The sequence below is a fragment of the Ipomoea nil genome, unplaced genomic scaffold, assembly GCF_001879475.1.
Source record: "Ipomoea nil cultivar Tokyo-kokei standard unplaced genomic scaffold, Asagao_1.1 scaffold1873, whole genome shotgun sequence".
In the NCBI taxonomy this organism is placed as follows: domain Eukaryota; kingdom Viridiplantae; phylum Streptophyta; class Magnoliopsida; order Solanales; family Convolvulaceae; genus Ipomoea; species Ipomoea nil.
This window is the reverse complement of record NW_017618301.1, coordinates 1-70,333: the sequence shown is the minus strand read 5'-3', so window position 1 is coordinate 70,333 and position 70,333 is coordinate 1. Positions and strand designations below refer to the sequence as shown.

The 70,333-nt window shown below is 36.5% G+C and overlaps 7 protein-coding genes across 12 annotated transcripts; 4 read left to right on the top strand and 3 right to left on the bottom strand.

Annotated features, from left to right (window-relative positions):
• Nucleotides 1-6,392: 6,392 nt before the first annotated feature.
• On the top strand, nt 6,393-12,137 carry LOC109193385 (aldehyde oxidase GLOX1-like). Its single transcript, XM_019344239.1, has 3 exons — nt 6,393-6,875; nt 6,992-7,152; nt 10,816-12,137. The coding sequence occupies exons 1-3, from the start codon at nt 6,429-6,431 to the stop codon at nt 11,975-11,977; spliced, it is 1,770 nt and encodes a 589-aa protein (XP_019199784.1). The 5' UTR covers nt 6,393-6,428; the 3' UTR covers nt 11,978-12,137.
• Nucleotides 12,138-12,856: 719 nt separating this feature from the next.
• On the top strand, nt 12,857-14,958 carry LOC109193388 (probable xyloglucan endotransglucosylase/hydrolase protein 26). The gene is made up of 4 exons (XM_019344243.1): nt 12,857-13,059; nt 13,231-13,331; nt 13,413-13,606; nt 14,305-14,958. The coding sequence occupies exons 1-4, from the start codon at nt 12,894-12,896 to the stop codon at nt 14,714-14,716; spliced, it is 873 nt and encodes a 290-aa protein (XP_019199788.1). The 5' UTR covers nt 12,857-12,893; the 3' UTR covers nt 14,717-14,958.
• A 4,985-nt stretch (nt 14,959-19,943) lies between these two features.
• On the top strand, nt 19,944-28,178 carry LOC109193384 (protein phosphatase 2C and cyclic nucleotide-binding/kinase domain-containing protein-like). Of its 2 annotated transcripts, XM_019344237.1 has the most exons (15): nt 19,950-21,708; nt 22,945-23,076; nt 23,183-23,413; nt 23,853-23,978; nt 24,243-24,305; nt 24,423-24,505; nt 24,818-25,049; nt 25,140-25,450; nt 25,876-25,963; nt 26,059-26,125; nt 26,242-26,519; nt 26,612-26,677; nt 27,064-27,194; nt 27,304-27,457; nt 27,543-28,178. In XM_019344237.1, exons 1-15 carry the CDS (start codon nt 20,674-20,676, stop codon nt 27,789-27,791), a joined length of 3,246 nt encoding a protein of 1,081 aa, XP_019199782.1. In that variant the 5' UTR covers nt 19,950-20,673; the 3' UTR covers nt 27,792-28,178. The 2 variants fall into 2 exon arrangements, with proteins under 2 accessions (XP_019199783.1, XP_019199782.1); XM_019344238.1 differs by lacking the exons at nt 27,064-27,194; nt 27,304-27,457; nt 27,543-28,178 and adding an exon at nt 26,988-27,038 and having other exon boundaries at nt 19,944-21,708; nt 26,612-26,737.
• A 6,289-nt stretch (nt 28,179-34,467) lies between these two features.
• On the bottom strand, nt 34,468-35,886 carry LOC109193387 (E3 ubiquitin-protein ligase ATL42-like). Its single transcript, XM_019344242.1, has one exon. The coding sequence runs from the start codon at nt 35,822-35,824 to the stop codon at nt 34,592-34,594; it is 1,233 nt and encodes a 410-aa protein (XP_019199787.1). The 5' UTR covers nt 35,825-35,886; the 3' UTR covers nt 34,468-34,591.
• A 2,782-nt stretch (nt 35,887-38,668) lies between these two features.
• On the bottom strand, nt 38,669-43,052 carry LOC109193386 (ninja-family protein mc410). The gene is made up of 3 exons (XM_019344240.1): nt 42,888-43,052; nt 40,817-41,986; nt 38,669-39,514 (listed from the first exon to the last, which is right to left on the bottom strand). Exons 2-3 carry the CDS (start codon nt 41,859-41,861, stop codon nt 39,036-39,038), a joined length of 1,524 nt encoding a protein of 507 aa, XP_019199785.1. The 5' UTR covers nt 41,862-41,986; nt 42,888-43,052; the 3' UTR covers nt 38,669-39,035.
• Nucleotides 43,053-46,079: 3,027 nt separating this feature from the next.
• LOC109193389 (CRS2-associated factor 1, chloroplastic) lies at nt 46,080-49,368 on the bottom strand. Of its 2 annotated transcripts, XM_019344245.1 has the most exons (6): nt 48,399-49,368; nt 47,954-48,081; nt 47,472-47,697; nt 47,253-47,380; nt 46,688-47,139; nt 46,080-46,642 (listed from the first exon to the last, which is right to left on the bottom strand). In XM_019344245.1, the coding sequence occupies exons 1-6, from the start codon at nt 49,261-49,263 to the stop codon at nt 46,222-46,224; spliced, it is 2,220 nt and encodes a 739-aa protein (XP_019199790.1). In that variant the 5' UTR covers nt 49,264-49,368; the 3' UTR covers nt 46,080-46,221. The 2 variants fall into 2 exon arrangements, with proteins under 2 accessions (XP_019199790.1, XP_019199789.1); XM_019344244.1 differs by having other exon boundaries at nt 46,080-47,139.
• A 1,787-nt stretch (nt 49,369-51,155) lies between these two features.
• Nucleotides 51,156-54,592, top strand: LOC109193380 (probable glycosyltransferase At3g07620). 4 transcript variants are annotated; one of them, XM_019344235.1, is made up of 6 exons: nt 51,156-51,303; nt 51,856-52,348; nt 52,391-52,762; nt 52,833-52,963; nt 53,143-53,491; nt 53,631-54,592. In XM_019344235.1, the coding sequence occupies exons 2-6, from the start codon at nt 51,920-51,922 to the stop codon at nt 54,297-54,299; spliced, it is 1,950 nt and encodes a 649-aa protein (XP_019199780.1). In that variant the 5' UTR covers nt 51,156-51,303; nt 51,856-51,919; the 3' UTR covers nt 54,300-54,592. The 4 variants fall into 4 exon arrangements, with proteins under 4 accessions (XP_019199780.1, XP_019199781.1, XP_019199778.1 ...); XM_019344236.1 differs by having other exon boundaries at nt 51,856-52,501; nt 52,562-52,762; XM_019344234.1 differs by having other exon boundaries at nt 51,174-51,303; nt 51,856-52,150; nt 52,181-52,762.
• Nucleotides 54,593-70,333: the final 15,741 nt, after the last annotated feature.

The window sequence follows — 70,333 nt, the reverse complement described above, 5'->3', positions numbered from 1 at the left end:
ATCTCATTCTTTATTAAATCTTTGATTAAAAATAAGTCTGACCAATCTCTGTGGGTACGACCTTGCTCATCACTATTGCAATTCCTAAGAGTAAGTAATTTATTATATGTTGGATTCGACGCCCATCATAAGTACAAATGGCTAACAGTCGTTACTACCACAACCCTTCCTAACATCTACTCATGACTAAACCGTGCATGCCATGAAAATCTTCAAGCAAAGCTTCAACTGTTCCAGGTACTGATTGTGCAGCTCAGATTTAAATCCTCAAGAGATAATATAATAAAAGAGATTAATATAATAACTTTGTGTAGAATATCATTTCACTCAATATAGCACTTCTCAATTCGGGAGCTTTCCACAATGGGATGACTTCCTTTTATAGTAATAATTAATCCATCACTTTGATCCACATAATTAGCATCTCATAATCTTCAAAGAACCACAGCCACACATTTTATTTGAAAGCCTCTCATTGTGGGCACTGACTTCCCTTTCTTCAACCAATAAAAGATATCCATTCAAACATACTATATAATAGGAAGTAGTCCAAAGAGTTTTAATCTAAATTAAATCTAATTTAATTAAAACTAAATAAATTAGCCAACAAAGGTTTTATTGTGCACTAAACTTGTACACTTACAGTATTGTTTTAGGTTAGAGATTACAGGAGTAACTCTTTCTGATCCCTTGTTTGCATTCTCACACTTGTTTAAACTCAGATTTAATATTGTTCTTTAATTAGATTGGCACCAGGTGATTAAACACTTGAATCCCAAGAATCTCACTCTCTCTATTGTTTTCACAAACCTGCTACTTTTTTGCTCTTTAATTTAGTTTTATAATTAATCAACCGTCCATGATTTTCGTTAGGATTAGCTTCACAAGAATAATTTAGTAACTAGCGCTTGATACGCCCCGCTTCCCTGTGGATCGATAACTCAATACTCCGGGTAATTATTTGTTTGAGAATTATACTGCAACCAAATTGGCGATGTTGCCGGGGAAGTGGCGTTTAAGTATTGACATTAGTGAATGTTTTATTCTAGGAGTCTAATCCACTCTTTTTGTTTTACTTTATTTTTGCTAACCGATAACAAGTTTCTTTCGTTGAGTTGTGCTCTTTTGATCTAAGAACTTGGTGTTGTATGCGCACACGATCATTTGGGAAAGAAGGATTATTGCCTTTTGATCTAGAGATCGGAAAGAGAGCCAAGTTTCTTTTAAAGCAGGGAAGGATGGCCGGGACAAAATCAAATTAATTTGAACCTCAATGGAGAGGGAGATGATAATGCAGTCAGCTCCTGCGAAGCTTCAGAAAACAGAATCATATCGTCAGCGAAAAACAAATGAGAAAGGAGGGGATCACACCTAGATAGTTTGATTCCCTTCCACCCTAATTAGATGTCCCAGTCTCTTCATGCAAAGCACAAAAAGATACTAAGAAATAGCATCTCCCCACCTGATCCCTCTAGTTGGTACTATCCAATCAAGTAGCTCACCATTCCACAGAATCTCAAGTCTAAACGTTTTTCACAGAGATCGTGATATTTCTAACCCATTCTTGATGAAAGCCCACTTTTGGAGGGTGTCCCGGATAAAATTAATCCCATTCAATTCAAGCTTGTCATAAGCCTTCTCCAGCTGGTTGATCTTTAAGACCACGTACCCTTGTCCCCTTGTTTCATGCGCATGGAATGGAGAACCTAAGAGGGATATATCTTTAATAAAATCATAATTAGAGGAAAAAAGTGCTTAGAGAAAAATTAGGTAAATGAACCAATCGTTATACCTTGCACCACGGTGCACATAGCATTGTGTGTCCCGCGACTCCCAAAACGACGTCGTTTTGGTAAGTTATGTAGGGAGTTGACGTGATTATGTGTATTTGTTTAATTATGTGTATTTTTTATACAATTATGTACATTTTTTATACAATTATATACATTTTTTTAATACAATTATGTATATCCGAAACAGTAAATTTATGTGTATTATGTTAAGAGTTTATGTGTATTTTATTAAAAGTTTATGTATATTATGTATTATGTTAGATTATGTGTATTATCTTTAAAAAAAATGTGTATTTTGTTATACAATTATATACATTCATGTATATAATTATGTGTATTCTAGTATAAAATTATGTACATTTTTTAACATGAGATTTTTTTAAAAGAAAATTAACCGCCAACACAGGGTAGCGAAATTTTTTTAAAAAAAATCTGAAACGACGTCATTTTGTATCAAGGCGCACAATGCAATACGTGCCCTGGTACACGATATAAATTGCCTAAATGAACTAATTCCGAATCATTATGGAGTAATTACACATATATGATTGTTATGGGTAGATTTAATAAGAATATGCTTAGTTGTTTTTAAAATGAATATATTTTCATAGTATAGACATAGTAATGTGTAATCATAAGATGAATATTATTATGAATATAATTGTGAAATATATATAATGGGTCTGTTTGGTTCGCACATGGGAATCAGAATCGGGATGGGTATCAAATACTTGTAATGGTAATGGGTTTTAGTGAAAGTATTTTGCATGTTTGGTTATGTATGATCCAATAATGGGAATAAAGATTTTAAAAATACAAGAACACAAAATCAAGACAATTGATTCTAATATAAAGACATCCTAAACACCAATATGAAAAACAAATAAAAAAACAAAACCAAAAAACAAAAAAAAAAAAACAAAAAAAAAAACAAAAACAAAAATCTAAAAGCAATAATCAAAGGGGATGGGAAGGAATAAGGGAATGAAAGGGGATGATACTCTTATTTTATTTGGGTATGGATTGTTTAATTAAGGCGGTATTTGAAACCTATAATAGTGTTCTAAAAACCTATCAACCAAACAATATCAATCACTTTGATACACATTCCTTAGAGCTAAACTTGTCAATCAAACACACCCAATATCTACATCTACAATCTACATCTACAATATATCTACATCTACAATTCTAATAAGAGCCAATAATGTTAGGTCCTTAACTGGAACAAAAAAAAAAATGTCGGTAGTATTGTTTCTTAAAATGAATGGTTCATATTATTTTGATTTTAGTATTTTTTTTTAATGATTTTCCTTATTTACCCTCTATTATATTATTTTCTTCCCTTAAATAACCTAAATTCCGTTAGTATAAACTTTAGTAATGGAATATTCCGTTAACTATTTATTATTTTTAACTTACTCATTAATTTCTATAAGAAAGGTCTTAGGTTCAAACCTCATCCCAATTAGAGTTGGCATAATTGTTAAACATATACTACGAATATGTTAAAATGTATTTATATATATATATATATATATATATATATATATATATATATATATATATATATATATATATATATATATATATATATATATATATAATTTAACATAAACTTTGGTCAAATAATTAGTCCGACTAAATAGATAACATTCAAAGTTAAGCATCAAAGATTATAAATCAAGAACTTTAAAAATCATTTGATTTTTATGCATTTAAAAAAAAAAAAAAAACAACAAATTTAAGTTAAGTTTTTTTTTTTTTGGTTTAATTAATCTTCTTTTGATTATTTAGATCAGTACAAAACTTAATATTTCAATTATATTTTTGCATTATACGTATGATTTACTTCGTTATAGTATTAATATTTTTTGTATGTATTTTTATAATGGTACAATTATACATTACTTTACAAATATTATACTATTTTTTTTATCGGACAAAATTGTTCTTACATCATTGTCAGACCTACGCGACCTAACTACAAAGTTATTCATCATAATTACAATTACACCTGGACTCTAAAACGGTATGACCATTTTCCAAAGAATTGACAACGTTGACATCCTAATGGCTCCAATTGAACAAGTTTACACATCAAAATTTTATCCATGCATGAAAATTTGTAAGTTAATTTTTACTATATCATTATAACAATATCTATTGTAACTATATATTTTGAATTATTTATTATCAACCTCTATTGACATGAATTGTAACAATTGTCATTGACAAACTCTCAAAACAATTTGTCTCAACAACGAATGTAAATTTAAAAAAAAAAAAATCAATGATTTCATTATTGTTAATGAAAAGTATGTACGCCACTTTATTACTCTTATTAAATTAAAATAAATTAGTAGCTACAACAAAAAAATAATCCGTACATATACATTTAATTAATTTAGAATTAGATGTCTATAATGTCTTTATTTTAAAAAAATTATTCCTTATAAAAAATTTAAAAGAGATATAATTTCATTAGTTATATTATCTTTATTTTCTACAATTCAAAGATTCATTACCTTCAAATTTATTAATTTATTAATTTATTATATTCACTAGATTGTTCATTGTCTTCTTTTTACATTATCTTGTAATTAAATATCAATGTTATAATACAAAATATGTTATATATATTTATTTACCAAGTATTTTTACAAATATAATAAAATTAATATTTTGTTCAATACTTTCACATGATAACCTACAACACGCATCTCACAATGCATGAAACATGTAGGGGAAAAACTACCACTACCAAATATCAATAGGTGATTGTAAGATAAAGAGTTAATAATACAACTAAGATCTCATCATATACACAACAAGGCAAATCTAAAGCTTCTTACACCATAATCCCATTGCACGATGAATCCATCTATGCTACCACCAGTAATCCAATTGCACACGACACACTACCAATAATAATAAATAATAAATAATAAATAAATAAAAAGAATATGTACTGAAAATGAAGACAATGACAATGCTACCCAAAAGAGAATTGAGAAGAATTAGAGAAATTTAAATCAAAAGTAGTATTTATATATTTAGACTATCATTTTTAGACTAAGTATTTCGACTAGCGTTATTACAAAGTTGCAAACATTTATTTTAGTGACAATATAATCAATCTCTCATATATTATCTTGCATTTATATACTTTAAATTACCGATTTAAATAAACAAATTCAATATTTATTTACCTATGCATGAACATCTCCGATATAATATTGAATTGATATATTTTGAAATACTTATTTAAAAATAATCATTGGGCATTATTCCATTCGCGCAAAGCGCGTAAAAGAACTGATGTAATAATAATTAATAGAGTTAATTTCAGCAAGCGGAGGTCCTTCTCTTTGGTAACAATTTCGAATTTAGTCCCAATAAACTGTATTTATTGTCATTCAACATTCCAGATTATCATTTTTTGGACACTTTTAATCCTTTCGATGACTTTTCAGGTGAAATCCTATTTTAAGCAATGACATTTTCTTCTATTCAAAATTTTTTTTTTTTGGTTATTTTCGGATTTTCTGACCAGTTTATTTTTGTTTTTATTTTCCAGCTCCTCCATTTTTGGTCCTTCTAGCCGATTCTCTTCAATCATTTTTGCCATCTCCGGGCTCGAAATCCCTAACTCCAACCCCAAACTCTTCTTCAACCAGAGAAGAACAACAACAAACTGAAAAGTTAATAAAAAATATTAATCGTTTTTGCCATTTCCTTTATCTCTTGGTTCTAAATCCCTAACTCCAACCTCAAACTCTCCTTATCTCCTTCACCCGGCAAAGAACAACAAGAAAATTAAAGTTAATAAAAAAAATATTAATCATTTTTGCCATCTCCTTTTATCTCTTAGCTCCAAATCTCTAATTCCAACCCCAAACTCTCCTATATCTCCTTCACCAGCGAAGAACAACAACAAGAAAAGTTAATAAAAAATATTAATAAATGGATAAATATGATTTAAGAATATAATTATGATCGAAGAGACAATTAAATAAAATAATTAAATATTTTCATTTTTTGTTCTATACTTTCTCAAGTCATCACCAAGCTTGGTCCAGTGACTTTCCACTTAGAATGATATATAACAAATGTGTCATCATATTACATAATAGTTGGTGCACTACTGGAAATTCTGAAATTTCCGACCACCTGAAAATGATCTTAAATTAAGTTGATACTAAAAAGTCCAAAAAGTGGTCGGAAATAGCAACAAAGGTTTTTCCGGATACCAAAAGTGGTCGGAACAAGACTTTCTACTTGATTTAAGATCACTTTCAGGTGGTCGGAAATTTCAGAATTTCCAGTAGTGGTGGTTAAATAAATACTTTAATTAACAATACTTAAGATTATTGTTTCCTTAACAAGATTTCCCATGTTTTTTTATTGCATGTCCATGAATTAATTAACTCTACATTTTAATTTAAAAAAATAAAAAAATAAAAGAGAGAACTTTCTGGCCATGAGGTAGTTTATAATAAGTGTTATGGATATCCATAATTTTAGGCCTTTAATTTTAATCTCCATAACAAGCATCAGTATATAAGAAGAGGCAGGACGAAGAAGAAAAACATGTCCATTGGAGAAACTGGGCAAATAAAAAGAGTTTCTCCAATGGCGTCATCGCCACCATTAAAAGCCCATCTTCTTCTTCTTCTTCTTCTCCCGCTATTCTTCGTCTCCACCTTCGCCGATTTATCCTCTGTACAGCACTTTGGTTTCCTTTTCGGAAATGTTTTTCATGGTCCCAGAGAACCATCAGACGTGGGGGAGGTGCCTAATGAGCAGGAGCCACACCATCATCGCCACAACCCAGATTTCGAAATGGATCCTTCTACCTCGTCCTGGGAAATTGTGACGGAGAATGTGGGCGTTTCGGCCATGCACATGCAGTTGATGATAAACAACACGGTTGTCTGGTATGACACCATAAATCTTGGCCCCTCCGCACTTAGACACAATCCTAGGTGGTGCAGAAAAGGTCCTAAAGGTCGTACTGATTGCTGGGCTCATGGCATTATCTATGATCCCGACACCGGTAAAGTTGTCAAGACTCTTAAGGTATGCATGATTGTACTAGATACATACTGTTCTTAATTATTAGATAAAAGTTTGTTATTATGTTATTGTTGTGGTGTACATTATGCATGGGTAAGTATTTTTATTTTTTTGTTTAGTTTAATTTGAATCCATGGTGTTCATCGGGAGGTCTGTCGAGCACTGGAAAATTGATTAGTACCGGAGGCACTGACGAGGGTATTCGAGGTATTAGAATCCTCGACCCCTGCAATGACTGCGACTTCCAGGAACGTGTTGGATCACTTTCTGCAAACAGATGGTAAGCAATACTTTCTTACATTCTTTCAATATTCATAATATATTATTTTAACGTAATGTTTTTCTTCTTAATTTTCTTAACCCACAAAAGGGTAAATCCAGGCCCAGTCGTTATATTATATAGACCGCGGTCCATGTGCACCGCGGTCAAAAACGACGCCGTTTAAGTAAAGAAACGGCCCGCCGTTAGAGTTAACGGAGTCCGTTTGTTTGATGTATTAAACACCAACTGACACTACAGTATATCCAAACCAACACTGTAGTTATATCAAAATGATACTGTAGTTATAGTGAAATGAAACTGCAGTGTATATAAACTGAAACTGAATAACATTTCACATATTTGAGTATATATTGTACAATGAAGCTGTAATTATATCAAAATGATCATGTAGTTGTGTTTTAATGAAACTATAGTGTATATAAAATAAAATTAAATAACATTTTCACATATTTGAGTCTATAAATATCGAATGAAACTATAGTTATATCGAAATGAAACTGTAGTTGTGTTCAACTGAAATTGCAGTGTATACAAAATGACACTGAATAACAGAGTTACTTTTTGCAAAAGGGTGCGAAATGGCGGAAATAAACACTATTAATTTTCATTTTAAAAAAAAGACGCGCGGTGCATAATCGATTATGCACCGCGGTGCATAATATAATTTGCCATCCAGGCCCGGTCTTATTATTTTGGAGCGTTATGCTGTGCATCCGTATGCACCATGCATGGTGCATACGAATGCAAAAACGACGTTGTTTTGGCGTCTAACTTAAAAAAAAAAAAAAAAAAAAAAAAAAAAAAAAAAAAAAAATCGGAATTGCATAACTACACATCCATAATTTCACTACACTTCCATAATTGCATAACTACAATTCCAGAATTGCATAACTATAATTCCATAACTTCATAATTATAATTCCATAACTTCATAATTATAATTCCATAACTTCATAACTACACATCCATAACGTAACTTCATTACTACACTTTCAGAATTTCAACTACACTTCTAGAATTTCATAACTAAAAAATCCAAAATGAATGAACTAAAAATGAATAGCATAATGTTGTTGCTGGGAATCGAAACTGATTTTTTTTTTTTTAAGTAGGATGCGCGTTTTATGCAAAACGACGTCGTTTTTGCATCCGTATGCACCATGCATGGTGCACAGCATAATTTGCCTATTATTTTATAGGCCCGGGGAATGATAAAAGAAATGGGCCCTACCGATGTTAACATATATTTCATACCTAAAATTTAAATTACATAAAGAGAAAAAGAAAACTAATATCAAATAACTTGAAACAAAATTAACAAGTTTTTAACAATTTTACATACAAAATAATACTTATGAAAAAATTTAATTACTTTCACAAAGAAATAATTTATAAAAATGAATAAACAATTTAAAATTAAATAAGCTTATAAACAATAACATATATTATTTTGTAATAGAGTCAATATTACTAAAAAAAATAAGTTAATAAACAATAACATTCTTATCTTAATAAATAATAAATTAATAAATTAATTATTAATAAAAAAATTAAAACAACACTTACAAACAGATGCGAAGCTAAAAATATGATAAAAACATATTATTTTAAAATAGTTAAATTAAGATTGTTTGGATAAAATAATTTAAATAGAAAGCATATTATAAATCACAAATCTTATTTATTTATATATTTTTTATAAATACTTTTTCCATTAACTAGATATTCATTAAAAAAAAAAAAAAAAGTCTTTTTACTTTTCAACATTCTGAAAAAAAAAAAAAAATTGTTATCTAGTCTCACAAATCAGGAGGATTTTGTTGACTAAATTTTTTTGAATCAACAGCATATGATTTTAGAATAGTTATGATTGTTTGATTGAGTTAATTCTATTTTTTGTCCTAAATTTATAGGTGACGGTCCATTTTTAGTTCTTTTTTTTTTTTTTTATCAAAACATCCTATTTTGGTCATAACATTATTATGACATGACCCATTATGGTCCCCTATCAACAAAATCGTTGAAATTTCATTAAATTGAAGGACATTTTGATCTTTTTAATACAAAGTGTGTTGACCCATTATATTTTATATGTTTTATGTTTATTTTTTGAAAAAAAAAAATCATAATAGAAGAGCGAATTATTTAACGAAATTTCAACGATTTTTTTGATAGAGGGTCAAAATTGATCATGTCATAATAATACTTGGTCTAGAAATAGATATTCTAATAAAAAAGACTAAAATTAGACTGTCACCTATAAATCTAGGACCAAAAATCAAATTAACTCAAAATAATTTAAATAGAATGCATGAAAATTAAAGTTGTTAGACTAATATGAAGAGTCACAGGGGCTTTGTTGACTAATATGATAGAGTCATAAGGAATCGACCCCTAGTCCTTTAGGATGTACGCATTTGCCAACCAAACAACCCCGAGCATGGGCCCTGGGCAAGGCCCTAGCCCGCCCTTGCTCAGGGCCGGGCTTGGGTAAATCTCTGGAGCCCGACACTATGTCCAGATAAAATTTGTAGGAGTGATAAATCACAATGATTTCAGCTATCCATGAGGTGGAAGATCAGTGTCTAGTGTTCACAGAGAGCCCACTACATAATGCAGTGGTGGAGCCAGAAAGCTGGGGTTGGGGGGGGCCAAATTTATAGAAGAAATTTATTATCTTAGTCCATATTAGTACCAACCACACAATATTATTATATATATACCATATATGATTGTGCCAATTATTATTGATAATTATTTTTAATTATACTATGTACAATAATATATGAAATATATAATTATATGAGTACGATCGTTAAGATTGTCAAACATTACTTTTGAATTTTTTTTATATAACACAAAAATTATACAATAGTAAAAAATAGAAAAAATTACACTTTTAACCACTAAGTTATAGGGTAATTGAAGAATTCATAATTATTAGTCATGCTTACTTTTTGTCCCTAAAATATTCTTCGTAATTGATGTTGCAAATTTCGTCCCTTTACTAACAAAACATTAGGAACGAAGTATAGCTTAGAAAGGAAGAGTGACCACAACATGTCATTTAAAGGACGAAATTTGCAACGTCAATTATAGTTTAGAGACGAAAAGTGAACACGACCAACAATTATGGACGAATTCTACAATTATCTCATAACTTAGGGACGAAAAGTGTAACTTTCGAGTTCATTTAATATATACATAATAGATTATTTTTTTTAAAAAAAATTAGGAGGGGGGCCAAAAGTGTAATTTATCCCTATTATAATAATATATACCTATATATTTATTAAAAATGGGGATGGGGTGGGGGGGGTAGGACCCCTCTTGGGGTAGGGTGGCTCCGCCCCTGACATAATGTGACTTTCACTGTGGCTTGGACCCATGAGGTGAAAAGAGCATTGTCTAGTTTTCACAAATAGTCCATCACATTAGGTGTAACTTTCACTACTGCTTGCTTGATTTCAGCTACCCATGAGGTGAGATGACCAGTGTCTAATGTCCATAAGGAGTCCATCATGTCGAGTGTGATTTTCATTGCAGCTGTTTAGACTCATTATATGTTTTTGTACACAATCTGTCACCTAATAACTAATGAGTTATTGATTTTCTTCTTAATTTTCCTAGATTACTTAAACGTGTTTGTAAAACTCGCAGGTATGCTTCTCAACAAATGTTGGAAAATGGTGATTTTATCGTGGTGGGAGGGAGAGGAGCTCACAACTATGAAATTATCCCGCCAGATGAGCTTAAATTCCCAATCCAACAATTTGGGCTTCCGCTGCTCATGGAAACCACTGACGGCCATCTGGAGAATAATTTGTATCCATTTGTGTACCTCCTCCCCGACGGCAGCGTCTTCGTTTTCGCCAACGACAGGTCGGTTATCTTCAACCCTATAACCGGAGAGACGATTAGGGAGCTCCCGAAACTGCCCGGCGGGTCCCGGAATTACCCGGCTTCGGGGCAATCCGCGCTTCTCCCCCTGAAACTCACGGCGGGGGAGCATGATTTCGTGAAGGCGGAGGTCTTGGTTTGCGGCGGCAACACGCACGAAGCCTTCAAGGTGACAGAGCGAGCGCCGAGGAAATTCCCACCGGCGTTAAAGGATTGCGGCAGGATTGTGGCGAATAAAGAAGGGGCAGAATGGGAAATTGACGAGATGCCGTCCGGGAGGGTTATGGGAGATCTGTTGATCCTCCCAAACGGAGATCTCCTCCTGATTAATGGCGCGAAAAAGGGGACCTCGGCCTGGGACGCGGCGGAGGATCCGAATTTCACGCCGGTGCTTTACAACCCGGATAAACCCAAAGGCCAAAGATTTACCGAGTTAAAGCCAACTAAAATCGCCAGAATGTACCATTCCTCATCGGCAGTTTTGCCGGACGGTAAGATCTTAGTCGCCGGAAGCAACACCCACGCTCTCTACGACTTGAAAGCCAAATACCCAACCGACTTGCGCGTCGAGAAATTCTCGCCGCCGTACTTATCTCCCGCCCTGCAAAAGTTCCGGCCAGAGATCTTGGAGGACGATTCAGACAAACATTTGTTCTATGGACGGAATTTCAAGATCTATATCAAGCTGGATGCTGAGGTAGACATGTCCGATATTAAGGTGACTATGTATCCACCGCCGTTCACCACTCACGGCTTCTCCCACGGCCAGAGGATGCTGATTTTGGGTCTTAACCACGCTTCCAACAAAGCCATCTCCGCCGTGGCCCCGCCCTCCGGCAAGCTCGCACCACCAGGCTACTACTTGATCTTCGTCGTGCACCGTGGCGTACCCAGCAAAGGAATGTGGGTGCATATTAATTAAATATAATATCAGATCGATGGGCTTTTAAAAATCGAAATCTTTCTTGTACTCTATATTTCTGTAATCTTGTAAGAATGATTTATACTCACAAAAAATGACAAACGTCAAAAAAAAAAAAAAAAAACAAAAAAACAAAAAAACAAAACCGGCGAGCATTTTTCATTAGTCTGATGCACGTCGTTTTCTAAAACCTCAACGCGTTTCCGGCCAGCAGAGATACTGCTACCTACGAAAACGATGTTTTCTTGAATTGTTCTTCCAACAACTTTCTTAACATAAATAATATCAAGACTAATCAACTTGGTTGGCGTGAGTGGCCGTGCACTCAAGAGAGGTCGGGAATTCAAATCCCCTCTCGGAAAAATCAATCTGGGTAAAACAAAATAAGAAATCTTAGTTTGTGGTTGCCAAGCAACTATTTGACCAATTTGGCTAGGTATCAAGACTAAATTGTAAATAGAGAATTACTTGCAAGAAGGGGCAGAAATTGTTGGTAGATAATTCAAAAATGGTTGTAGTCCACAATATAAATAATTTTCCAGCTTTGAAAAGATAATTAGCATGATGAGTGGGGGAGAAAATATATGTGTGAATTGAATATCATTCCATTATATTCCCTCTTAGCTTTTTTCTACCAACCTGTATGTTAACTAGGATTGACTTTCCTAGTATAAAACCTAGGATGCATCATGGATGTGCATGAAACTAACCAAACGCGCCACAGCTGTTTGCCTGCTTGCCATGTTTTGTTTCAACATTCAAGATCATAATTAACTAATCCAGAATGTATATATGTCAAACTAATAATAATATTGAAATAAAAAAGGGTTCCAGATTATAGGCTATATAAGCCCATTTTCATTTTCAGGTTGAACATCAGCTAAAGAAAAGAAAAGAAAAGAAAAGTCCATAAAAGATGGCAACCTTTAGAATTGTTTCAGTGGCTTTGTTGATCTCCACATTTGCACTTTATGCATCTATGGTGAATGGTTTGTTCTCAGACAACATGTTCATCTACTGGGGATATCAGCATTCCGCAATGCAAGGCGACGATCTTCAGCTCGTTCTGGATCAAACATCTGGTAAGTACTATACGTTTTAATTGATTTTTTAAAAACTTTTAGTTGATACTATACGAAACACGTCATTCAAGTTGGTATCAGAAATATAATGTGCATTAATTAGCCTCTTTAGAATTGAAGTTTTTGCATAAACTAACTAACAGCTGATTAATTAATGTTTATTATTATTAGGGTCTGGTGTGCAATCGAAGGGGACATTTCTGTTTGGGAGCATTGAAATGCAAATCAAGTTTGTACCAGGAAATTCTGCTGGAACAGTGACAGCATACTATGTAAGATGAAATCCATTACAGTATAGTTTTCAAGAAATAATTAAGACAATCTTTAATTTATACACTGATTTTGGATGACAGTTATCTTCTACTGGAGACAAGCATGACGAGATTGATTTCGAGTTCCTGGGGAATGTATCAGGGCAGCCTTACATTATCCACACAAACATTTTCACCCAGGGTGTCGGAAACAGGGAGCAACAGTTCTATCCATGGTTTGATCCATCTGCTGATTATCATAACTACACCATTCACTGGAACCCCAATGCCGTCGTGTAAGTTCATTTATTCTTCAACTTTTTTTTTTTTTAAGACACGAGGAAACCGTAGCTAGTATTTGAGTGTGGACGTGATAAATCCTGCCTCGTGACCCTGATGTATACTTCTTTTTGAATCCTATATGGGTAGCTATAGTTTGTTGAGGCTTGAGCTTATTATTAGTTGGCAAATAGGTATATGTTGGGTGGGTAAAAAAGATTGAATCAGTAAAACATAGCTGAAAATTCTGTCTCATTAGACAACTCAAAAATGGTAGAAACCAAAAAATGACCTTTCCAACTACTTTGAAGATCCAAAAGTGTCCTGATTGCTATTTCTAACTCCTTACGTGAAAAGTGGTTGGTAACACTGACTATCAATAAAACTTATTTAAAATATCTGATGGGTTAAACATTAGTTGTCCGTCCTAATTTTCAACATCCAGTGATCGAAAAGTGATCAAAATTTCTGACAATTGATGATCAAAAAGTGATTGAAAATTTTGATCATGAACGGTAAAAAATCTAAAAGTTAGGGAGTAAAAAAATTAGGTAATTCATTGGGTTACAACCATTCCTAAGAATTTCACTCCCAAATCAAGAGCCTTTTTCAACACCTAATTAACCTCTCTAGAGCTTAAAACCAAATTAAATCAAATGATGATCTGATTAATAACAAAATTTTGACATGACATTATTATATTGTTAAACCCCAGATGGTACATAGATGATGTTCCAATCAGGGTGTTCAGGAACTACCAGAGCCAAGGAATCCCATTCCCAAACCAGCAAGGAATGGGAGTATACTCCAGTCTGTGGAATGCTGACGAGTGGGCAACCAGAGGAGGCCGGGACAAGATTGATTGGACCAACTCACCATTCGTTGCCAGATATCGCAATTTTAGCCCAAGAGGGTGTTACTGGAAGGGACCAGGAAGCATATACCAATGTGGAGTAGCTAATAATCCCCAGAACTGGTGGACTTCTTCTGAGTATTATCAGCTTAGCTATGCCAAGAAAGGGCAGATGGATTGGGTGAGGAATAACTATATGATCTATGATTACTGCACAGATTTCAAGAGGTTTAATGGCACAATGCCTGCTGAGTGTTTCATGCCACAGTACTAATTACTGATATATATGCATCATATCCTGTTTGGTTTTGCTGAATATATATATAATCTGCTGGGAATAATGAGTTCTTGAATTTTTGTGTTTCAATACTTTAGTGTGTGGGGATATGATGTTGGAGAGATTTAATTTGTTTAATTTCATCATTGTATTGTTGTGTATCCATTCTTTGAATTTCATTATGTTCCAGTTGAGAGGGAATATATAATGAAGTATCCATTTCATGTTAAAGGCTTAAAGCTGCATATTATACACCAATAACTCTAGTTTTTTTCTTTGTATTTTTTCAATGAATTCATCAACAAAAGATTACCAAAAAGTTTTGGTATCTGATCTAAGCCAACAATAACAACAAGGTTTCTGACATTTCTGACCATAAGGTGGCCGAAAATTTAGAAAAAAAAAAAAAAAAAAAAAAAGAGTAAAATATATCTTTGTCATGGTTGTGAAAAAGTTACAAATTTCACTAAATTTTGTCCACATTTTAAATTATTAAAAGTGGTTAGAAATAAGTGATTTTATAGCACTGTTTTGATGATATGTCTCATGTTATTCATTGTTTGTTGCTTTTTACTCCGTATGAGATAAGAGAGGCTCTCCTTATTTGGCTCAAAAGAAAATGTGAACCCTGATCCATAATTTGCCCCAAAAAATGGATGGGCTTTTGGATATGAGAACAATCTGACAACTGTTCCTTTATTTATTAGAAATGGATTCCAGGTCAGTCCATATGAATATATGATTTTTTTTTTTTAAACATTAATATATGATATGATATACCAAAACTATGAAACAACCTTTACTTTAAAAAAAAAAAAAAAAAAAAAACATCGATATTTTTTTAAAAAATTAGATTAATTTTCAATCAAATGTTGCAGGTCCAACCTGAAGCGGATCTGAATTAATCTCACTATAAGATATCGAATGTCGTATGTAAAAAAAATAAAAAAAAATGAGATCAATACTTTATTTTATTAAATATTATATTATTTGACATAATTTTGTATTATTAATTTATAGTAAAGTTAAAATATAAAATAAAAAAATTATGACACTTCTTATCATTTATAAACCTCATTATTTAATGCAAATATAATTCAAATAACATTTTCCTTTTCCAAAATATCATGGATTTGACTCACCAACCTTTCTTTATTCCTCTTTGCTCTCACCTTTAAGGCTCCAAAACTCATACTTAAAGCAACTTGCTTTTTCTTGCATCTCTTTATTCTAGTCTATGATACACCACATAATGCGAAAAGGCCTTGATGTATGTGTGGGGAATGTGTAGATACCATTAAAAGTAAAACAATAATTATTAGGTGTCATTGCATTTGTCACTATGAGACTTAATATATACATTATATAATTGTCCATATAATGTCTCACCTTTGCAAATGAGGAATTAATTTGAATCATGTTTATTCAACCAAGAATCCTGTTAGTCTAATTTTTTTCACCTGTTCACCGAAAGGGGGAAACTTCAAAAGAAGCACCACTTAGCCTCTTCTCAAAGCTAGCGTTCTCTTGGGTTGGAAGACACCAGTGTAATCTTTTGCAAGAACTTCAATACAGATCAGAAGAATTTATCACTACGTCAAAAATTATAGTTAATAGCGAATGTACAACTTTGTTTTATTATACTTGCGTAGTAATTATTGTCATGTTTCAAGCGTCAAGATGTTGGACTAGACTCTTCAAGCCTCTACCCAATAAATTTAACACCACCAAATCTCGATATGACCTAAGGAGATCGAGATCAACAACGAACCATATGTACAAGCTATTGTATTATTAAAGCATTTATCAAACCAAAGTTCATTATCTATAATATAATTTGATGAAAACTTAGGATGATGAGTTAGTTGAGGTGAATGTTTCAAACTTTTGATTGGAGCAAATTAAAGGAGAATGAAAGAGCTGAGTGAGGGGCATTACATATTTATAGAAAGGCCAAGTGGTACCTGGCAAAGAAAATGTGGATTTATTGATAAAGTATAGATTCATCTGTCTCAAAGGTGATCGATGTGAAATGCCTCTGTCCATTTGCCATTGCATTTGCCAACACCCATCACTTAGTAGGTATTAGAAAGCTATGTTTACTAAACAGTATTATTTGTTAATTAAAACACCACTTTGGATGCAAGTTAATGGCTATATTATATTATTCCTTTTCTTTATTAAAAAAAAAAATAGATACCTTTTAAAGCAAACCGAAAAGTGCAATGTTTTGGTCTTGCCCACGCGCTAAGCTAGCTTGCATTGCCACCTTTCTGTGTTATGTTCTTGATGATCATATACACATAACACACTCATGTTTTCATGTGTTTCTTTGTTAATTATCTTTGGGTTATTATTATTAATAATAAGGTTTAGATTTTGGCTCAATCATAGTAATGCTATAATAATTTTTTAAAGTAAAAATGCATCTAGCTAGCAAGTGCTTAATTGGAGTAAACCAAATTAGTTGAGTAGGAATCTAAACACTTGGGGCGAACCACCCGGGCGATGCAATTGCAGAAAAGTGAGAACTGCTGTCCGATGATAGCTTAGTATAAATACTTACACTATATATGCACCCCATGTGCAAATGTGTATCACACAAAACTACAAAATGCACCTTATGATATGTAAAAGTGTAACTCAAGAACATGTACACTTTGTAGTTTTTTTTTTCTTTGATGTACACTTTTGGAGTTCACACATTTTTTAGTTGTTGCATTTTTACATATCATAGGGTGCAGCTTTGCATTCATATATGGACACTCTTCTCATATGATCATGGATTCTTGTTGTGTCTGTGATTTCCTGTGAATAACATTTTTGTCTTTTGAATGCTTATTACATTTTTATTTCTTAATCCAATCAAATACAATAATACAATATTTAAACTCTATTTCTTGCATTGAACAAACAATATAATACTTTGTATAATTTTATTATATATATATTTCTTACATATTTCATTCTCTATGAAATAAGATTCATAATCTTTTAAAGTTCATTTTTTTGAACCAAACGTGTGGTAAGATATACAAATTTAATATAATTATATTACTATATTATTATGTATAATACATCTTTTGTTTTCCTAATAAATTATTGGTTCAGAATGAAAATGTAATTTTTAAAATGAGAGTCATGCATTATTCTAAAATGAGAGTTTTCGTTTTTTTCTTTTTGGGGTGTTGTTGACTACTTGTCGTTTGTTTTTACTTGCTAGTACTGAGGATAAGGTTAATTGATAAAGTTTGCCAATACGGCATAGTATGACAAAACTGTACAATTATTAGGGGGTCAGAGTGAGAAAAATCATTACATGAGAGGGCATTATGCGATTTGACAATAAATACAAGGACCAAATTCAAACAATCAGAAATTCAGAATCTCAAGTGATTATGAGTTAGTACTTCAATTCCATTGTGATTGTACATGAGTACATGACGATTGAGTCAACTTTGGTGTACGTAAAATGCTGCAATAATATGATGTATAAAGTTTATTATTATTATTATTATTATTATTAGTATTATTATTATTATTATTTATTATTTTCTGTTGCTCGCCAACCTCGATAGATATTATTTATTATTTTCTGTTGCTTGCCAACCTCGATAGATCCTAATTTCCTGCTTTTGGAGATGGCTAAAATAGTAAATCACCGGATGTACACTAATGGAGGAAGGTCCAAATGTTGCACATTATTGTAAATCACAAGATGTGCACTAGTGGAGCGATGTCTGGGTGTTGCAAATTGAGATTGGTACTAATCACATGACGGTTAACAATCCTGTGACATTATGTCATTATTCACATTGTCTTTTTAGTTACTAACTTATGTCCCACAGTGGAGGGGATGGGGATGGAGTTTGTGTACTGCTTTAAAAAAAATAGTTGAGATGGTTGGACGGAAAAAAATTTATGTTTTAAACTTTTAAAATAAATAATAATTTAAATTAATACAGCCATTTATGTAATTGCCTGTCGAGTTATAATCTATCATTAAATGATGATTTACTTTTTTTGAATACTACTGACTCTATTGCAATGCAATATTTGTTTATAACTACTTTTTTAACATATTGAAAGCTCGATCCCACAACCTCCTTTATAAGGGAGGGACTTAGTATCATTAGACTACAAGGTCCTTGGCAAATGATGATTTACTTAGTTAATGTAAACATGATGTAATTTTATAGTAGAAAAATGAAGGTTAGTATACTTTAATTTAATTATGTCTATCTTCTTCTTCTTTTTTTTTTTTTTTTTTTTTTTTTTTTTTTTACATTGTGTTATTGGAGTTGTATGATACGGAGTAATAATTTTTGTAGACAAAAATACTCTAGTCATTAAAACTTTTACTAACTAGAATATGATGGTTTTAGCTCAATTAATTATATAATAAACATCCACAAAAATAAGGAAAAAAACGAAATAGAAAAATTAGTCATAGACACACAGAGGTGTTCATTCAATTCATAACCAATTCGAATGGAATCTCCCATTTTGAATTAACCAAACCAAACCCAAATAAATAAATAAATAAAAATCTATTAAACCGATTAATCAAAATATTTTAGTAAAATTTAAAAATACTTTAAATTTATAAGTAAAACTTTAAATTTATCTATAGTTTCACATCACAAAATAGTCATTACATCAGTTATAAATAATAAAAATTTAAAAACTAGGTTAATAGCATGATTTATGAATTATAAAAAGAAAAAAATTAAAACATATACTCTGTATATATTAACAATTCGGTTGACACAAGATTAATTCAATTAAACAACACTTTTGAACCAAATTAATAAATAACCAAAAATTTTAAAAGTAGGATTCAAACTTACAACTTTATTTATGAAAAGCAACATTGATACCATCAGACTAAAATATTTTATTTTTTTAGTATTATTTACTTTATTACAAGGTAGTGTTTATTCTATACTTTTTCTATTTGTTGCAGTCAATGAATCAATACTCGAAAGTCATGTCATTTAAGCACAAAGTGTTTGGCTAATTAAAAATCAAAATTTATCAATTCGTTAATTTACATATTTTTCACCAAATTATACACACCCTACCAACCTTGTTACAGCAATGCTGATTAGCGCGGGACCCTGTTATCGTACAACATCCGTCATCCGCAGAAGGCGGCGCGTGGTTAATAAAGCGCGTGGCCGAGCCCAGCTCCACAGGTCAAAAAATAGCTATTGGTACAGGTCCAAGTCCAAAGCCTTTCCACACATGCACTGTTACGTCTACACCATTAAACTTCTCTCTCTATTTCATTGTGCGCTGAAAGACGCAGTCAGCTGTGCAGCTCAGCCACTCCTTTTTTTTTTTTTTTTTTTCTCAGTTTATTTGTTTGATCATTCTCAGAAATGCCCATCCGCCGCCGTGAAATCAAGAACCCATAACGTGTATCTCACCTGGGTCTCCTCTGTTTCCTCGGCTTCACTCCCCCCATGTACTTATCAATGCTCAATTCAAGTGCCCGTTTTTCGTTTTACTAATATTCAGCTGCTTCTCAGTAATTCAGATCACTTATTCTAGGAAAGATTGGATTTTTATTTGTTCTCGGCCCTTGGGTAGGTTGTTCAATTGTTACGCATATGAATTGCGGGATTTCCAGATATTTTTTGAGGTGAATTGAGTAGAGGGTATTTTTGTTAGTTACTGTTTATGCAGAAACCGGTTAGTTGTCTTGCCTGTTCTCAGATTTGGGTTTGATCTTTTTGTTTTGCATTTGCATGCCAGTGGAGTACCAAGACTATGGTTTTTGTATGTTGGTGATCATCTTTTTTTCTGGGAGTGTAGACTATCTGAAGCAGAGAACTTGTAGGGATTTTATTATAATTTTGTTGGTAGTTGGAATTAGCAGTTGATTGGTGATGAATTAGTGGATAATTTGATAGTGTGGAATTGGCTCAATTTGGTGGTTAGACAGACTAATGGGTTGTGTGTATTCGAGGGCTTGTATAGGGGAGATTTGTGCTCCAAGGGCTGTGGAAGTAAAAGAGCCTGGAAATGTGAAAGGATCAGCTGAGATTGCTGTTTTCTCACCTAATTTGGGAGATGGGGAGGCAGGTGAGATTATGGATCACTTAAACCAGGTAGGCCTCAGTAGGGATCAAGAAATTGGAATAGCCAGATTGTCTAGGGTTTCTGCTCAATTTTTGCCTCTGGATGGCTCACGAAATGTGAAGATTCCATCTGGGAATTATGAATTGCGGTACTCGTTTTTGTCTCAAAGAGGGTACTATCCCGATGCTCTTGATAAAGCAAATCAAGATAGTTTTTGCATTCACACACCATTTGGGACGAGCCCAGATGACCATTTCTTTGGGGTGTTTGATGGGCATGGTGAATTTGGAGCTCAATGTTCACAGTTCGTGAAGAATAAATTATGTGAAAATTTGATTAGGAATAGTAAGTTTGATGTAGATGCTGCCGAAGCATGTAATGCTGCATTTTTGACGACTAACTCGCAGCTGCATGGTGATGTGTTGGACGATAGCATGAGTGGGACCACTGCAATCACTATACTGGTACGGGGAACAACGATTTATGTTGCTAATTCTGGAGACTCGAGAGCTGTTATAGCTGAGAAAAAGGGAAACGATATAGTAGCTGTGGACCTATCAGTTGATCAGACCCCATTTAGGCCCGATGAACTTGAAAGGGTTAAGATTTGTGGAGCTCGGGTACTCACCTTGGATCAGATTGAAGGATTGAAGAACCCCGATGTGCAATGTTGGGACACGGAAGAAGGTGACGATGGTGATCCCCCTAGACTTTGGGTACAAAATGGGATGTATCCTGGTACCGCTTTTACAAGAAGTTTAGGAGATTCTATTGCTGAGACTATTGGTGTCGTCGCAAACCCTGAAATCGTAGTTCTGGAGCTCACTCCAAATCATCCTTTCTTCGTGATTGCCAGTGATGGGGTGTTTGAATTCCTTTCCAGCCAAGCCGTTGTTGATATGGTATAATTTCCTCCTTTTCCTTTTGCTTTTGATTACAATTGTCAGTTTCCTTCAGATTTATTCTTTAATTAAGTAGTTCTGCTTTTAACTCTTAATAATTAGTATTTCCTCCGTTCCATTTTATATGACCTACTTGTACAACAAAGTTTGACCGAAGCTATTTATAGTTTAGTTTTTGTAATATTTAATTTATTATAAATTAAAAATTTGTATTAAAAGTTCTATTCAACACAAGTCAAATTTGAAAATGATAAGAAATTGTTAAAGAAAATAAGCGAATAAAGGAGAACTGGTTTGACTAATGAATAGTGAAAATGTCATAAAATAAGACGGGAGTATTATTTTTTCTATAGTAGCCACCACATCTGGAATTGCTAAACAATAAAAGTAACAAATTGGAGATTGGTAAGCTCACAATCCGCCGCCCCACCCAAATCAAACCCGTCTATTACTTGTAGGGGGTGGGCACTTTCCTTTTGCCTAATATGTGAAAGAAAAAGACAAAGAGAAAACAAAAGCACTAAAGGAGATAATGCCCAAATTGGATCTGTCGCATAAATATGCGTCTTTCTCTCACATTCCAAATTAATCAAGACGTGCATAATAAGACTGCCTGTTATAATTAATATTTATCCCTTCTGACCTTCTCAGCCTCTTAATTGTCAAACATGTCAATAACGTTTGAGGGGATCATCCACTGAATGCCAAAAAAGAGAAAAATACAGGACAAAAGTCAATCTCATTCTTTGCAACAGAGAAGTAATCGTAACCGTCTTCCTTCATAAGTTATAAACTGGCTAATATAAATTCCCCTCTCTTGCTTAGGTTATAAGTTATAAATAATGAAAATAACATTTTTCTTATAAAAAATACAAAAAAAAAAAAAAAAAAAAAAAATTAATAGGAGAGAATATAACTTGATTAACAACTGCTGGTAAGACATGAAGATTTATGGTTAAACAAGTAAATTAATAGGAAAGAAAGTAACTTGAGTGCTAACTTGATAACAACGTGATAAAAGTATTACAATAGCTCATGAATTTGTAGGTTTGAGAGATAGCTAAGGACTCTCTTGATATTCCAACATATTAAATTTTAGTTGTTTCAAAGTGGCTAGCTGTTATGAAATTCCTTGTTGTCTGGCAAAGGGTAGCTGGGGTTCATGAGTACTGTTGATTTCTCTTCTTCTCTTTTATGTTTAGATGACTAATATTCCTATTGCCAATTAACTATCAGGTTGCAAAATATACAGATCCACGGGATGCTTGTGCTGCTATTGTTGCTGAATCATATCGCCTTTGGTTACAGTATGAAACTCGCACAGATGACATTACTGTAATTGTGGTACATATTAATGGGTTAACTCATGTAAGATGGTACCTTCACTTTGATCCCATCAGTTTCTACACTCTCTTTCATTATTTCAGTATCTTTTGATGACTCGGTATAATGATCTTAATATCTTCGATATCAGTCTGCTGGTGGTCAATCAACAAGTTCAGAAACAGTTTTAAGACCCCCTTTGCCTCAGACTATAGAGGCATCAGGTGCAGAATCTCCAGCAGTTTTGAGCTGGAATACTAGGAATCAACGGACAAGGCAAGAAATATCACGGGCAAGGCTTCGTGCTCTTGAGAGTTCCATTGAAAATGGGCAGATTTGGGTGCCTCCTTCTCCGGCCCACAGGAAGACCTGGGAAGAACAAGTAAACATTTCTTCCTTAAATCATTCCTGTTTGGTAAAAAATTGGCCTATAGGCTAATTTTGGCTTACTTGACCACTACAATATCAATATAAGTGTTTGGTTAATTAGCTTTTTGCAACTCCAAAATGCTAAAATTCAAAAAGCTACTCCAAGCAACTTTTTCAATTAGCTTTTTCAGAAAAGAAATTATACCAAACAGCTATCAGCTAACAGCTAATTTACCAAACACTTTTCTACAACAGCTAATGTTATCAACTAGTTATACCCTCTAATTAACACAATCAGCTATCAGCTAACAGCCATTTACCAAACAGGGCCATTGCTTTTTATTGTGTTTTCTCTTTTATTTCTTGAGGAGAAACATGGTATATTCTTGAATACTAGTTGGATATTATTGAACCCTTAAATGGTCATTGAATTTGTAGCATCTATGTGACAGGCACAAATTGAACAGGCATTGCACTACCACTTTCTATTTAGAAAACTAACAGATGCCCAGCGTCATGTCTTGTTGGATTCTATGAAAAGAGTGGAGGTTCAAGCTGGAGAAATTGTAGTGAAGCAGGTGATATGTTTTTAATTGATCTTCCGTAATATCTGAATAATGATTTTTCTAAGGGGCTTGAGGAACAAGAAACATTCATTTACTACAATTTGTAACTTGTGCTACCTCAAAGGGTTTGTGGATAGGAGTTTCATGCTTTGATTATAAAGGAAAAACAATCTTATCCAAATTTGCTTGATGACACTCTCTCTCTCTCTCTCTCTCTCTCTCTCTCTCTCTCTCTCTCTCTCCCGGAGTAATTTTTAAGTGTATTGACTTTTGCAGGGTGGAGAAAGTGACTCATTTTATGTAGTTGGACATGGAGAATTTGAGGTTTTAGCAACACAGGTAACTAAATGATTTTATTGCCAGCACCACCAATCTAAATAAATTTTGAGTAATTATATTGGTTACTAGTTATCTCGAGTAGATCCAATATGATGTCTTACTTGAGATCAATTATAGGATGAAAACAAGGGAGAAGTTCCTAAAGTTCTACAACAATATACAGCTGAGAAGCTATCATCCTTCGGAGAGCTGGCACTGATGTAAGATATTTATCATGCCGCCTTCTGCTCAGCTAATTTAACATATTTTTAAGATAGCGACACAACTTATTGAATTCAGTTGCAAAACATGAGGTTTCTGTTTTCTTGTTTGGGATTCGCTTGTATAAAGCAGCCTTTTAAAAGACGTAATAGCTCAAAGGCCATATGTTTTGGTAATTTGCTGGAATCAATTAGACATATTTAGACTAGATCGAGAATGAGATGATGTCTCCTGTCTTTGAACATTCATCAATATTGTGTTTCTTGGCCAGTTATCATCTTCGATATAAATCTTTGCTCTGATTAATACAGGTACAGTAAACCCCTCCAAGCTTCTGTTCGTGCTGTGACTAGTGGAACCCTCTGGGAACTCAAAAGAGAAGATTTTAGAGGAATTCTTATGTCCGAATTTTCTAACCTGTCATCGTTGAAGTTACTTCGGTCTGTAGACCTCCTTTCTCGGTTGACAATTTTACAACTAAGTCATATTGCGGATTCTCTTTTGGAGATGACTTTTTCTGACGGACAGACTATAGTAGATGAGGTGCTTTATACTTTTTTATCGTCTCTATATATACAAATGCCTTCTGCAATTTTTTTTTTCTCATATATCTATTTTCACATTTATATGCAGAACGAGAACCTCCTTGGCTTGTATATCATCCAGAAAGGGGGAGTGAATATTACATTTGACATTGATTCGGTGAAAAGTGAAAATGCATCAAGTCTGATTTGCGAAAACCAACAGGATAGTATGCCAAACAACAAGGGCGTCTTGTTGCAAAAGGCAGAAGGGAGCTATTTTGGAGAGTGGACACTTCTTGGTGAACACGTTGGATCGTTGAGAGCTACTGCTGTGGGTGATGTTGTCTGCTCTGTCATAACAAAGGAAAAATTTGATTCAATCATGGGCCCTCTGACAAAACTCTCACAGGATGAGCACGAGTATGTAAATTATCCTCTGTTTGAAGTATTACTCACCAAAAGCAACAGATGAATATATATATATATATATATATATATATATATATATATATATATATATATATATATATATATATATATATATATATATATATATATATATATATATATATATACATATATATATATATATACATATAGATTTCTAATCAGGTGAGAACCAACCTTAACCTGCGAACTGCGAACTTGTGAAGGATTGCACCGCAACTACTACATGATTGCACTGCTACGGCTCCTAGACATGCCTGAAGCCTGAAGGACCTTGTGGTGCAATCTTATCCGGGTGCGGTGCAATCGTGTAGTAAGTGCGGTGCAATCCACACACACAGCCTAAACCTATATATGCACTGAACATACTAACAAAAAAGTGCTTCATTTAATTGTAGGACAAACGACTGCTCCTCAGATTTCTCTAGAGAATCTATCAAAAGCTTTGACACTTCAAATCTTGCAAAGCTGAGCCTCATTGATTTGGTGAGTAACCGAGTATGCATCTTCTTCTTTGGCTTATCTAACAATAATCTTTTGTGGGTGACATCGACATAACTATTTGCCAATGGTTTACCTAGGAATGGAAAACAAGTTTGTCTTCCACAGATTGCAGTGAGATTGGCCTTGTTCAATTGAAAGACTCAGGTTGGTTTTGGTTTTCTCACAATTATGTTCAATGGCCTTTGGTGCCTTGTAGGTTCATGTTAATGGAAGTCGGATGTAACTCAGAATTGATTTATCTTCATCTCTTCTTTCTGCAGATAAGTTTCTTACCTTGAAGAGATTTTCAAAACAGGCAATTAAGAAGCTCGGGAAAGAAGATCAAGTCTTGAAAGAAAAGGATCTATTGAAGTGCATGTCACCGGCTGCATGTGTTCCTCAAGTTATTTGCACTAGTGCCGATCATACTCATGCTGGAATACTCTTAGATACGTGTCTCGCTTGCTCTCTATCTTCGATACTTCGCACTCCACTTGACGAAGCTTCTGCACGATTTTGTGCTGCGTCTGTTGTTACTGCATTGGAAGACTTGCACAAGGTACTTACTCTCTGCAATTTAAATCTGTCTATACCCAAGGTGGCTTCAGAATTCATTTTTCTTTTCTTCTTTATTTTTTATATCCATTTCAGAACGGTATTCTATATAGAGGTGTGTCTGCCGAGGTACTAATGTTAGACCAGACGGGACACATAAAGGTTAGTATTATGGTATTCCTGCTGCTATATCAGCTTAATCTGCAAAATACTTCTGGCAAAGTGTTTTTTTTTTTTTTTTTTTTTGGGGGGTCAGACCATGAGGTGTCCTGAGCAGGCCCTAACTGTAGGAGGCACCTTTAAGCCCGTACCATACTCAGACTAATCCCCATTCACACCGGGCCGGCCCAATTAAGCAGCAAAGTGCTGGCCAGATTGATTTTTCCATACGAGAGGGGGTTCGAACTCCCGACCTCTCTTAAGGGATGAGAGTGCACGGCCACTCACGCCAACCAAGCTGGTTTCTGGCAAAGTGTTTATGGTACTTGAAAGTTACCGTGATCTTTAACTAAGACCAATGTATTTTTTTTTTTTCCATTTGTAAACAGCTAGTGGACTTCAGATTTGGGAAGAAGTTATCTGGTGTGTCTAACGAGAGAACATTTACCATATGCGGGATGAGCGACTCTCTAGCCCCAGAAATAGTCCAAGGAAAAGGCCATGGTTTTGCTGTTGATTGGTATAATAATGCGCCTTTTATCTTTTTCAAAGTCTATTTTTAAATTTTAACCATGTTTTAAACAACCCGCTTGGAGCCTCAAAATTTTTTATGTAATTAAATCTCATAGGTGGGCGTTGGGGACTTTGATCTACTTCATGCTGAAAGGTGAAATGCCGTTTGGATCATGGAGAGAGAGTGAGCTTACTTTTGCAAGAATTGCCAAAGGACAGTTTACGATTCCAGAAACTTTTAGCCATGAAGCAGTGGATCTCATTTCCAAGGTACGATGTGGACTATATCCTTTCTCTTCTTAGAAAAGTTTGTCGACAAATATGAGTAGTTAAAAAAAAAAAAATTGTCATTCAGCTACTTGAAGTTGATGAGAACTCGAGACTCGGAAGTGAAGGTGTTGCATCTATCAAAAGTCACCCCTGGTTTTACGGTTTTGATTGGAAAGGGGTAACAGACGGTATAACGCCAGCACCTCTGGAAATCATCTCCCGAATAAAGCAATACCTGGTAAACTATGGCAATGACAATGCTTCTTCTTCGCCATATTCTCCTCCTCAAGACTTAAAAGATCTCAACACTCGAGAGTGGCTCGAAGACTGGTAGAACACCCCCATCACCCGTCTGAAAAGCCATAGACGAGCATGATTGCTGCTTAGAAGTGGAACACCGTGCCCAATCGCCAATCCCATGGTTAGTCCATATGTACCCGTAGATATTTAAAATTTATTCCTCTGTACAGCTGAAAACCCCCCACCCCCCACCCCCCTCCTGTGCTCGAATCTCATCTCGTCTCTCCAATCTCTCTGATGTACCATTAAAATCAAGAAAGGCCTTGTTAGAATGTAAGTAGCTGACAGGAAGCAGTTTAGGGTGGCTGCTTCAGTTGCTTGTATTATTTAGGCCATTGATAATTGACAAAAAGAAATATGAAATTATAGTTGCTGAAAGTGAAGAGAAGAGAATAATTCTACAAAAAAGTTCTTTCTTGCAGCATCTTTTCAAACCCCATAATACTAGTTTATGTTAAAACCAATGCTTTTATCATCTTTGAATGTTTGAGGAAAAGCAAGACCACACAATGAAGTTGCTGCAACATTTGAGCATTTTGTGGCCGGGAAAATGTTACTTGTGCTAAATTTTTATACGAAATGCTGTAGTTTACAACGACTTTTCATCGGAGTTAATACCTTCAATGGTTCTCCGAGTATTAGCGATTTACCAGCTGTGGTCATCTGAGTTTTAAATGACCACCAATGGTCCTCCATGTTTTTAAAAGTAATCACCCGTGGTCCTTTTAGAACGTCTCGTAGTCATGTTAAACTCGGATTTTTTTTTAAGAATTATGACCACGGGTGGTTATTTTTTAAAACATGGAGGACCATTGGAAGTCAATTAAAACTGGATGATCACAACTGATAAATTGCTAATACTCAGTGAACTATTGGAGGTATTAACTCCTTTTCATCGAAAATTGATTGGTGGAGAATAAATTGTTGAGTACATGTGGGAGTTTGGCAGGGCTAATACTAGAATTCATCCAATTTCTAGCACTAGATTTCACCCACTAATCCTTAGGTCTGGTATTCAGTGATGATCTGTGATCCTGTGGGCAGCTTTCTAATGGAATGAATGTACTTATAAATGCTATCATTTCTTTATACTAATTGGAAAAGTCAGATGAAAAAAAAAAAAAAAAAAAAGAGCACCAAATCTTTGATTTACGAAAAAAAAAAAAAAAAAAAAAGAAAAAAAGTGCAGTTATTTGAAAGTGTGCCTTAAGTGAAACACAAATTCTTACTTGAAAGTGCATTTTAGGTGAAACATGAATTGTGACTGTAATTGTCAAAAGACCACAAGAAAGGTAAATCAACTTGTGTTATTTATGATTAACCAATTTAAACTGAGAAGACTAATAGACCTTTCCCAAGTCAAACGTACCCAATCTTAATTCGATCTTTAAACACCCAGTTCTTTCAAATTTTATTTTCAAAACCAAAATTACTTTCAGCCTAACACTTTCAAAGCAAGAGCCATGCAAGAGTGAGGAGAATCAATCTGAAGATCTCTCGTACACATATGTCACTAAACTACAAAATTTTAAGTAAAAACGTCATTTTCAATAAAGTCAACTTATCAGTATACTTCATATACAAAGAACTTGAGTTTTTTGCACTTTTGGTCCCACGACTATAGTGGCACTAACAGAATTGATCCACGACTTTTGAACCTTGCAATTTTAGTCCACGACTATTGATTTTTTTGCAAATATGGTCCTTCCGGTCACTTTTTCGTCAAAATTTCACCGAAAAATTTTTTTTATCCATTTTTAACAGGGCTAAAATTAACATTTTACTTATCTTAAAAAATAAAAGAAAAAAATTGACATTTGACTACATACAATATTACTGGGCTACATACTACTGCCCCAGGCGGCGGAGTTCCTGGAGCAGGTAGGGCTGTCAGTAAGCGGCGGAGCGGCCGTGGCGTTCCCTGGGCTAGTTGGGTTATCCGGCAGCAGCATTGGAGGCGGAGCCAGCACGCCTGCGGGATCATCCGAAGACATCGGAAAAGCTTCGTTGTATAGATTTCCGGCGAGAGAAGCGGCGGAGATTCTCAAATGCAATCACTTTTACCTTTCCATTTTATGTATTTCCTTTATATTTTGAGATAAGTAAAATATCAATTTTAGCCCTGTTAAAAATGGATTAAAAAAAAAATTTTCCGGTGAAATTTTGATGGAAAAGTGGCCGGAAGGACCATTTTTGCAAAAAAATCAATAGTCGTGGACTAAAATTGCAAGGTTCAAAAGTCGTTGATCAATTCTGCTAGTGCCACTATAGTCGTGGGACCAAAAGTACAAAAAACTCCAAAGAACTCTTTTGTATAAAATTCAAGAACTTAAAAATTTTAAATTGCCAACATCAATATAATCTACGTGCTCTATTTTTTTCCTCCTAAATTGTTGGGCCGCCATGTCTAGTATTCGGTGATTTGGGGATTGTTGGAAGGCCAGTAAAGTCCCTAAGGGCCAAGTCCAACACCCAACCTATATCGAACAATGTGATGACCGTAAGAAAGAAAATAAGTTGTGTCTTCGCTACTAGTTATAACTTTTAGCGTGAGTGGTAAGCGCTTGATCCTAACAAGTGGCATCAGAGCTAGGACACAGGCCTGTATCGAACAATATGATGGCTATAGGTAAAAGGGCCATGTCTAGTCAATCGTTATATCCTACACCACGGCGCACATAGCACTGTGCGTTGCGCGCCTCCCAAAACGACGTCGTTTTGGGGTAGTGTTGGGAGGCGCGGTAGGAAGTTGCTGAGATTATGTGTATTTGTTCACAACGTTATGTGTATTTGTTCACAACGTTATGTGTATTGGTTCATACAGTTATGTGTATTTTTTATACAATTATGTACATTCTTTTTATACAATTATGTATATCCGAATCAGAAAATTTGTGTGTATTATGTTAAGAGTTGATGTGTATTATGTTAAAAGTTTATGTTTATTATGTATTATGTTAGATTATGTGTATTATCTTTTAAAAAGAGTATGTATATTTTGTTATATAATTATGTACATTCATGTATAACATTATGTGTATTATAGTATAACATTATGTACATTCTTGAACAGCGGGTTTTTTTTTCAAAAGAAAAAACTACTGCCATTCACTGGGGCGGGAAATTTCAAAAAAAAAAAAAAAATTAAAACGACGTCGTTTTGCATATGGGCGCATAGTGCAACGCGCGCCGTGGTGTAGGATATAAATTGCCATGTCTTGTACCTGGTGGCTGGGAGAACTGTTGGGCAGATCGGGCCAGTAAAGTCCCTAAGGGTCAAGTCCAGCACCCAGTCTATATCGAATAATGTGATCGCAGTCTATAAGTAAGGAAATAAGTTGCGTCTTTGTTATTAGTTATAACTTTTGATGTGAATGGTAAGCCTTTATCTTAATATAAATAATGGTTACCTTTTCCTTCACTATTCATAGATTTTATTTAAGGAATTAATTACAACAAAGATTATTGTCGTTAACCTCCTCATCAATGAAATTTAGGGACGTGTTGTTTTATGATATTTTTTTAATCAGCCATGACGAAACAGTTTAATAATAAATAAATTATAATTAGTTTTCAAAAAAAAAAAACAGTTTAATAATAAATAAATTATAATTATTTTTTTAAAAATCATCATGGACAGCAGAACGGACAGATTGTGGTTATTAAATTTAAGGAAATAAATTATATTTTTTCAGTCTCTTACGCCCTGGACAAAAAAAAAAAAAAAAGAGTAAAAAAAGTAAAAATAAAAATGAAACAGTGACGTCAACTTCGTGTTAATTAAAATATATCTTGGAGGGAAATTATATAAATAAATAAATAATGAAATAGGACAAATTTTGGCCACCGGTTATGTAATTTGTATTTTTTATTGTAAAAATAAATAATATTTGGTAAATAAGCTCAGCCACTAGTTTGGTTTAATACTTATCTAATACTCCGTACTTAATTACTGTTATTTAATTGATTTATTATAATAAAACAGTGTTTTGTATACCCACTAATTGTCCTATTTGGGGAATAATTTTTCATTGCAAGGCACAGTCCTTGAATTGTACTTTGGAGTTTAATTTGGAGTAATTAGAGGTGTTTTAATTAATTATAATTGAAGGATGAATTATGCATCATATTCAAATAGAAAATTTTTATTTTTATAAAAAGTTTTAATTAACTAATGTGATTTACAATAACAAATACTACGGAGTATAATTCTTCATGTTTATTGTTTTTTTTTTCAACCAAACAAGTTAAATAAATACTCCGTATAAATAAGAGTTCAAAGTTAGAAAAGTGAATAAGAGAGATATGACAATGATCAGAATAAACCACTACTTAACATCAGAAGGTAACTTAAAAAGTGAATTTAAATGATGAGTATGCAAATAAGTACTTTTGGGTAAAATAGTTAACTTATCATTTAATTTTGACTTATTTAACCACTATTAGTTGTTTGATTTAGTTTTAAAAAAAAAAAAAAAAAAAAACCAATTTTTTTCATGAATTAATTCACTTTTGGTCCCACGACTTTTGAGTTCTTATCACTTTTGGTGCACAACTTTAAATTTTTTCACTTTTGGTGCCTAATTTTGTTATTTTTATCAGTTTTGGTCCTTCCAGCCAAATTGATGGTAAAATATTTCCGGATTTTATATTTTAGGGACAAAATCGTCATCCAATTTAAAGATCTTCAATATTTAAACAAAAGAAAAATCATATTAAAAGGAAAAAAAGAGTTTGGCAATTGTCGAAACTATAAATCCCATAGATCTGTCTGGTTTCTGCCCGTCTTCCCCATTATTCTCATCGATCAACACCTATAGATATGATTTTAAGTGATTTTGTTTAGATATTGAAGATGCTTCCTTAGGATGACAATTTTACCCCTAAAAATATAAAATCCAACAACATTTCGCTGTCAATTTGGCCGGAAGGACCAAAACTGATAAAAATAACAAAGTTAGGCACCAAAATTAAAAAATTTTAAAGTTGTGCACCAAAAGTGATAGAACATCAAAAGTTGTGGGACCAAAAGTGAAATTAATTCTTTTTTTCATTCCACATCCAACTAACTTAACATTTTGATACTAAACTTTGAACCACCATCCAAAGTCTTGAAAGTTGTCAGTTGAGACTGATAATCTAAGGCATATAATACAACGCACGTCACCAGGCTGGAAGGGTGCAGTTTTGTCTAAGTTTCTCCTTGTTTTTTTTTTTTTTTTTTAAGACAAGAATTCGTCGTCAATATTATAAATGACACAGAAACTTTGAGAGATAAATCATATTAGAAAAATTTTGTGATAGACTCAACTAATTAAGAGGGTGTTGGCAAGAATCGAATTCATGATCTTTTGATAATTTTGAATTTTAAAGAAAAATATATTGCAACAAATTCATTTACATGCACATAGGATAATTATTTAACTAAGTCACAGAAACACAACTACCTGGACTCAAAAAGTCTTTATAAATACTAGTTTTGTTATAACTGTTAATTAACAATTGCAAAGTCAAGTATTGCCATATATAATAATGTTGTACAGATTGAGGATTGATCAGCTGTATCTACTTAATTGGATGAACTAATTAAACAACTATCATATCATCTAAAGAAAAGAGGAGGATACAAGTCCAGTCAACTATGTATAACCTAAGATTTTTTGAAAGTTACTGGCTCTATTACATTGTAGTATCTGTTCATATACTTTCTCAACCTACTGAAATACAAAGAACCAATAACGCCTCCACTGAGGCTTGAACTCATAATCTTCCAAATGGAAGTCCAACCCGGATACCATTAGACCACATAGTCCTGGCAAAACAGGATTTATAATTTTTTGATGACTAAAGTTACAAAACAGGATTTATCTCGTGCATACCCTAGAGTAGTAGCTGTGGATTTCCCTAGTCACTCAAAAAAAAATAAAAAAGTTGGAGGATACATGCATTATGCATGACCGCAGTTCCGAAAAATGACAAATCGGTTTAAATTGCCAGTTGAACTGAGATTTTTTTTTAAAAATTCATTTTGAAATTTTAAAAAACAATTATATCAAATATTTAAACTTTGTCAACTACCATGTAGTACATGTGATGGCATCCAGGTTATCATTCCAAATAGGTGATCATAAGTTTGAATTCCGGTGGTGGGGACTTTGATTCTTTGGGCTAAAAATATTTAACATATATTACCTTGTAAAGAAGGAGTATTTAAAAAAAAAAATTAAACTTTAAAATTAAACTAAAAAATTGACAAATGGGAACCGGTGGTTCAGCTTTGAACTCCCGAACTGTGATTTTTTTTTTTTTTGGTAAATTCTATTTTTTATTTTTAAAATTTTTCATTCTAAAATTTATTTTAAATGGTTATATGAAATATTTAAACTTTAAAATTAAACTAAAAAAATGACAAACCGGAACGGGTAGTTCCAGTTTGAACGGTCTGTCGATCAAGGATTTTTTTTTATTTTATTTGTAAATTCTATTTTCTATTTTTAAAATTTTCATTATGATTTTTTTTTAAAAAAAATGGTTATATCAAATATTTAAACTTTAAAGTTAAACTAAAAAAAAATAGTTCTGAATTTTTTTATTTTTTTTTTATTTGGAACCAGAACTGTTCATAGGGTTCTAGTTCCAGTTCGATTTTTACCGTGCCTAGTTTGGTTCGAATTGATCTGTGGTCATCCCTACATGCATATCCCTTCTCAAAATTTTTTATGATTTCTTTAACTGTTTTCTGTGAACTTCAAGGTTTATGATAACTGGGAAAAATTAAAAAACAATAAAGTACAAAGATCAAGAAACTAAGAGTATATGTTGGATGTTATGTCTCTAAGGATTGTGCTGTGTACTGGGAATCTGGGATTCATGAGCTGACCTCCTTTCTCTTTTGGCAAACCATTGGACTGTTCTTCTTGCAATTGGCAGCCAAAGCTTTCTTCTTCTCTCATCTGAAACAACATCACAGTAATCTTGAACATTCCCATTTCTAAACCTCGGATGAACTACTATCTCCGACATGGACCTCTTTTCTTTCTGACTAAGATTCTTTGTTTCTGCATATGTTGTTGGGATTGGGAATGAAGGGTTGTTCTTATTGACCTTGATTTCGAACAACCTTTTTCGCTCCATTTCTTCCTTAATACTCATGCTTTGAATCTCATCATGGGGGTGTTTGGAGCCAAAGCTGCTAGAGAATTCTGGATTTGCCAGGGATGATGATGATGATGAGAATCTGTCTCGAATCAGTTCCGAGTTCAAGGCGATGAGGTCTGATGAACTTACACTGCTCCATCTGTTCTTGAGGACAACATCAGAGACTATGATCCTATGATTCAGATGGTGCAGAGGTTTCTGCAGGCTCTGATCATTCTGTATAGGCAGTTTTTCGTCTTTCTTGATCTTTCGTGACCCGAATTTGAAGCTCTCCTGTCTCTGAATGTACAGTCCAAGGCTAGACTCCTCCCTCGAATCGCTGCAGAGAAACCTCAGGCTGCTCGAAAAGTTCATTAAAGACAGGTCTTCTGCAGTGACCTTATGCCTGCAGAGAGGGCAACTGGAGTGCTTCTCCAGCCACTGATCAATGCAGTGGATGTGGAATGCATGTTTGCACTTGGGCAGCAGCCTGAGGATCTCGATGTCCTCGAATCTCGACAGGCAGACCGAGCACTCGAGCCCTTCCCTCGACCCCTTCAACGAGGAGAACCTGAAGAACGGGAGGGATTCCACCACCGTCTTGTCTATCCCCGAGGAACGCCTCCAGGAGCCGAGGAGGGCATCGGGGATCTGCAGGGTGGTGTTGAGGATGGAGGCCCTGTGGCAGAATTTGGCATAGAGGAGGAGGAAGAATGTTAGGGAAAACATGATGGCTAGGATGCCTATGACCACAACTAGGCTTGGTTGGAAAGTGTTGGTGTCTGGTGATTGATCATTTGGGATTATTGTTGAAGGGTGTTGGGCTTTTACATTCAAGAAAATGAGATGGAGGATGAGCAGAGAGATGATCATGTTGAATATGGTTTTCATGGGGATTAGAGAGTTGAGGTTTGGGGCTTGTAAATACATTTGTTTGTATGCACAAGCTAGTGTCTATCATTGGTGGTGCTTTGCATTGGTTTGTTGTGGGTGAAGCTATATTTTATATGGTTGAGAGCATGAGGAATCTATATTTTTAATTCCTCAGTTATAACTGTGTTATAAATTTAATTTTTTTAATTATGCACCGTGTAAATTTACTCACACAGCTATTATCAAAGTGGTGGATTTGATTCATGAGGGACCAACTCCATTGCTAATATGCCACTTATTAAAGTGTCAAATTTAGTTCCTCGACGGAGCAACTCCAATCAAGTTAATCAGACGATTTATTTGATAACCACAAAGTTTTAAATTCGATCAATACTTTTGTCTGTTAGTCTTTTTTTTTTTTTTTTATTTCAGTCTATCTAAACTGGTTTACCTCATTGTAATCTTTTGCCAGTTAGGGTTACAAGACAGGCTACAATTAGAGCCTACCTTCATGTAGTCCAGTAGTTGTTGCTGACTTTCCCATAAATCAAAGATTTAGATATCTCTAGATTATAACAGTAACTTATATCTCGTCCTATTATTTTTAAACACACCTACAATTTTTATTTTTTTTTAAATATGGTAAAAGAAGATACAAAATGAAGTGAGACTTTAGATACCTAACCTTATCGCCAAAATGTACCATTAAAAAAAAAAAATTGTCTTTAGAATCAATAGCATGCGAGTAATTTTGAGCCGTTGATGATGTGCTTGAGAGCATCATCCTGTTTTTCAAGAATCAACGGCTGCAATTACTAGTCAAACTGTAGAATGCCCCAAACCAAACCTCCCTCAAAGGACTCCCTACAAACATTACTCCTTTGCTTTCTTTATTTTAATGACCTGTCATATGTTGTTTTGTTTTATGTCTCAGTCTCAGCATATTAATTAAGTATAAATTATTATCATTATTATTATTATTATTTAATTCTTGGGTGATGCCAAAACTTTGAATTTGGATCTATATTGCAGTAGGTGAATGGTGATGCAGATGTGAGAAGGTTTATATAGCTGTATAATTATATAAATAAAATAACGACATTACCTGCTAGTTTACTATTTATATAGATTTATTGTGTTTTAAAAATACAAACGGATTGGATCAAGAGGAAAATATAATACGATGAGACTAGTACGCAGGTCGAATTTTAGATTTTTGTGGTCCTCTAAAATCATAATTTTTAATACTAACATATGCGAGTTTCGAACCTTTGACCTCCAAGTTAAAATATAATAAATACACATTGTAACCATCTCTTTATGGAACCTTCTAAATTTAATTGAAAACTTTTAATTTTTATTTCTAAACTAGCTAGATAAATATTAAATATTGGGCCTCTAAAATTTGAGGCCCCTCTAAAATTAGGGGCCCTGTACGGTAGCCCAGCTTGCACATCCTAAAACCCGGCCCTGCTAATACGGGTGACCTTCTATTCAAAATAGTAACAATGTTGAGGTGCTTCATTCTTCTATTATCACAAATTTATGTGTCGTCGAGTGCGTTTATGCACCTCCCCAACTCCATTGAACGGTGCCCCGACGAGGCTGCAATGCCCCCAGGTCGTAAGGCCATGCAAGATGCATCGTCGCCATTCTGCTCATGGCAACCCTATGAGGCTGCCACATGACCGCAAAGGGACCTGACCCTAAGACCTCATTCACGGTATTACATGCATCTCAATAAAAGTAAAATAAAATAAAATAAAATAAATTTTGAACTTAATATGAAATTTACACTATACTTAAGAGTTCAAAGTGTAATTAATTGAGTAATGTTTTCGTCTCAATTTAAAACATAAATTGATAGTTAGACTATATATTTATGTTCTATATGTATTATATTCTCAATAGAATTAATTTTTTGTTAAGTCAATAAAGAACAATATAATGAGAGTAGCATGACAGATAAAAGCATGTTTCATCAATATTGCAAATCAATACATTCAATTATATTACTCAAAGCGTCATGAAGTGTGATGAGTGATGACACTTTTTTTTTTAAATAAAAATTAGACACTTTTTAAATTTAATTTAACAAATTAGACATTAGGCCAACTTCAAATAATAAATTAAAAAAAAAAAAGTCTTAATATTGATTCTTGCATGTAGAATATATATAAGTATATACTGTCCATATTCATAGGAGGGTGGACCAAATGAGAAAATTAAGTGGAGTAGTTACACTGTGCAGATTAGTCAATGTATTATAAATTGTCCAAAGTTACACAAAATGCATTCATAATGAAATTGCACTTTTAATGATCAGAAGTCAACAATATAGAATAAAACAAAACAGACTTTATTAGCTTAGCTTTCTTGATTTAAGTTGGTCAGTTATGTACAAACTAAATTAATTCAACTTTTTGTGGTCCTCTGTTGGCTAGGTTACAAAGTGAGTTTCACCCAAAACACATATTTGGGCAACAGTTCCGGTAAATCGAAGAATAAAAAGACACTTAAAATTTAAGAAACAAAAATAAGAAAGAAAAGTTTTTTTTTTTTTTCAAAAATTAAGAAAGAAAAGTTTAAAACTTTAATTTTTTAAAGTGATGAAGAAACTCACAGGCTGCAACAACTACCTGAGAGTCTACACTGAATAAATTCCATCTTATGATCCAAGCAGGCAAAGGATCACTGGGAGGTAAACCAGTCTAGTTTACCCATAGTTGATAAGCTCAAACCAAAAAACATTGTGATTACCAAGTCAATCACTTAACCAAGTTGGATTGCCCCAAAAGGGCCAAAACTTGAGTTTTAAAACTTGATAAATATGATAAATGTTTGCTTCAAAGACAGAAAACTCAACAATATGATAAACATTTACTGCACAATGTCCAACAAATGATAAAAACTTTGAACTCTTATATGCAGCATGCAAGGCTGCTAAATTGAGATCAAATATATTGCATCATGTACATACACAAAGGAGAATTTGGTGCTAGACAACCAAAATGCTTCAGGATCTATTTTGGCAAAAAAAGATGATACAAATTATTACATACAACTGGTTATCATACCAGAAGGCAGCAATTAGTGCTAGCTAGAGGAGAAGGATCCAATTCAAGCAGAGGACTGGAAGAGTTTCGCGAATCGCAGATTCTGTGCTCATCCCACGAGGCGTAAATATATGTATATATTACCGAGGTTTGAAACAGAAAAGCTTTGGTCTTCTGTTTTAGGCGTGTTTATGAGACTATACAGCTGTTTTTCAGCTTTGAGCCGAGGCTGCAGAGTTGCTGTTTGGAAACGATGTTACACCGCTGCCAACATCTTGGGTCGTTTGCTCTTCGCTGGCATGCCTCACAAACTCTTCCGGGGACATGTGGGACCCGTGACAAGCGCACACAATTTTGATCTGGGTTGCGCTGAACCTGTAAGTGACACCAGATATTGTTTTACCGTTTGGGCCTGAACCGGTTGTTGAAACCCACGGTAGATTTGGATAAGAACCACACCCCCCGAATTTCACATCTGCAGCCAGACCTGGCTTGATTGCTGGAAATTCGGAAGGAAGACCGTCTGGTTTAGGCAGTTCGGACGGGTCTTTTCCCCTGGAGCTTACGTTGCTTCCTCTCACGTTCTCTTCCCCTCGAGTAGACGAACCTTCTTCTGCAGCGTGCTGTTTCCCACTTCCTTTGTCATATTGTGAAAATTCAGATGGCTTGAGCGCAACCACTGGCACTGAAGCTACATCAACACAATAGGCACAAGGAACCTCATTTTAGAGTTATAAGCGAAAAAAGAGAAAAACTATGAATAGCACATTCCAATTTTTTTTTTGGGTGACGAGGGAAACCTGCGGCCACTACCCGAGAGTGTGCACTAGGTAATAGTCGGCAAAGGACCATAAGGAGGTAAACCAGTTTAGGTTGTCCATAGCTGACCGGCTCAAACTAAGAAGGCTGGGACTCGGACTCGGAATGGTTACAAGTTTGTATCCTTAGCCATCTTGGCTGGGGTTACCCCCGATAAGTACCCTTTTTTTTTTTTTTTAATTCTAGGAAATAGTTTCCTACCATTAATGAGTTTTGGATTAAGAATTCATTAGTAATCACAAGAATGAATATATCGGGTGCTACTAAATTTGAGACAAAAGCATATCAAGCTAAATCATTTCCTCCAATTTAAAGCTTTGATGAGTATTCCAACATTTAGCAGGAATTTCATGGATAGTTTACATTATTTCCTTTGATAGTATAATTATATGGTTTCTTCCAGAAAATAGGTTCTGCATATTTCCAGTTTCTATAGATTCCCCAATTTAAAACCCGCATTTGATCCTGTAATCATTCTTTCCGCAACAAAGATTTTAACACAAGCTCCATAACCCATGCCTTTACAAAAAGACACAACAGCATTCTCAACACCCCCTCGATCCCACGGCTCCACCAGAATCAAGAATTAAACAAATTAATTGTGAATTTTCTTGAATCCCACTGCCCACAATTGCATTTTCATTTTCCAAACTTGACAATCTTGAATTATTCTCAATTACTCACCCAATCAATGTATACTTCCAGAATTGTAACTTGCACACCTAACATCTCAAACCGACAAACCAACCTAAATGCCCCAAAAATCCAGTGGGGAATGGGAATCAAAGAAGTAGTGTGGGATTATAGAGGTTTTCACTTTTCAGACTGAGATTAGATTAAGGAAGTGAAGAAAATAGAGTCTAAGGATCAAGAAGAGTTGTGACTATGGAAGAAGTGAGCTGGATTGAAGTAGCAGCAAGAGAAGAGAGAAAAAGAGAAGTAAGGTTATCTTATCGAAAATCCTTAGTATCTATCCCATTGACATTATACTATTGGTACTTAGTAACTATAGGCTTATATATAAAAAGTTCTGTGGGTTAAATTATACCAATTTTTTTTCTCCCGCTCACCTCAACACTCAAAATCACCAAAGACTATTTCTGTTGTTAACTTGTTATCACAGAAACAAAATGGCAATAGCAAAACGAAAACATCAGAAAGAGCAAAAAAGAACCTTGAGTTATCTTCAACCCTTCACTGTGCTTGTCGGGGTTCAAAGGACCTCGGGCATAAGACGGGTGTAATTGTTGACGCTGAAGATGAGAGGCTGGAACACGAGCATTATCTTTGTCCAGTGAGGATAGTTGTACAGGAGAATATCCAAACATCAGTGGCATGTTTGCAGGCATGAGAGGCTGGGTTCCTTGTCGCTCACCACCGGTGGCAGCCATCATTTGCACCATACCGGGGACTGGATAATTTGGTGCACCAACTGTACCACTAGGATTAGTATCTTTCGAAGGTAGAGAGTAAGGCATGTTTACGATGTTTATTGGTTGAGAGAAAGGAACACCGTAAGACATATTCCCAAACTTAACTTCCTTCTCTGAAGAAATCGAAAACCTTCTTTGTCCAGATAGTTCTGCATTTCCAGAATCAGAAACTCCATGAACTTCCTTATTAATCTCGATTTGACCACTACTCCCGACACGTCGCTTGGAGCTATCATCAGGCTGTGAAACTTGTCGTGATGTTGAACCCTCGGCCTCAGAATCAGCCACATCTTCATTGTCTCCAGTCGAGTCATCGTCTGTGTTGATCGAAATGTGTGATGTCCTCGTTTTGTCATGCAAGTCAGAATTATGAGTGTCCCTTTCACGCTTCCTTTTGTGACTTGTCTCTCCAAATAAGCTTTTATGCCTATCACCACCATCTGCTGTCTTTTCTTCTTCAACTTCAATAGACCGACCACTATTTGCACCCCAGAATCCTCCACTATTCAACTTTTTAGCAGCATCTACATTGGCAGCAGTACCGGAAAGGTCATTAAAGAAGCTCCCCTCATTTTTCACCAGATCACCTCTGTGCAACCCGATAACAGAATCATGCTTTTGTGTACCACCGTCAAGAAAATTCTTGAAATCATTGATCAGTTTGCTATCTCTATCACCTTCTTCTGCCCTGAAATTTGAGGAGCTCCCGGTTTTACCTTTCTGTGAGGCAGAACCGCCACCACAAGGTAGGCCCAAGCTCAGGTTGAGACCATTTTCATCCTCCATATTAAAGAAACAGAAAGTATGTAAACGTGATTATATTTCTTCAACTCTTTCCATCTGCACAGCTTTGATGCATAATATTATGTATGGACTATGGAGTAGTTGATAATACTGATTTCTCAAGTTATCTGCAAAGGTAAAGTAACAAAGTTTTCCAATGCTATCATTAGAACAGGCTTTCGATCCGCCAAAAGAGTAAACACTAGACACGAAATAACTTCAGGCAGAGTTACAGACTGACTGATGATACTACTAAATAACATAAAGCATCGAAAGAACAACAATTAGAAATTTGGCAACCTTGAATCTAACACTTAAAATGTTTGTCAGTGAACGCTGCAAACCCATATATATAAGCGTGCTATTAGTCCTTGGCATTGACTTACTGCTATACATAATTAGAGCATAAGAAATGCTATTAGATCCCCTTTCGTTCTTTAAAAGGAGAGAATAGAAATCATAATAGGTATGTCAAAAATGTGATTTTTATCTCAAGGATGGGTATTTAAAGACGAGACTTTTGCAAACTGCCAGGGAGATATAAGGAATATAAGACATTACTTCACCTGCTACTTCAATACAGAAAGACACAACAAAATGTCAATAATCGCAGCGAAATCAACTAAACAGATCTTTTTTCTTAGAATTAATTTCTTATCAATCCCAGCTAATAATCAGCACAGTTCATCAGATTCAAATCCAAAAAACAGAAACTGGAAACTCACAGCCATATCAATCCAAAAATCTCAAGTCTTGATTGAGCAGACAATAAAATAAAATAAAAACTAAAAATCCTTAGGTACAGATCTATCTAAAGACCATCTCGTGATTTAAAAATTCAAGAAATAAAAACAAAAAAGAAAAAATTGAATTCAACAAAACCGATAAAAATTGAATAGAATTCCCAACTTAAACTGATATATTTAAGCTAAAGCTACAGACTTTAAGCTTCTCTGAAACAAAAGGCCAGCATATATAGGGAGAGACAACACACACACAATATATATATAGAGAGAGAGAGAGATAGACCTGATGATGAGAGAAAGATGAAACCCTTGGTGAAGCTAAGAGAGAGAGATGAGAACTGAGCTAGCAAATGTTGGGGCCTGAAACCAGCGGGGTGAGAAAGATCAAAGAGACAAGATGGGTTTTTTTTTATTTTATCTTTTTGGCTTTTTTTTTTCCTTTTATTACACCCCAAAAAAAAAAAAAATCATAATTTATTGAAGGCTTGAAACACGTGGTTCGCATGAACAACCAAAAAAACCAAATGGAGGAGCGTGACGTACATGGACCTAAATCCTAATTCCATAAATCGATAATTCTCATGACTGTTTCTACTTATTTATTGTAATAAATTAAGATATTTATGATTTAATAACTATGTAATAGAGTATTAGAAATGACTCAAAAATAGAGATCTTGTTATAAATTTTTATTTATGGACATTATTATGGTATTAATGCCTTGATTTGTAACAGTCAATCTATATAGATTATGTATATGATGTAAAAGGATATAATGAAATGACTGAATTGCTAATCCTTTTTCCCTGATCTCTCTTGTCTCTATTTCTTACTATTTTTCTTCTGCTTTCCCTTTACACTCTAATGTTGCCAACAATACAACGGTTATGAGCTAACGGCCAATGGGCATCAAAATTCTTAACATATCTGAAGTTTTGGAGTCTAGAATCGAGCGCAAGAAGAAGGTCTGAGCGGCCTAAGAAGATGAACCAATTCAAGATAAATAGAAGAACTCCCAAGCCCATCAAAAGAGATGCGGGGGTCCAAGACAAGGGACCCGGGAGCAAGGACCCGCCCAAGTCCTGGGTCCGAGGCCCAGCCTCTACGACTGGTCCTAGGAGATCACCGTTCTGCCTCGGAGCCCGTCTCTGGGACTGAGGAGGCCGGATTTGACCCAACCCCGCAGCCCACCGTGACTCCGTGAGGGCTTTGACCCGGTCTTGTGGCCACCGTGAAATTAACGGCAAATTATGCTGTGAAATTGTGTCCACCTTGCAAGGTGGACACGGTTCCAAAATTGTTCATAATTATGAATATATAGTTCAAAAATTATGAACATATAGTCTGTAATTATGAATATAGATTCAATAATTGTGAATATGAAGTTCAAAAATTATGAATATATAGCTTTATAATTATGAACATATAGCTTGGTAATTATGAACATAGAGTTCTGTAATTGTGAATATAGGGTTCAATAATTATGAATATGAAGTTCAAAAATTATGAATATATAACTTTATAATTATGAACATATAGTTCAATAATTATGAACATAGAACCGTGTCCACCTTGCAGGGTGGACACAGTTCCATGGCATAATGATTGGAAATTAACTAAATCGGTTGAAATCTAAATTGTCATTGTCTAGTTATTACAAATCATGTTCTTTTTTGTTTTTTCTTTTTTCTTTTTTTAGGAAAAGAGCTTAATTCATTAAGTCAATATCAAGAACATGATCAAGAAAAGGAGGAGGGACATTCAACCACTCCTCGCAACCTGACTCAAAAACGACTTCCCGAGCAATAAGGTGGGTGGCGCAATTCGCAGATCGCTTGACAAACCGGAAATCAACATCAATAATCAACGATGCTACTTCTTTAATGTCTCTTACTATTAATCCAAAAGCAGAAAAAATGAAGGACTATAAATAGCGTTAAAAAGTAATTGCGAGTCTGTTTCCACATCAACTTCACCCATTCCTGTATTTTTGAACCAACTCAAGGCGGCTTCCCTCATGCTAATAGCTTCAGCCTCTTTCACGTCATAGATACCCTACAAACACACATTCTTCGCAGCAAGAAATATGCCATTATCATCCCGAAGGACCCATCCAAGTCCCATAGTATTACTAGCTTGGTTGATGGCAACATCAATATTCAGCTTTAATCTCCCTCTTTGCGGTTTTGACCACCGTTCATCATGACTAGGTACACTAGGAGCTTAAGTGGTTTCATTCGCTGCATGCCAATTTTCCAGGAACAAGAGGGTGTGGCGCAACATCAAATTTAGATCAAAGGCAACCCCTTGCCATACACTCTGATTGCATCATGCATCAAACCCATTAACCGTCTATAGCTAGACTTCACAGTGTATTCCCCTTTATGTTCCCAATGCCAGACCCATGAATTAGTAGGCTTGCGAAAACTAATTGGAATTTTCATAATTAACTCAGCATCGCGGGCATTAAAAATATCTTTAACACAATCACTATCTCATGACGTACCTTGCTCGTTTAGTAGCGAAGCCACGGGAGCGTTGAAGATTGTCTCATGTAACTCAGTTTGTACCTAAGGATCTTGATCAGCTGGCAACCAAGGCTCTTTTCCAATTAGAGTATCAATGTCGTTACCGATTGCACGACTACAGCCATCCGTTAACAAATTCTGCACTGCCAGCATCCCACGCCAAATATAGGACGGATTACTACCTTCCTTGGCCTCAAAAAAATTTGACCGCGGGTAGTAACGGGCCTTATACACTCTAGCAACAAGGGAAGAGGGATTCTTAACAAGGCGCCAGGCTTGTTTTCCCAAAAGTGCTAAGTTCATCTCGCGTAATCTTTGAAAGACCATACCTCCCGTCAATTCTGACTTTGCACTGTTCTTTTTTTTTTAGAAAATCCCGATTATAGGTTCGGCCCCAACGACCAATATCTTGTCCGAGACATTCAATACGATGAAGTACATCAAACCCAACTGTCCGATCCCAGCTTTGGCAAACAATCTCCCTACACCTGTCCTCTCGCAGCCACATATTGTCAAAACAGAACCGCTTACATCCCCGAACACGAGTCACAAGCACTAACGTTAGAAGGAGTGGGAGGTGATCACTATTGGGACATAATAAAGAAGTTGCCTTTGCTCCCTCAAATAGATTTAGCCATGTATCATTTGTTAAAATTCTATCAAACTTCTCCTCAATCATACTAGCAGTACCCCTTGACCGCTCCCACGTGAACTGATGCCAGTCAAATCATGTTCTATTCTTACAAAATCCTCGTAGTATTCTTACATTAATCCACTTAATATTACTACAATTATCTCTTTTTACTATTCAAACCTCATAATTTATACGGATTTAGGTTAGTTCTATCACTATGTAATTTATTTTTATTTTTTTCATTTAAGCTATTTGTATGTTTGTATTTTGGTAACATAAGTCCCTGGTTAAACAACATGATGGCATTTACAAATGGTCTTGAAGTATGTCACCTTGAAGAAATTTCGTTACAAAAATAGAAATATAAACAATTATTTGTTACAAAAATACCAGAAAAATAAATACAAAATTATCTACTAAATTCCAGAAAGTGATCAAGAATCACTCCGGGAAGCCTAGCCTAGTAATTTAGCAAGTTCATCTACTCTCAGCCCAGAATTTAAATTGTCTTCTCTACTACCTTTCACTATCCTATCTTTTCTCAAAACTTTCCTCTCAGTTACCCTCTGAACCAAAACTATACCCTTTTCTTTCTCTTTCTTTGGTCCAAGAATGGGTTTTGTTCTTTCTTTGGCCTCTAAATCACCAGTTTCTTGCTTGCTGGTAGGCTGATCTGCCAATTTTTTGTGTGGATATCTAAACACAGGCCCAGGAGGTGCAGACATGGCTAGATCAACTGCCCTTTTATATACAATGTCAGCATCCAAACAAGAATCATCTAAAATAAGTGCGCTCCCACTTTCAATAGCCTGGTCCCGAAGTAGTAAAACGCCCTCCGTCCAAGGTTTGTTCGTGCTCACCGGGTTGTTGCTATCGTTTGGCGTTTCTGATTCAGCTTGCTGCTTCTCCTCGTTCAATGGGGCCCGAGATAGAGCTTCTGATTGCTGCTCGTCATCACTAGTGATTCCCATCTCTTCCTCCTCGGGCAGAAGTGAGCTCTCAAGTATTCTCTCGTTTTCACTAACACGCTCCAAAGTTGAAGCCGCCACAGATGTTATAACGTTTGATTCAGACTTGTGATCCTCGAGTTCTTCTGCTTTCCCATCATCACTTCTACCTATTTTTGCATCCTCACTGCCCGTCAAAGAGGTACTTTCACTCGGATGGTCGGAGCTTGTGTCTGTAACCGATAAGCTGGGAATACAAGATGGCGATGAAGATTCTTGGCCCTCCAAAACTGCATTATTAGCTACAGTTTCCATTCCTCTATTTGGTTTGTCTTTGACTTCAGGTATAGAGGATTTCCACTCTCGTCCCCTCCACATGAGTATGTGTTCTTGCTCAAACGAGATTAAAACACATGGAATAAGATCCTGCATTTCAAGCAACAAGCAACAAGCAACTTTATACAAATGACATTACATACTTGTTCATATAGCTATAATAACTCAGAGTATAACATAGACAATACTGCAGATTACTATACCATAAGTTTTGCACCTATCTTCCGGTAGTCACTTGGGTTCAATCCTTGGCAGTTGATTCGAACCAGTTCGCAAGCATCAAATGCTTCTCTTACATTCTTTGCAAGAGTACAATATACACCGTTTTTTGCTGCAAAACGCAACATTTTACATTAAAATAGAGATCAGTATACTATTTCATCACTCCATTTTGTAAGTCGGAGAAACAAATGTCAGCATACCAAGCTTGCAAATTGGCAATAAACTGCGTCCCTTTTTACGCATTTCAGTCACCTCCTCTAATGTCAGACCTTCAGGGACTCGTTGTACTAACTTAGGGTATACAGGAGTAACGGGACGCCACAACATAAGAGGGAACCGCGGGCGTGTTCTGTAGTTGTAGTTTCGACCACGGAAAAGGTAAATCACACCACCTTTATTGTATATGATCTTGCCACCCGTCTTTTCCTGTTATTTAACATTTCACTTTCTTAGAAGCACAAGAAAAACTGTAAATATAACTCTAGATACCATCCTATATTTTGTCTTTCTTTCTCGTAACTTGTAAGAAATAAAATTATCCTCAAGATCAAGACTCAGCCTTAGCTGATACTTGAGGAACTAAGTTATGGAGTTATGGTGACCTTCGATTCATACCAAAAAATATTACACCCAAAAAAAAAAAAAGCAGAGTTGTCGCAATTATATAATTTCAAAGACAAACCTCCAGTTTTTCTCGCACATTATCCATGTCTACGGTACAAACCCCCTTGCATTTTATTTTGCACACCCTCCTTCGCTTCCAATGAGCGTGGATATTCTCTAACATGTTATGGGTCAGGCCATCTCTTCCTGGAAAAAGAAACGGTAGGCATCAAAATACAACCATAAATATGAACTTTTGCTCATTGGTGCCATTCAGTCATAAAGAAAAATAGAAAATTTCACTACAAGTACAATTTTTTGAAAATTCCATCACCTCTTGATGTAAAATCCACATACTAGATGACATTATATCTACATTTATACTTTGGGTTTCAAATTTCAAATTCAACAAATAAGGCAAGTCAATGATCCACTCATCCAACATATATGTAAAAACAATTAACAAGAAAACTATACAAATGAAGCACCACATATAAAAATGGCCTTTGTATCAAGTCACATACCCATATTCAGTTGTCGTTGTGTTTTATTGCAGCTACTAATGAGTTCCTCAATTTCCTCCTTGCTCAAAGGCTCCCCCAAAATATCTTCTCTGGACTTCACATACTTTGGTCCAGACCCTGCCAAGAAAGGACCCGGAGCTTGGACCGGCTTCACTCCCTTCTTATGGGGCGGTGGCAGCTTAAACGAATCAAATTCCGGCAACTTCTTCTTGCTCGGAGGAAGGGGCTTTCGCCCGGTCCATGGCCTTGCCATAGTTTGAGGCTCAAATGGCATTACCAATGGCTCCCTGAGCTTCAAAGGTTTCACCTTTGGTGTCTCAGTGTAACTATACTGGTACACAAATGGAGCTTCAGGGAATTCATACGTGATACCATTTTCATCGACGTTGATATTAGTACTACACTCTTGGGATTCATCTTCGACCTTATCCCCATCATTGTCACTATAGATATTCGATTTATCGCCCCTTTTTGGGATCTTTCTGAGCCGAACAACCGGCTGAAAGGCCGGGTGTGAAGGCTCGGGATTCTTGGGAGGTTTCGAGTATTTCGATTTCTTACCCGGAATTGAAGGCTTGGAGGGAGCAGATGGGGTTCCGATGGATTTGAAGGCGTCGGAGACGGGGGAAGGAGGGGCAGGATTGTAATTACTGATGATGTTGAAGGCGGCGTTGTGCCGCTTCTGGAAGCGGATTTCGTCTTCGATTTCCTTCTGGGTGCGCTCCTGCCGGTTGAACTTCTCGGCGTTAGCGTTGTTCCACCTCGAAAAGCCCACGGCGGTGTCGGGGCGGCGGTGGTGGTGGGGGGATGGAAGTGGTGGCGCGAAAATTGGGAATGAGATTAGGGTTTTAGCAACCATTTCCATTTCCGGATGGGGATTTTGGGGGTTTGGATATTTATGGCTCCATTAGAGAACCAATTTTTGGACGACAGGCAGCCGTTCGCTTTGAACTTGAAGAGTACTGTGGTTAACTGATAACTGATAAAGACAATGCCTTTTTTTTTTTTTTTTTTTTTTTTTTTATGTAACAATTAATTTAACCAAATATGTTTGTACAAATAACTTCATTATGTAATAAAAATGGTGTTTATTATCCTTCATTTTTTAAAATTCTTTAAAATAGAGTTGTCAATCCTTAAAAAAAATAATACTCCGTATTTATTTAAAAAATTTGTAATAGAAGCCAAGGAACATGTGAAACATTTATTAGGAACTCCACAATAATGGCTAACAAAAGATGACATGTCTCAATATTCTCTATTGAATATTTCTTATGCTTATAACTTATTAGAAGAAGCATCAATGGATTCTCAAGGTGAAACACATACAAACATGCACACATATATATGGATTTGAACAAATTACTAATTCTCTTGTCTGTATAGCAAGACAATGAGCTTGTTTGGCCATCAGCGGTTAGTGGTTAGCGGTAGCGGATTGTATTAGCGGTTAACGAATAGCGGATTATGTTAGCAGGTTTGACCAGCGGATTGTATCATCGGCTTGTAAAAAAATATTTGGTAAAATTAGCGATTTAGATTGGCGATTAACATGTAAAATGACTAAAATGGTATACATATAATAATAATAATAATAATAATAATAATAATAATAATAATAATAATAATAATGATAATAATAATAATAATAAAATAAATAAATAAATAAAATAAAAAGATGTGGGATTGTCCCACATCGAAAGTCAAATTAAAAAAGGGAGCTCAACGCCCCTTCAATTTTAATGTTAATTTCTTGCTCAGGCTTCGTAATAAATAGTTTAATTTTTTTTTTTTAATATAAGTAAGGTGGAGGGTGTTTTGGGGAAGGAAAGTTCCTTTCCCAAAACGTCAACCCAACACGCTGCTATATGTAGCGTGTTGAATTTCAGCGGTTTGGAGCAATCCGTTGCTCCAAACCGCTGTTAACCAAACAATGACTTTGGCGCTTTTACCATGGTCAAAACTCCAAAGTCAGCGAATCCGTCAAAATTTGGCTGATCCGCTACTAACCAAACATGGCCAATATGTTTGAGATTTATGTGTTTGACTTCTATCAAATGGACTTCAATATATCCTTCTAGATGATATTATGAGTGTTCCTCATATAAGAAGATTGATTATTTTGTGCACTTAGCATATTTTATGAATCATACCATCATTCTATTTTTTTTTAAAAAAAAAAAAAAAAACTTATTAAGGCCCTGTTTGGTGAATGGCTGTTAGCTGATAGTTGTTAGTTGTTAGTTGTTAGCTGATTGTGTTAATTATAGGGTATAACTAGTTGATAACATTATATTAATTATATGGTATAACTAGTTGATAACATTAGCTGTTGTAGAAAAGTGTTTGGCAAATTAGCTATTAGCTGATAGCTGTTTGGTATGGTTTATTTTCTAAAAAGCTAATTGAAAAAGTTGCTTGGAGTAGCTTTTTGAATTCTAGCATTTTGGAGTTGCAAAAATCCAACTAACCAAACACTTATATTGATATTTTAACTAAATCAAACAATTAATAGTGATCAAAAAAGACAAAATTGTCCTATAAGTCAAGTTTTTACCAAACAGGGCCTAAATAATTTTTTAACATCATATTTTTAAATATTTTAGAATATATACATAAGAATTTCAAATATCACTAAAACAAAGCCAAATCAATTACAGAATATTATTGTATATGCTGGGTAGTAGTAAGCATTTTCAGAACTACAGAGGCCAAAGTATAATTATAAAGAAACTTGAGCGATGGAGCACGGGGTTGTGCTTCTGAGCCTTCAAGTCTTCAACCATAAACCCCCTTTTCATTTCTTGCTCAGGAGATGTTCATCAACCTTGCAATTTGCCAACAATCAAAGCTGGACAATGTTGGGTCTTCATTGTTTTTGCTAAGCTCCATTCCGATTTCCCAGGTACTTCTTTGCATTTAGTTCACACAGATTAAAGCTGCAATTTTTCTTACTTTTACCCACTTTGTTGTCAACTAAAAGTAGGATGTAAAAGATTTGATCTTTAACTGAAGAAATGTAAATGGGGATCTTTTAGTGAAGCTACTGTTGCTTAGTTTTGTGATGGGTGCAAAAATTTGATCTTTAACTGAAGAAAGTTCTTTCCAAAAAAAAAAAAAAAGAGTATCTCTTAGGACAGAGTTCTGTGGGCTTAGGATTAGTCAGGCATAAGCTGGAACCTAATGTATCCAAAGAAAAATGTACATAAGTATGAATATGTAGTTTATGAGTCAAAAGAGGGGTTTGCAACCTGGAGTACCCTGATCTAATATCAAAGTTTTGGTGAAATCAGAAGTATCATATCAGTGGCTCCTGTTCTTTGACACTTTTGCATCTTACATAAGTCTCTTTACGAGCCGATTCATTGAATCATTGCTTTGGTTATTTTGAGGTTTGCAGTTTTAATCTCTAAATGCTTAAATGTTTTGCTGACTGTGTAACTATTTTATGGAACAGGCCAGTGTTTTGGTTCAGGATATGGGATAAGTTGTAAGACGAGTCATTTAGGTTTTTTCTTGTTATGGGAATCAGACACCACTTTCAACTATTATTCCGACCCCACTGGTTTAAATTGCTTTTCATAGTTATCATTGTAATTGCTGCAACATTTCTACTCCAATTGCTCATGTTTCCATTTGAAAACTACACACTGTTTTTATCAGCATCAAATGCGGGCACGAGCCCTTTGATCATTACGAACCCCACTTTTTCAAAGGCTTTGAACTCAACAAGCACTCATGTTCTACGTGGTATGATAGATGATACTTCTGTTTCCAGTTTGGATGGAGAATTATCCGCTGAGAAGGAACCAAAAGCAATAGACGTAAAAAATGAATTTTCATTAACCGAGTTGAGTTGGATGAACGCTTCTCTTGAGATAGTAAATGACAGAAATGTACTTCCCGGGATCATATCAGAGGGCAATTTGTTCCCAAATAGAAGTCCAGAAATCAGGGACTTTACGAGCAAAATTTTTCATTCTAGTCCAGAAAAGCACACAGATTTGGGGTTCAATCTGGTAGATGGGGTTAAGAAAGACACAATTAGTGTTAACCAGAAAATCATTTATGATACAAATTCTACCAGAGGCACTGACTCGAAAGAAAGTAGTCTAATGTATCAAGCCATGAACAACAGTTCTTCAGTTACATTGCCTGGAGTTACCATCTTACCTGCTGATGAGCGGCAAATGAAATATGAGCCTACTGGAGATTTCAAACCGAAACTAATTGCTTCAGGTTTTCCAAATGATCTTTCAAAGATGGCTCATAACTCTACATCAAAGAAAGGGGAAAGAACGCCAATATCAATCTCCCTTATGAATAGTTTGCTGTTGCGGAATTCTGAATATGTCAATTCAATGGTATGACTTGAAAATTTGGACTCTCATGATAATGTTTTAATAGACTTTTGATTAATCCCTTTGGTTATAGAGGGCACGACGGCATTCTATGCCAGAACGGGAACTTCAAAAGGCAAGGTTTCAGATTGAAAATGCTATAATTGTAAGGAATGTTCCTGAAGTTCACATGTCTATTTTTCGAAATTATTCTACATTTAGAAGGTAACTAGCATAATTATTAGTTCCCAATTTCTCATATTGTCTTGATATTGCTTTCTAAATAGCTTTTTACTATAATATGGATGGTGTTATATGTGCATCTCTGAAGCAGTCGTGCTGGCAAAATGGATTCAAACATTTTTGTTTTCCAAAAAGGTTAATCTCTGCGATCTTGATGGCAGGAGTTATGAACTGATGGAACACATGTTAAAAGTTTATATCTATAGAGAAGGGGAAAAGCCGATATTCCACCAGCCATATTTAAGAGGAATTTATGCTTCTGAAGGGTGGTTTATGAAACTGATGGAGGTAAATAAGCAATTTGTTGTGAGGGATCCCAAGAAGGCTCACTTGTTTTATTTACCTTTTAGCTCACTAAAGCTGAGGGATTCACTTCGGGGCCAAAAGCGTTTCAGTCAGAAACGTATAGAATATCTTCTAAGCGATTACATCAACTTAATTGCAAGAAAACATCGCTTTTGGAACAGAACCAAAGGAGCTGATCATTTTCTTGTCGCTTGCCATGATTGGGTATGCCCTTCTATGCCTTGAACTATTATGTTATTATAGATAATATATTCGTTTTGGTTATTGCCCGATCCATCATATTTTTCTCATTTTCAAGAAATGCAAACTAAAAACAAAACTTCATATATAAACACATTTTCAGGCACCCAAATTCACAAGGAAGGGTATGGATACATGTATTAGAGCTCTTTGTAACACCAATATTGCCAGTGGCTTCCAGATCGGGAAGGATGTCTCTTTGCCAGTGACCTATGTTCGTTCAGCTGAGAATCCTCTAAAAGATCTCGGAGGAAATCTACCTTCAGAGAGATCTATATTGGCTTTCTTTGCCGGAGGCATGCATGGTTATCTCCGTCCCATCTTACTTCAACACTGGAGCAATAAAGTACCTGACATGAAGATCTTTGGGCCAATGCCTCGGGATATTGAAAGTAAAGAACGATACAGGGAGTTCATGAGAGGCAGCCGGTTTTGCATATGTGCTAGGGGGTATGAAGTCCATACACCCCGAGTGGTGGAGTCCATACACTACGGGTGCATACCAGTTATCATATCAGACAACTATGTACCCCCGTTCTTTGAGGTTTTAAATTGGGAAACTTTTTCTGTGTTTATTCTAGAGAAAGATGTCCCGAACCTAAGGAACATACTGCTCTCAATCCCTGAAGAGCGATACATGGTGATGCAGCGTAGACTAAAGATTGTGCAACGGTACTTTCTTTGGCACAAAAACCCTGTGAGGTACGACTTATTTCATATGCTCCTGCACTCAATTTGGTACAACAGAGTTTTTCAGGTAAAACCTCGATAAGGGTACGAGGCATTGGAATTTGGAACAACGAGAAATTTCCATACAGACAACGAGAACATTGTGAAGTGTACCAAGTGTTCTTGAAGAATCACTTGTTTCAGAATCCGTTGAAAATTATGGCAATATGTTGGCTTAACCTGGAGCTGGCAGATATGATGCCCAACAGATCAAGATTTGTTTATCCATTTGGCATGCTACTCAGCTTCAATTGAAGACAAGCATAATATTGTGATGTCCTTACAGCTTCTTTGTATATAACCTAGTTCTTCAAAAATCTATGTTGCTCTTTTGTATTTTCATGTAGCAGGGGTCCCCCAAACTCCACTTCTTTTAGCTGGGTACACCCGACCTTGTGACCTTAATTGCCAAGGGATCACAAAGAGGTAAATCAATCTAAGTTATCTATAGCTGATTGGGTTCAAACCAGAAGGTCAATAGGTCGCTCCCGCTGAGAGTCGAACTTGTAACCTTTTGGTTTCTAAGTTAACCGTCTAACCAATTTGGCTGGGGTTATCCTCACATGACTTGAAAGTTGAAGGACCCTTGTGTGGGTTAGACCAAGAGGGTGTTAGCAAAATTGCACACATGATTTTCTAATACGAGAATCATGTTCTACCATCTGATCTAGCCTTCACTTTCGGGGTTGAGTCGGTTGTTTTTAAGCCTCATTAATTACTGTGGTTCCATAAAGCATAGTAGAAATGGTGAGCAATAAAGTGTAGAAAAGTGGGAAAAGATTGAATGAGGAATACTTGGCAGTGGCAGCCAAACCTGGCCTAATGTAGAAGGGAATAATGCTTCTGATCTTTAAGATAGGCTGATAAAGTTTATCGCTATCTTTGATTTTAATGCCTTCTGGCCAGTTCTGAGTTGTTTGACCATAAATTTATACACAAATTCTGTACAGATGAGTATACCATACAGACTTCCTTTGGTAATCAATGAAATTTTTTGGATTGTTATTCCTTCCTCAAAAAGATGCAAGTCCACTGGAGGAGCTAGTGATCAATGTATTAATTAGGATGTGAAATCCTAGTCTGATGGTTTCCAAAATACTCATGTTTGTGTCCCAACACTAGTTAATCATATGAAAACAATAGTTTTAGGAATAATTTTATTATTAATCAATCCATGATGCTTGAAGTACAGAAAGATGTATATATATAAGATTATAAGTGCAGGTGTAGGGTGGGGATACCTCCTCCTGCACCCGGCCCCCGTCTATATACTCGTGTGGGTATACAAAATTCCCTCTATTCCTGCACACATAACCTAAATATGTGGGCGCGTATTTTAAAACCCATAGGGGCAGGAATGCTTCAAAAACATAGGGTATGAGTAAAATTGTCATCCCTAATTCGCACAGATTTAACTCAGTGGTTTAGTGGGAGAAGAATTAAACAATACAATGATTCAATGAAACAAATAAAGGAGGCAAATGCCAATTCTTCACAGAGGGTATAAAGTTTAAATTAAGCATGATTTCAAATGATTTGGCGGGTAAATTTTAGTTTTGGTAGTGATGAAGTTAAATAATCAGCCAAGGGAAGGGCACCTCACCTTAAACTTTGTGCATTATATTTCACTTTAAATTAATAATTAATAATAATAAATCATAGTACAATCAATTCATTTGCTTGCAATTAATAAATACGATTCATTATTAATTTTACAAAGCTTAAATGTGAAATCTTATTTAAACAAAATTAAATTTCTTATACTAGGACTACAATATATTACTAACAAGTCATACATCACTTATTGTTCTTCTACAGTGATACATTGGGGCACTTTACAATACTATTTCCTAGTAACTTGAGTTGACTAAACCCACCAAAGTAGGTTTAAATGTTTAATTAGTAAATTTTTTTTTTTAAAAAAAATTATGAAAAAGCTTACTGTGTCAATAGACACCAGTGCCAATACAATTATGCATAAATTTTTTGTTGCATTAAGTATTATCAAACCGGTACTAATAGTATTAAATACAATCATATATTTATATATATTTGTACTCTATACAATTGGTACTGGTATTGATTAATATCGTACAATTGTATTAATTGCCCTCAGGGCATTGGTCTACTAAATGAAAAGTCTCACTAAATTGTTCTTTATCTGCATATTTACTTCATAAGTTCTGGACGGGTTCATGAGGTTCAAGATATAATTCGACGGAAAATAAATAATAAAATCTAATATATTATTAAACAACCCAAATTACACCCCCTCCCCCCCCCCCCAAAAAAAATCTAGGAAGTTGTAGTATTATACCATGAGTAACCCACACGTCCAACATCGTTGGATTGACTACATATACATATATTGGGATTAGAATCCCTACCACCCACCCTGGATTACCTTAACTTGCTCGACCTAAGAACAAATATATATATATATATATATATATATATATATATATATATATATATATATATATATATATATATATATATATATTTTGAAAACACCTAAGAACAAATATAATAATTCAATCTGTTAATGTAGCTGGTATTTCATAACAGATCTCTGAGGCTATTAATTCTACCATAAATGAATCTGTTTTAATTAATATACACCAAACTCTTAATGGGAACCCACCCCTTTTGGGTAAAGAAATATTTGCTAATCTTGTACTGTAAACACTATTTATTGCCTCTCATTAATATGTATCATATGAAATCTGTCAGTATTTTTCTCTTTTTAATTTTTAATTTACTGTTCCCCATAAGGAAATAGATAAATAAAATAAAATAATGATTAGAATATGCAGTTCTAGGCATGCAATAGCATACCCAGGTCATACCTCATAACTACTGCACATATTGATGATAGGTTAAAATTATATTATCCTACCATTGGAGCATTCATTAACATTTCATAATTTTAACATATTTGCTTTTAATGGGACCAATTTAATAACCCCCTTATTATATATATTCTCCTTTTTTTTTTTTCTTTCTAAATGACGAGAAGAACATGTAATCATTATCTAATAATGTATGTGTATAGGAGAGGTAAATTGGATGAAAATAATTTTAGCGCACAAACTATATAGGAGAGGTAAATTGGATGAAAACAATTGGTCTAGGAATAATCTTTATTATTGATCAATACATGACAAATATAATATATGTATTTATAAGGATACAAAGAGTCTTAGTTATGATAGGAATGGTAAAACGTAATATTCCTAATAATAAGGAGAGGTGGAATGAATTCTAGTGTGCCAAGAATACAGAGTTCTAATACGTCCGCTCAAGCCTAAAGTTTTCTAGAGAGAACATTAAGTTTGTCCCTTAGATCATTTAGCCTTGTTGTAGTTAGTGACTTGGTGAAGATGCCTGTCAGTTGGTCTTGTTCTAGAGATGAAGTTTCCATATAGTTCCTTTAATTTGATGCTACTTTGTTACGAACAAAATAAAAGAATTCTAACAACCCAGATTTTTTATCACAGGCCGGATCGACTATAACAGAACACTCATTCAAAGCGTAGCTGCAACAGAACACTCATCTGGAGCGCAACTACAACGGAACACTCATCTAGAGCGCAACTATAACGGAACACTCATACAGAGTGCAACTACAACAGGACACTCATCCGGAGCCCTAATAAATGAAGCCGGACACAAAAACATTTAAAATATGCCTTTAAAGTATCCACTGAGATTTTGACCACGAAGAAAGGGTACAAGTTGAGTATTTCATAATAAATAGTTTGAGGAATTAAGTATGTTTAATAGAGATAAAGTGATGGACTGTTTGTAGGCTATTTAATTATTAAGGTTGTGGTTAAATAGACAATATCAAAAGTGATGCGAGAATAGGAGCTAGCATAGTGTCACCGGCCAGCGGCAGAGGCGGATGGAATTTTTTTTGTTTGTTTTTTTTTTTTTTGTTTTGTTTTGTTTTGTTTTTTTTTTTTTTGTTTTTTTGTTTTTGTTTTTTAAGAGTTTGTAGCCATGGATTGTTTGGTAAACCGTTCTACAAATATCCTATGTGATGGGCATAAGAATCAAACTGACCTTCTGGGATGGAATCATGTTCCACCATTCGTCTCTTTCCGAAGCATGTTAATAAGGTTTTGACTTAATGGACCGCGCAAAATATCAAGGGTTTGAATCCTGATTTGGACAATTTTTTAATGCAAAAAATTTTATTCTTTTCATTAGGGCGGTGTTTAATTAGTCCTTTTGATTGAATATATTATTAGTGTTATGTATAAGAGAAAAACACAAATACATCTATGGAGGGTAGACATAAAATCTACAATTTTCAAGTTTTTATTAGAAAAGGATTGCACCACAATCCAAATGATTTCTATTATTTCTATTATGGAGTTTGAGAGTCTATAGGCTTTTAAATTCAAGGATCTGATTCAGAAAATGGGACTTTCGTCCACTTTGTAAATTTGTATATACATTCAGTTCAAATAATGAAATTCTTTTGTACTTCAGTTTTCTTCAGATACTTCAGATATTTTCTTTGAGTGTGTACACAATTCAATTTTATCTCAATAAGAAAATATACTTCAGTGGACTTGAAATGAACATATGGTTTGTTTCATTAAGTTTGATCGATTACCTAAGTACTCGAAGGCAATTTGCATTTGATCATAATGTGTATTACTCGTGTTAAGGAGGACATATCATTATGGTTGGTGTGATCTTGTTCTTCGAGTTCCGCATTTGCACCAAGTGGGAGAATGTAACGTTTTCCTTATGTTATTATTGTTATTATTAAGGTTATAATAATAATAATAATAATAATAATAATAATAATAATAATAATAATAATAATAATAATAAGTAAATATGTGGTTTAAATCAATAGGCTGAATAAGTATTAGAACTCAGTCAGCATTAGGTAATTAGTTGCCTACATTGATGGGATGTAGGTATTTAGACTCTCAAGTCCTCTCACTGCTCAGTTGACGTATCATACACCATCTAGAGTCACTAAGAGAAGTGAGAGAAACTCAATCAATCTACGGTGATTTCACAGCAGCCCGAGGAACTCCCGTTCGTCAGACCACGAGCCTAGGCGATCAAGGTTCTAAGCTATGGCTGGAGGTTAGTGGATCTAACTTGTCTATTTATTATCACGTATAAAGTGTTCTCTACGTGGATTATGTGCTTACATACCATACAAGTGCCGACAAAAAAACTTATCAACTTAAATTGAAGTTACAAATCAAATTCATTTAACCACGAGATCATTGACATTGGTTAATATTTGATATGTACATTTCGATCAACTTTTTTTTTTTTTTTTTTTTTTTTTTTTTTTTGTCAATAAGAATGATAAATAAGGGATAACCTTGATACATCTAACTCTAGATAAGCTTGTCTTAAACTATGTATGCATGAAAAAGAAGTAACACAAAAGTGTTATATTATTGTACTTAAGGTAGCATTGAGAATTACTTGATTATAAGCACGTTTAAGCCTATATTTACATTAGCAAAAATAACAATTAGGGAAAAAAAAAAGTGTACTTTACCCCAACTGTTGAAAATATCGTTTAACCAACATTGAATGAAAGAAGAAAACAATTCAATCCCAACCAATTAAGCAATCTATTGACTTTTTTGGTTTGAACTGATCAGCTATGAATAATTTTACCTGGTATACCCAAAAGAAAACAGTTCAATCCCAACAAAGTTACCTGTTTGCCTCTTGGTTTGAATCGGTCAGGACAATTTTAGCTGATTTACTTTCTAGTGATTTTTTGCCAACTAAAGTCACAAGGCAAAGTTTATTCCGTGTATATCATAAGATAGTGGTTGCAGATTTTTCTCATCATTACAAGAAGTAATGAAAAAATACAGTCCAATCGTTTAGTACTAGAATGAAAGCTAATAAAACAAATGTATTAAAAAAAAAAAATTGAACATTTTAAATCATTTTTAAAAACAGGCACAAAACGTGCTACATATATGTATCTACTTATTGATTAAGAATTCGTCTCCATGAATGTATCCAAGGACTATTACAGGCGTTTGATTGGAGGGGGAGAATTATGTGGGAAAGGAATTGTAATTCCATGGGAGTTGAATTGCTTGGAATAAAGTGGGAATTTAAATTCTAGTGTTTGGTTGACAGGAATAGAATTACTGGGAATTTCAATTCCAATGTTTGGTATACATGGGAATTGAAAGGGAATAAGTAGTATAAAGTCAAAAATATCCATTATTGTTGTTAGACATTAATTTTAGGTTAAAAAAGGAAGGGGTAATTTTGACTCATCACTATCTTTTTTTCCCAGAAATTAAAATACCAGGGGGGACATGGGATTTTAATTCCAGAAAAATGGGGGAATTGCAATTCCTGGAATTGCAATTCCCTCCAACCAAACTACGGAATTTAATGGCCTTTGGAATTAGGTGGAAATTAAGTGGGGAGGGAATTTAAAATCTCTCCAACCAAACGCCCTGTTATTGTTTCTACTTGTCAGTTTCTGGTATGATTTTGAATAAGTTCTTCCTTTTTTATTAAAAAGAAAAAAGAAAAAAGAAAAAACGAAGAGGACGGAATCCTTCTCAATGAAAGTACTAAAGATAAATATGTAGTGATGATGAGGAAATATTAAATGTCGGTGTAGCTCAACGGGGCCTAATTCGACAAGTGCACACCATTTGAAAGGTGTAGGCTATGATTAATATTGTAATCACACTGGAGTCCTCACGGTTGAAAATGATGGGGTGTTTGGTAAATAATTGTTAGTTGATTGTGTTAATAAGTTTAACTAGTTGATAGTATTAGTTAATTATTGTAGAAAGATGTTTGGTAAATTAATTGTTATCTGATAATTGATTACATGCAAAATGACTTTTTCAAAAAGCTGATTTAAATAACTTTATGAATTTTAGCGTTTCAGAGTAATAAGCTATTACAAAAAGTTAATTAATCAGACACTTAAATTGATTGTTTAACTAAATCAAACAGTTAATAGTGATCGAACACGTCAAAATTAATTGATAAGCTAACTATGTTTATGTCATATTAGTTCAGGTGGCATAATGATTATATTTTGTTTATAGACTCATTACTATTTTGGAAAGGTATTAGTATAAATAGCAATTCTTCATTTTTTTTAAAGAATATAGAGTTAAATAGGTTATCGAACTGCACACGATAATACAATTTGGGTAATACTTATGGAATGATTGATAATTGTTAAAGTAAGAATTTGAGATATGATAAATGATTAAATATAGTTATAATAGCATTTAATATATATTAACGAAAATTTAACGGGTGTAAGGGTAACTTTATCCAATAAAAATGATAGTACAATATTTATAGATAGTCTAATATACAACTCAATGAAGCTCACCATCTCCTCTCGAAGTGCAAAGGGCCATTGGTGGCTAGTTAGCACTAGGTGCAGTGGTCTCCCCCTCAAGTCGACTTTGTCAAAATTAATACGGACGGGGCGAGGAAGGCCTCGTCGGGACTAGCTAGCGTTGTCGGGATCATCCGGGACCATAGCGGAAATTGGATTATGGGTTTTACAACTAAGATCGGTTGTGCCAATAGTTTTGTTACTGAATTATGGGGCCATATAGAGGGACTGAGACTTGCCAAAGACTATGGGTTTAATTGGATTATTGCAGAAACTGATTCGGAAGCAATGGTTCAAGCTCTCGACAAGGACACGTGTAGTAGCCCTGAGACAGACATACTCCTATTGGATTGTAAGTTCCTCTTAAACTAGTTCCAGGTGGCCAAGCTTAATCATGTGTTTCGCGAAAGCAACCAATGCACCGATTTTCATACTAACTTAGGGCAATCTCAGACTTGGGGTACTACTATCCTCGATCAGCCTCCTGAAGACTTGAAGAATCTTTTGCTGCGTGACTCCCACAATGTTGGAACAACCAGAATTCACTAATCCTTTGGGGCCTTTGGTCCCTTCCTACTACCCAAAAAAAAAAAAAAAAGGTTCAAACTTAGAGTCACTAAACAAATCCAACAAAAATCAATGCTCAAGCGCAAACGTGTACCATGCAATACTACAAAGTGCATCCGCTAATAAGTAGAATAACACTCAAATTGCAACTCAGAAAGTCCACCACGTGAAACTATAAAGTGCACTTAATTATATGTAAAGGTTGGTGCACTAAGATAGTTTCACTTTTATATATCATTGAGTGCATTTTATAGTATTGCAAGATGCACTCAAAGTTTGTAATAATTTTTAAATTGCTATTGCAATTTTCTCGTTGCTTCAAAGCAACGTTAAAAAAATCGCTAGGTGCCTGGGGCGTCTAGGTGCCTTTTTTTTTTTTTTTTTAGTTAAACTCTTGCCTAGGCCGCATAGGTGACCGACCACCTAGAACGGCAATTTCGCCGAATTTTTAGGCGGCCGGCCGCCGCCTAGTGTCTAGGCACCGATTAATCGGCGCCTAGGCGCAATTTTACAACATTGCTTCAAAGTCATTGACTTTTCTAGATCGATGACTATGATAAATTTTAATTTTTCTTTATAAACATTGGTTATCTCTCTCAAAGACACACGCATATATAAATGAAGAGATGAAAGAAAAAATACTAGAACTCAAATTCAAATGCATAAATTTTAGAATATATTTTTGCAATACAAATTTTAAAAATAAATTTCCCTTTTAAAATCACTTTATTTATGAATTAACCAATTTTATTATGAATTAATCTAATAAAAATGTTCTAAAAATTTACAATAAAAATAATTTTTTTTTCTTTTTGAATTTCCTTATCATTTCCTTATATAATTTATATTTCACCTTATTCATTTGTACACTTATCTTATTATTATTATTATTATTATTATTATTATTATTATTATTATTATTATTATTATTATTATTATTATTATTATTATTATTATTATTATTATTGTTATTGTTATTGTTATTGTTGTTGTTGTTGTTGTTGTTGTTGTTGTTGTTGTTGTTGTTATTATTATTATTATTATTATTATTATTATTATTATTATTATTATTATTATTATTATTATTGAATGAATGAATTAGTTCAACAAACTCGAAGTGATTTTCAAAGGTAAATGTGACCTTACGAGTAAAAGCAATCATCACTTCCCTCCTTTAACCCCAATTGAAATAGTCAGAGCACATGCGAATGTAAGTTTCAATAACCATTTTAATGAAACAAGACTCACACACGTGGAGATGTTGAATATCTGATTATTTATTTATTTATTTATTTATTTATTTATTTTTGGAAATCAATTGAATATCTGATTTAAATCTATTGAACATTCAAATAAATAAGAGTGAATATACTTATGGAACATCTTTTTGAGACTTACCTAATTATGTGCATTGGAGATTAGTGTAAATTAAATGAATTTGATAATATCTACACCCTACTCGACACTCAAATTTAGATTAGTATGATTTTTTTGTGAATGATTCTGTTGGAAATTTATATAGTACTAAAGATTAATGTTTCAGATGGACTATCATGAAAGCTTAAATAATATTTGGAGTTGTGTAGTTATAAATATTATTTTAGTTTGGTAGAAAGTTAATTGGAATACAACATATGGAGAATGAGTTTGCCGGAATGGCTTTGACGGAAGGTGATGGGGTAAGGACCCCGGCCCAAGAGATAGGGGCCCAAAGAAAATAAAAGTGGGCCAGCATCGAGAGAAGCCCAAAGAGCAGTCAGGTCGAGTCCAGGAGTCGGCCGAGGCCCAAGCCCAGGAAAGGACCCGGCTCGAGGAGCCGTTGAGGGCATTAAAGGCGTTCCTTTAAAAGAGAGCCGTTGAAGCATTGAAGACAGGACCCGGTCGGGCTGTTACCAACCTAAGAGAGCCGTTGGTCGACCGAGCAACAGCGTCCAACGGCTCCATATCTTGATTAGCCTTGAAGTCGGCCATTAAGGGCCATCAAGTCGGCAGAGGAGGAGCCACTATATAAAGGCTCCTCCATTCTTGTAAAAGGGAGACACTTCGGACACCCGGAAGAGGAGAGAATAACAAAGGATTTCCGAGCACTCTCATTATCTCTGAGTTAGACATAAATATTATTGAGAGGTGTATCCTCCGACCAAAAGGTTGTGTTGGACCTCCTTGGGCCCAAAAACCCTAAAACCATCACTGGCGCCGTCCGTGGGGATCGAAACGAAGAGTCACGTGTCCTCTTGAGTGAGGCGAGTCCGAGGAACAACAGTCGAATCAGGAAAACTCCAGGCATGGCAGGAAGCGAGGAACAGTCGAGCCGTCACGACAACGGACGGGAGGCCGACCTGAGAAGCCAGCTGAATAGGAGAAATACTCGGAGCCAAGAAAACGAGACGCCGCCGCCGCCGACGCCGCAGATAAACCCGCAATTACCTCAGGTGGTGTTCACCCCGGAGCAGTTACGCGCAATCGGGCGCGCCTGCGCCGAAGCGAGCCTAGGAATGAGAGAACAGTCCATCACTCGCCAGCCGCAACGCGAGTTGCAACCGCCTCAGAGGCCCGACAACCGGCAATTGAGCCGACGGGCTGAAAGCCAACCGGTACAATCCGTTCATTCCCGGCTAGGTCCCAGCGTTGGGCGTCGGTCGGCAAGGGAACGATTAGGCCGGAAGGAGCCCAGTCATGCCCCGTTAGCCGTCCGCGACCGACAAGCTGCACGAGAGAAGAGCCGAACCAAGAGAGCCAGGACTGAGACCCGTCGCGTGGAGCAACCTCCCCGCAACCCCGTCCAACCGGCTGAGTCTGAAGTCGGCGAAAGCACGGAATCCACTGGAAATCGCACCCGGGAGAGGGTCGAAGTGGCTAACCTAGTACAGGAGGTGCGAAATCTGAAAGAACGGATGGAGGGGAAAACCAAATCCCCAGGACGTACATTGTTGACCGCCTTACCCTTCTCAGACGAGGTTATGGCTTTTAAGATACCGAGTGACTTCAAGTTCCCGGAACAAGCCACGTTCGATGGAACCGGCGATCCCCGCGAGCATTTGCTGAGCTATCAGGCCAAGATGCAGGTTTTAGGGGTACGAGACCCGGTCATGTGTCGTGCTTTCTTACCCACGTTGAAGGGGTCAGCACAAAGGTGGCTGGTGGCGCAGCCCTCAGGGTCGATTCACAACTTTGAAGAGCTGGCAGACCGCCTCATGAGCCATTACGCCGCTAATATTAAGCCACAAAAGGACCTAACTCACTTGGGTGACATCCGTCAAGACGAAGGCGAATCTTTGAAAACCTATCTGGCCCGCTGGCAGAAAGAAATCCAGTCCATAGAAGAGGTCGAGGACCAGACGGCGCTCACCTTCTTCATCGAGTCGCTGCGGTCCGGCCAGCTGTACCGAGACCTGAGGGACAATCGGCCGGCCACCTACGCAGAAGCCATTCATATGGCCAACAAGAGGGCCAATACGGAGCAGGCTATGAAGTACAAGCGACAGCGCGAAGTCGGCGGATCTGCCAGCGGAAAGAGAACGCGAGCGGAAGCCAAAGAGAGGCGCCCGGACGTGGCTCGGCGACCCGAAGTTAGACGGCCGTACGACCGACCCGTGGTCCACGCCTATTGGCCGATTCCCGAGCGTCCGGTCCACGAGGTACAAGCGGTTGCCCCGCCTCCGCCTCCGCCGATCGACGATCGCGCGACAAACGAAGAAATGGGTAAGAACGCTAAGTATTGTCGTTATCATAAATCTTATACCCACAGTACGGAGGAGTGCTTCTACCTGAAGAAGATTATGGAGGGCATCATCCAGCAAGGAACCCCGCCTCCTAACCAGTGGAGGCGGAGACCGGGCAGTCGAGGGGATGAGGAGCCCGTCGCCGTTGCCGAAAGCAGTCGAGGCAAACAGCCGGTTCCCGAAGAGGAGGAGGCTCAGTGGCGCCAAAAACCGGTTATCAACATGATAGTCGGCGGGCCGGAAGGTGGTGATTCAGCGAACACCCGAAAAGCTTGGGCTCGGCAGTTGTACGTCGGGACAGTGTACGGGCGTGAGGAGAACTCCAAAAAGGTGTGTCGAGAGCCCATCGTGTTCACCGACAGAGACTTACCAGCCGGAGAAATACCGCATCGAGATGCGTTGGTTATAGCCATGGACGTCAACGGCATCGTCGTTCGGCGAATCCTGGTGGACACCGGGAGCAGCGTCAACGTGCTATATCTAGAAACCTTCACCAAAATGGTGCTGACTCGAGAACAGCTGAACCCCGTCAAAACTCCCCTCGCCGGCTTCACAGGGGACTCGGTGGAGGCTGAAGGGTCGATCACTCTCCCAGTGGAGATTGGCACGTACCCGGACGTACAGAAACTCAGCATGAAATTTATTGTGGTAGACCTGGCCTGCTCGCATAACGCGATACTTGGCCGACCGGGTCTTGAGGATTTAGGAGCCTTGATCTCAATTGAGCATCTCTGCCTGAAATTCCGCACACCGAATGGAGTAGGCACGGTGCGCTGTGACCGAAAGGTCGCCCGCGACTGCTATCTGCAAGCATGCAGAGGGATGGGCAAACGCGAGATGCAGATCCATGAGATCACTGAGAGGCCCCCGAAGAAGACGATACTACCTCGCCCAGAGCCTGCTGTCGAGTTGGAAGAAGTCGAGATCGACTCTACATGGCCGGAGCGACGGGTTCGAATTGGAGTCGGCCTCTCCGAGACATTGAAAAGAGAAATTGTAAAGGTGCTCCGGGAGCACCGGACGGTTTTCGCCTGGGGCCCAGAGGACATGCCTGGCGTCGACCGATCAATCATATCACACAAACTCGCCGTAGATCCGGAGCACCGACCGGTCGTACAGAAGAAACGATACCTAGCCAACGACCGGAGGGAATTTGTGAAGAAGGAAGTTGGCACGCTACTAGAGACCGGGCACATCCGCGAGGTTAAGTACCCGGAGTGGTTGGCCAATGTGGTCCTCGTGCCCAAGCCCCCGGCATGACGAATGTGCGTGGACTACACCGACCTTAATAAGGCTTGCCCGAAAGACCCGTTTCCCCTACCTCGGATCGACCAGTTAGTTGACGAAACGGCCGGGTCGGCGCTACTGAGTTTCATGGACGCCTTCAGAGGGTACCACCAAATATTTATGCACCCGGCGGATGAGGAGAAGACCGCCTTCCTGACACCGGACGGAGTTTACTATTATCGAGTCATGCCCTTCGGACTTAAAAATGCCGGGGCTACGTACACCCGAATGGTCGCCCGGTTGTTCCAACATCTGCTTGGGAAATCGATGGCTGCATACGTCGACGATATGCTCGTCAAGAGCCGGGAGGAGGATAAGCATGCGGAGGACTTGGCCGACTGCTTCAAGGTAATGATAAAATACAACCTTCGGCTGAACCCCAAAAAGTGCGCGTTCGCCGTCCAAGGTGGCAAATTCTTGGGTTACATGGTCACCAAACGAGGCATCGAGCCTAATCCGGAAAAAGTACAGGCCATCATCGACATGCAGCCTCCTACAACCGTCAGGGACCTACAACGGCTGACTGGCCGATTGGCCGCCCTTAGCCGCTTCTTGAGCAAAGCGGCGGATAAGACCGTACCCTTCTTCGAAGCCATGAAGAAGAAGGAGGGATTCGCTTGGACTGCCGAATGCCAACAATCGTTCGAGGAGTTGAAACAGTACCTCTCAACGCCCCCAGTGCTGTCTACCCCCAGGTGGGCGAGCCTCTATTCTTGTATCTCGCCGCCTCAGCCAAGGCAGTGAGTTCGGTGTTGGTCCGAGAGGAGGACCGAGTCCAGCACCCGGTTTATTACGTAAGTCGCTCGCTGAAAGCCGCTGAGACGCGGTACGCCGTGTTGGAAAAGATTGTGTATGCATTGGTAGTCACCGTGCGCAAGCTGGCACCCTATTTCCAAGCTCATACCGTTCGAGTTTTGACAGACCAGCCGCTCGGAAGCGTGCTAAGAAACCCCTTGTCCTCCGGCCGACTTGTAAAGTGGGCCGTAGAGTTGACTCAGTACGGGATTGAATACCAACCCCGGCCTTCCATTAAGGGTCAAGCCTTGGCCGACTTCCTGGTTGAATGCACGGCAAGTGAGGAAGAAAAGGAACATGCCTCGGAGAGCTGCCCAGGCGAGTGGTGGGAAATGCACGCGGACGGAGCATCGAGTCGACAACACTGTGGAGGCGGTGTCATGCTCATCACTCCGGAAGGATTCCGGCTATATTACGCTCTGAGATATCGGTTCTCAACATCAAATAATGAGGCCGAGTACGAAGCGGTATTAAACGGCCTCCGACTCGCCAAGGCCCTGGGAGTCGAGCGGCTGCGAATCAAGACTGACTCCAGACTAGTAGTCGGACAGATCTCGGGTACGTGTGAAGCTAAGAATACAAGGATGGTACTATACAAAGAGCGTGCGGTCGAGATGTTAAAAGGGTTCGGGGCTTACGAGATAGAGTACATACCCCGCGCGGACAACATGGAAGCCGACCTATTGTCCAAAATTGCCCTGGAAGGGGTACCGGACCACCTGATAAAAATTTGCTAGAAGGAGGAGTTAAACCGGCCGAGTGTTGAGGAGGCACCACTGGAAGTCCAGCGAGTAGATATCGAGGAATGGGATCGAGTGAAAAATCCCGAAATGTTCTGGATAGAGGACATCCGGCGATTCATAGAAAAAGGCGAGTTACCGGAAGACCCGGGAGTCGCCGCGAGAGTTCGGCGGAAAGCCCCTTCCTTCCAGATCATCGACGGACAGCTATACAAACAGTCGTTCGGTGGACCCTTACTAAAGTGCCTGCTTAGACCCGAGGCCGAGAAAATAATGGACGAAGCTCATAGAGGCATTTGTGCCGCGCACCAGGGCGTTCACACGCTCGCCAGGAAGTTGGTCGTTCAAGGGTATTATTGGCCGACCATGATGCGAGACTGCATCGAATGGATGTCCAGATGCGGCGTTTGTCAAGCATTCGCCAGGAAAGACACCCGGCCGGCCACCTTTTATACACCGGTCACCATTGCTATCCCCTTCGCCAAGTGGGGAATAGACTTGTTGGGGCCATTGCCCGTCGCCCCGGGAGGTCTGAAGTTTTGTGTCGTGGCTATCGACTATTTCACCAAATGGGTCGAGGCAGAGCCATTGGCTAGCATCACTGGAGTACCAATGTCGACGTTTTCTGTAGAAAAGGGTGATATGTCGCTTCGGCCTGCCCGAGCACATTCGGTCAGCGACAACGGGCGACAGTTTGGACTGCCAGGCCTTCGCTGATTTCTGCCGCCGACACGGTATCAAGCAATACCAAGGTCTCGGTGGCGTACCCACAAGCCAATGGGCAGGTCGAGAATGTGAATCGAACGTTGGTCGATGGGATCCGGAAGAAGCTCGAAGACATCCGAGGAAGTTGGGCGGATGAGTTTGACCGAGTCCTATGGGCTTATCGCACTACCCAGCGGCGAGCGACGGGGGAGAGCCCGTTCTCGCTCGCATACGGCTTCGAGGCCAAAGTTCCAGTCGAAGTAGTCGAGCCCACCCACCGGGTTCGCATCTACTCGGATGCAGCGAACGAAGAGAATTTGCGGATCGAGAAAAATTTCCTAGAAGAAAGGAGGGAAGCCGCAAGTGCACGGATGGTCGAGTACCAGCAGGCGGTGAAAAGATATCGCGATCGGAGGACTCGCCCGCGAACCTTCCAGGTTGGCGACCTCGTGTTACGCGATCGACAGGCCAGTCAGCCCACCGAAGGGGGCAAGTTTGCGGTTAAGTGGGAGGGGCCATATCGTATCGCAGCGGTGGTCCAAGCCGGAACCTATAAGTTAGAGACTATGGAAGGCAAGCTCATAGATCGCATATGGAATGTCACCCATTTGAAAAGGTTTCTATCCGTAGAAAAGGATAGGCCGTGTACGTGCTCAAGGATTCCGAACATCTAAATTAAAGCCACATGGGCGTTTACAGTTAATCGCCTCGACGAGGGACTCGCAAGAAAAGATAGGAAACAAGGGCCCAGACCTTAGACGTTTCCGAGAAAAAGCCTACAGGAGTCGCCTCGACTGAGGGACTCGGCGAGTATTGAGAGAAACGACGGGGCACTGACCCTAAACTGTTTCTGAGATAGAAAAAGCCTAAT

Excerpts from the sequence above, each read along its gene's own strand:
- LOC109193385 (XM_019344239.1), top strand. The coding sequence starts at position 6,429 with ATGGCGTCATCGCCACCATTAAAAGCCCATCTTCTTCTTCTTCTTCTT. Across the intron at positions 6,876-6,991 it reads AAGTTGTCAAGACTCTTAAG|TTTAATTTGAATCCATGGTG; the intron begins GTATGCATGATT and ends TTTTTTGTTTAG. Across the intron at positions 7,153-10,815 it reads TCACTTTCTGCAAACAGATG|GTATGCTTCTCAACAAATGT; the intron begins GTAAGCAATACT and ends TAAAACTCGCAG.
- LOC109193388 (XM_019344243.1), top strand. The coding sequence starts at position 12,894 with ATGGCAACCTTTAGAATTGTTTCAGTGGCTTTGTTGATCTCCACATTT. Across the intron at positions 13,060-13,230 it reads CGTTCTGGATCAAACATCTG|GGTCTGGTGTGCAATCGAAG; the intron begins GTAAGTACTATA and ends TATTATTATTAG. Across the intron at positions 13,332-13,412 it reads GAACAGTGACAGCATACTAT|TTATCTTCTACTGGAGACAA; the intron begins GTAAGATGAAAT and ends TTTGGATGACAG.
- LOC109193384 (XM_019344237.1), top strand. The coding sequence starts at position 20,674 with ATGGGTTGTGTGTATTCGAGGGCTTGTATAGGGGAGATTTGTGCTCCA. Across the intron at positions 23,414-23,852 it reads GGAAGACCTGGGAAGAACAA|GCACAAATTGAACAGGCATT; the intron begins GTAAACATTTCT and ends TCTATGTGACAG. Across the intron at positions 25,964-26,058 it reads AGCTGAGCCTCATTGATTTG|GAATGGAAAACAAGTTTGTC; the intron begins GTGAGTAACCGA and ends TGGTTTACCTAG.
- LOC109193387 (XM_019344242.1), bottom strand. The coding sequence starts at position 35,824 with ATGTATTTACAAGCCCCAAACCTCAACTCTCTAATCCCCATGAAAACC.
- LOC109193386 (XM_019344240.1), bottom strand. The coding sequence starts at position 41,861 with ATGGAGGATGAAAATGGTCTCAACCTGAGCTTGGGCCTACCTTGTGGT. Across the intron at positions 39,515-40,816 it reads AGGGTTGAAGATAACTCAAG|CTTCAGTGCCAGTGGTTGCG; the intron begins GTTCTTTTTTGC and ends GTGTTGATGTAG.
- LOC109193389 (XM_019344244.1), bottom strand. The coding sequence starts at position 49,263 with ATGGAAATGGTTGCTAAAACCCTAATCTCATTCCCAATTTTCGCGCCA. Across the intron at positions 47,381-47,471 it reads ATTGCCAATTTGCAAGCTTG|CAAAAAACGGTGTATATTGT; the intron begins GTATGCTGACAT and ends TGCGTTTTGCAG. Across the intron at positions 47,140-47,252 it reads AGATAGGTGCAAAACTTATG|GATCTTATTCCATGTGTTTT; the intron begins GTATAGTAATCT and ends CTTGAAATGCAG.
- LOC109193380 (XM_019344233.1), top strand. The coding sequence starts at position 51,920 with ATGGGAATCAGACACCACTTTCAACTATTATTCCGACCCCACTGGTTT. Across the intron at positions 52,964-53,142 it reads AATTATTCTACATTTAGAAG|GAGTTATGAACTGATGGAAC; the intron begins GTAACTAGCATA and ends TCTTGATGGCAG. Across the intron at positions 53,492-53,630 it reads TTGTCGCTTGCCATGATTGG|GCACCCAAATTCACAAGGAA; the intron begins GTATGCCCTTCT and ends ACACATTTTCAG.